The sequence below is a fragment of the Gopherus evgoodei genome, chromosome 3, assembly GCF_007399415.2.
Source record: "Gopherus evgoodei ecotype Sinaloan lineage chromosome 3, rGopEvg1_v1.p, whole genome shotgun sequence".
Lineage (NCBI taxonomy): Eukaryota > Metazoa > Chordata > Testudines > Testudinidae > Gopherus > Gopherus evgoodei.
This window is the reverse complement of record NC_044324.1, coordinates 32,152,646-32,224,734: the sequence shown is the minus strand read 5'-3', so window position 1 is coordinate 32,224,734 and position 72,089 is coordinate 32,152,646. Positions and strand designations below refer to the sequence as shown.

Sequence of the window (72,089 nt, the reverse complement as noted above, 5' to 3'; positions counted from 1 at the left end):
TGCATCCTTTTAATTCCTAATCCTACTCACTTCAAATCCTGTTTCCAACTATGAAATAACAAACAGAGAAATATTGAATATGTTTGAAGTTGTTCTAACATTCTTTCCCCCTTTGTAAGAAATGTTATGTCTACCAGTAGCTTTAACTTTTGCGGATGTACAAAGGGATCTTCATGTCAGTAGAAGACTTATAGCCAGTCCAAACAATATCAACGACATTAGCATCCTACTATTGACAGGGCCTTAGAGTTTAACACTAAAGATAGCACATGCATGCTTCATGGAAGTAGCACTACTGAAATATAAACAAAACTCCTTCATCCAGACATTTTTGGTTATGTTTACAGATTAAATCTCAGGATGTGTATATTATATGTTCTTGTTTCAGGATATTAATGGCAAAATGAACCTGTTTTTGATGTTTAAGTCACAGTAACGTCTGATGGACTGTTAAAATGTTAAAAGGGTACATCAGACATGCTGTAGTATGTGACATATGTTAGTTATACCATACTAGCTAGGAATTTGGATTTGTTTATAATGAACATAAATTGACTAAATTTAAATCCTCAACAGTTAAACCATATTAAGTTACATTTCCTCTGAAAGACAGTCTTGAAAAATTAAATGATACATGAAGAGTAGCTGTATTATAATTTCAAAGTAGTATATAAAATATAATCTGGTTACTGTTCCATGTGGATTTGTATTTTCCACACACACTAATTGGATGACATTAGAAAATTCAGAATGTAACTTTGTCCTCTTCAAGAAACTTGAAGTGCCAGTCTTCTTAACCCTTTCATGCCATTTTGGGACTAGTAATAAATAATTAGGCTTCAGAATGATAGCCATGTTAGTCTGTATCAGCAAAAAGAATGAGGAGTACTTGTGGCACCTTAGAGGCTAACAAATTTATTTGAGCATAAGCTTTAGTGGGCTACAGCCCACTTCATCGGATGCATGAAGTAGAAAATACAGTAGGAAGATATATATACACACACAGAGGACATGAAAAAATGCGTGTTGCCATACTAACTATAACGAGAGTAATCAGTTTTAGCCCATGAAAGCTTATGCTCAAATAAATCTGTTAGTCTCTAAGGTGCCACAAGTACTCCTCATTCTTTTTAATAAATAATTAGAATCAACAATAGTTTTAATCCTGTATGTGCACACACACACCTATGACTCTCAAGGGTGCCATTAAACGCTTACTATTACAATTATTAGAAAACACCAAATATTCACTAAACTGAAGTCTACAGAAGAAAGAAATGCAGGGAGTATTAAAGGGAGGAAGAAAACAAAGAAAGGTTCTGTTGAAGGATCTAGTACCAAGACAGCTATTGTACTGACCAATGGTCTTACTGTTTCCTTGTTACCTTCCTCCACACCCTTCCCTGGTTTGCCTGTATCCATGCGTTGTCTCTTGTCTTATACTTAGATTGTAACTCTTTGAGGCAGGGACTACCTTTTTATTCTGTGTTTGTATAGCACCTTGCACAGTGGGGTCCTAGGCCATGATTATGACTCCTAGGTATATTTAATAATAAAGGTTGAAAATTATCTGATAAAAAAACCCACAGCTTTGAAAAAGGTCATTTTAAATGTGTTTCTAGGAACAGATGACCAAGACAACTCTCAAGAGACAGAGTCCCACACGTTAGAGCTACTGTAGCAAAGGGATTGTAACTTGCTCTGGGAAGGCCCTGATTCTATATTCAGGTCTGCACAGAGAGACAACAGTAGAGTCTTACAAAGTCAATGGCCTTCGCCGTGGGTCCAGGAGTCCAACCTACATGGATCCAAATGCAAGAACACAACCTAAGATCCGAAGTTGGGATCAGTAAGAAGTAGGTCAAGTCTAGGCACACGGAGGGAATCCTGAGCTCAATTCTCCACTGTGTCTAAGTTAAAACTGTTCACAGTGGAGAAGAGGGCTCACAGAGAGCCCTTCCCAGCTCCCTGAACCTCAGCTGCCGTGCCCTGGTGCAAGCAAAACCTGCAGGGACAAGCATTATTTTATGCTACTGATATAAACTTTTATACTGGTAAGGCTCAGACATAGTGAAGACTTGTTCTGCCACACTCCATGCCTTTCTCTACATGAAGACATCCCTGCCTTATGCTAGGCAGTGCAATGGAGGCTACTACAGGTTGTGGATATCGCAAAGCCAACTCTGCTAACTCGATACCAGCCAGAGATTCCCCCCTACATAGAGGGAATATTCCAGGTGGATTCTCCAGCCAGTACAAGTTCACTTTGCATTGTGTAATAAACAATTAGCTGTAAAGCAGTGTGAAGTTTGCTCAGTAGACTAGAGAATCTGGCCCCTGGAATCTCATTTATATTTTCATGCACAATTGCACAACACGTTAACTATTAAATGCATCTGCTCTGATACCTCAGAATGCATAGCTCTATACATGCTACTTATGTAGTCTTCCATTCCGTTTCTAATACCATGCCCATCACATGGCACCCAAGGACCTCCATGGTATTTAAATGCTCAGAAGTTTTAATGATGAAAACCAACAGTGCAGTAACCACCAACTGGAGGCAGTAACATCCCATTCCATTCTCTGTATCCCTTTACAAGGTACTGCACATGAGACAAAGAATTAATCCTCAACATCTCTGGGAGGAAAGTACAGTAATTATTAATATTCCCTTTTTACAGATGAGGAAACAGACTTCAAGTTTTGATCCAGTAAAAGTCTTATTGCTCCTGAGAGAAAGTTTTTTTAAAAACTTGCTAACAGGACATGCGTGGCACACTTTTGCTGTTCTATCTATGATTAGTAGAGCTGCACACTAAATGGAATGTGTGTAACAAAGGATTTCATTTGTTGTTGTTGTTCTGCTCAGCAATGAAACCCAAAAGTTTCAAAATCTTCTGTTGAAGACAATTCTTATTTTTTCTTAATTGAAATGTTTACAAAATTGAAAAGTTCACATTGGTTTTGACTATTTTATATTTTAATGTAATACAAAAATTCAAGAAAAAAAGAGTCACTTTAAAATGAAAAAAAAATCAGTGTTTCATTCTGAAAAATAAAATGGAATGTTTCAACACTGTTGGAACTCCTCCTCTCCCTTTTCTCCAAAATGAAGTTTCTGTGAAATCAGCACAATTTTGTGAAGTGTTTCTGTTTCAATTGAACTGGATTCTCCAATAGAAAGTAGTTCTGTTGAATTTTTTCTGACCAGCTCTGATGATCCTAAGAATTAATGATGAAGTTATATGCGCCTGCATGTGTCACCAGTGACCTGTAAGCTGATTTCTCTGAAATATTTCTAGTCACGTTTGTCTCAGGCATTGACAACAAATAGTTTGCTTTATTTTTTTAAATTTGCAGCAATTGAAACTCTATGGTAAGAATGTCAATAAGAACATCACTGCCAACATCTGCACATCAAAGTTGCCACAACAATCTGAACATTAGCTCAACAGCATCAAAATACAGGTCTGTAGCAGGGCAGTCACCCCACTCTGACTCAGTAAGGGTTAAAAGCCAGCCCTTGGCAAGGGCTGGGTCTGAGAGCGAATAGAAAAGGCTGAGAAGCAGCCAATCAGGGCCAAGCTGGGCTCTATAAAAGGGCTGCAGGGCGAGAAGGAAAGGAATCTCCCTCTAGCTGTGGCTGCCTAGGAGTTCAGGGTACCAGGAGTAGAGCAGTGCTGGGGAAAGGCGAAAGGAGCTGGGGAGCTCCAGCCTGGCAAGTCTTCAGGCTGCAGGCTTTGCTAAAGGCCAAAGCAGGTACTGGGGTTGCAGAGGTGCCACTCGGGGTTAGGCAGAGGCAGCTGGTCCAACCCCTGGGAGGGGAGACCCAGAGTGTGGGGGTACTGCAGTGGGCAGAACCCCAGGGTAAGGGGCACTGGGGTCTGGGAGGGACACGGGGGCCTGAGGCAGGCAAGACACTGGCCAGCAGAGGGCACTTCGCAGTTGGAGTTGAGCTAATTCCCAGGACAACCAGCAGGAGGCGCTGAAATGGTGAGTCTCACGCAGCTACAAGGTCAAACAATAGCTAGGTCTAGATGCTTCTGAATTTGCAGTGCTGGAAAGGTTTCTATAAGACTTTGAGATTGAACTCCCCTGACCCCTCTTCCCTGCCTCTTCTGTTTCCCTCCAACAACTTTTAAATAAGCAACCTTTTCCTTTTAACTGGATTTCAAGGAAGAAACTGGGTAACTAGATACATTTGAAAATAAGATTGAAATCATAAACCTTAGTGTTCTGCATGCAATATCATGGCCTTGATCCTGTACTGAGATTCCCCTCTGTGTACATGAACTTCTACAGATTTCATTGGTGGTCTGCGTGCACCTGATTGCAGGAATAGGGTCTAAGAACATACTTAGTTCTATATGGACCTAAAGGTAGCTCAAAGAAAAAAAAAGGCAGGATTAACCAAGAGTAGTAAAGCAAAGTATATGCCAAGTTTCCAAACACATCCGGGACTGGTATTAGAAAATAGACAAAACACATAACATAACCTCTTCCTTGACGTGCTTACAGTTGTTTAACTGTTCTCAGGTCACGAGCTAATGTGCCAGAGAGAGGTTAACTTCAGTGCACAGAGAGATCATTTCCAAAAAAGGTTTCAAAAATTCCAAATGTTCACTGTCCAAGCTGTCCCCAAACCTATGACATTCAAGTGAGTGCATTTTAAGTCTTTGTGATTTAAATGAAGTGGTGATTCCCTCTAAAATCATGGGCTGTTTGGATTCAGGATTCATTTTGTAAAACTCTGACTAGAGTATTAGGAATAGAGGTAAAACACCACACAGGATCTATATACACTGGTATTTTTTCAGGACATCTCATGGGAGCTCTCCTATCAGTGCCATTCAACCAGTAGTAGTAGTAGCTATAGAAACACTAGTGAAAACTTAAGACAGGTGCTTTTACCACCAGGTCATCTAACCCTGCTCATAGTTGACCTAGATTACACAGCAGTAGAAATGTCTGTGCCACTAGTGCTTCCATCATTGATCCCACTGATTGAGCTGCATTTTTGGTAGGTAACAATGGGAGATTTTTTGAAAAATCACTAGTGTAGTCAAACCTACAGAGTTTTAGATAAGATGCCTTTCCTATGTGTTCTCTCCATACACGCACTAAACTCCCCATGATGTTACCTACGCTATGTGTAGAGGTGAATAGACCTGAATACAAAGAATTTCTGATTTTGATAAAAAATCTGCCCCAGGTTTTATCAGGAATCATACTACGAAGAACAGCCATTTTAAGATCAAGTCCTTTCAAAGTGTTTTCCCCAAAAAGGAACAACATAATCCACTATCTGTTAAGACCAGTCCTTTCACTAGAACTGGATTTAAATATAAATGGTTGACAAATCACGATTAGAGTCATACTGTATATTGTATACTGTATATGGGGATACAGTGGAAAATTTGTCTTTAAATAAATCTGAGTAGAATATAGAAACTGTGGATCTCAAATTTGTCTTCAGGGTAAACAGCAGTTCATAAGATTGCTACTTTTTTGTGACATAGCTTTTATGGGGGTAGAGCCAAAATATTAAACTCATTACTTCCAGATGCAAGGGTTGGACAAGACAAAAATCCTTGGCATTGGAACCAGGGACAGAGTGATGTGATGTGAACATGACATATTGAAGTAATCTAGATAGAAGATATGACATTAGCCAAGGTTGTCAGATGGATACTCTTTAAAACGTTCTATGGTTTGTAACAAGGTATTGTGTATCCCCTGAAGCAACTCCAGCTTGAAATCCTGGAAAGATTGTGAGGAAAATTGTGATTATTTTGCTTAAGTTACTAGAGTTCATTTGATATATATTAAGAGCTTGGCATTGTTTGCCTGCAAGAAATTTTAGGCCAGCAATTTATACTCTACTAGTAACGTACATCATGCTAGCAGCTCTTAAATGACTCCAGGTGCTCATTTGTAACTCAGGATCTTGTGTGCTCTTTTATTTGTGGGATATACTGATAATAGTGCAGTGCCTCAAATGAGTCTCAGATATATTTAATAAATCAAACTTCTGCCTACAGAGATGACCGTGCATGAAATGCTTAACATTACACTGCAGGATTTTTCCACCAGGGGGCATCTAAAGCCCACAAGATTAATCATTATGCACAGTATATTTTAATCTGGATGTTATGCCAATGGAAAATGCTCAGGGCACTTTTAGAGTTAGAATACTCATTGTAGATATTCAAAATGCAAACTACGGACATATTAGTTAAGGGGGAAAATGGGAAGAAGGGAAAGCTTTCTAAGCACCACGAGGGGTGGGATTTGGATTCCTTTTTCTTAACCTCTTTATCCACTCTGTTTGTAATGGCACGTTACATCTGCTGTAGGGCTCAAATCTGCCATTCTTATACCTGAAAGTCTCCCATTTATTTCTATGGGACATCTGCATACAAAGGCTGCAGATGTAGCCTCAAAATGCCCTGTATTAAGCAAATGAGAGCAACTTTTGGTGCCAACAAGTATAAATGAGGACAGAATTTGGCCTTTTGGGTTGAATATGCAAAACATAACATTAACATGAGATGCTGTATGCATGTGAATTTTGGTTTAAAGTATAGAATAAGTACTGAGTGACAAGCTCTACAACTAATGCATCTGTTTTATACTTTTACTTCTCTGTTTGTATTACATCTTTCTCTCATAGGCTGGTTTCTCTCGTAGTATGGTGGTTAAGTCTCCGTATCACAATGTTCAGAAATAACACTTGTATTACAAATGGCAGGGACCAATGAGAACAGACAGAAGCATTAGATTTCTTCAAGTGACTGCAACTTCCTTTTGACCTTCGTAGCCTAACTGTCCATTCAACCCCAGGCTCTAGTGGGCCAATGAAATTCCAGGAATTCATGGACCAATGCCCAATTCACAGGCAATGACTTCAGTCCTTCGCCTATTCTATGTGGGATTAGGGGACACAGTCCCTCCTTCTGCCAATATAATTCTACAGCCACAGAGGGAAGCTAACCTCTGCTGCCAGGACAAGCCACCAGACACTTCTGGCCTTGCTCTTAGCTGGGATACCTCAAATTTTGCAACTATTTCTGGATCTAAGACAGTAAATTGAAGACTTCAGCTCCCACATCTGAGAGGTGTGTGTCATTCAGGATGCTCCCACTTGCCATCTGAATCCCCACAAAATAAATATCTTTCTTGAGCTGAAACTATGTAGTGAATTAGTGTCAAATTCATGAATACTTTCAGGTTGGCTGATGCTGCGTTTTTCAGTCTCTCTGAACAGCTTCGCTCGGTGCTAACGCAGTGTTCCAAGAGTGCTCTGTAAGAGAAAGGTCTATATATACAAACAGTTAATATATAATGTGACAGGTGGTGCTCGAAAACATGCAACATTGTCAGAGGGTTTTGAAGCGCCAATAACAGTTACCATTGCTGTGCCTTGCAAATAGCTTCTGAAGAGGAGTTCTTGCCATGGAGCTCTTAACACAAAGAGGAGCAATGGTTCTGCTGCATGGTCTCTGATCGTAAGGATGTCCCTCAGCAGAGCTATCACAGAATTGGGGCCCTGCATTTCAGAGGGGGAGTATTGGTATGTGGGGGAAAAGCAGAACGGAGAAGTAGCTACCATATACAATATACCTTGTTCCCAGAGAGGTTCCTGGTGGGGGCCTAGCATTAACTTCTCCACTGTACAATTGGCTGTGATCTCAGCATACCAGAAGCTTAACTGTGTCAAGTTATGCAGGAGGTCAGACAGGGTGATCATAATGACCCCTTCTGACTTCAAAATCTAGTTATCTTTCACTCAGGAAGAAAAGGCATACCAGCACCTTCTATTTCTGTGGAAGGCCCTGACTGAAGGACAATCAGCTATGTTGGCCAGAGAGTGATTGGTGACAAACCATTTTAAACAAAGGCTATACCTTGCTAGATTACGTTTTAGATTTTTAGTTGTGTGTTTTTCACTTTTATCTGCTTTGGAGGACACGGTCAAAATTCAAAATGATCTGGACTCGACCTCTCGAGGTCCCTTCCAGTCCTAGAGTCTATAACCATCTCTACCTTTATTTCTTTTCCTTGGCATCACTTAACCTATCTCCTGCTGTTAATAAACTTGTTTTATTTTAATCCAAAAGAACCCAGTGCTGTATTTGAATTGAGGTGATTGCCTGGAGTTAACAATGTGGCAAGCTGCTAGGTAGCAACTCTTTAGAGGAGCAAACAAACCACATTACGTCTCTGAATGGTCCAAGAGAAGGCTGGACATTGCAGAATGGGTGGTTTGGGGGAAATATGCTGGAGTCATTTGACTGGTAGTACCCAAGTTTGGTGGACATTGAAGTGTGGCTGGAGTGTAACAGGCAGGCTGCTAGAATCAGAGCAGAGAGTCAGGGCCATGCTTATCTGCTGGCTGTCAGTGAGCCACACCAGCAGATCCCTGAAGGCACCCAGTGCTACAAGACACGTGGTCACATGAACACTCGCTGGTCTGGACATGACATCCCACTTGTGTCAGTAACCACCAAAGATCTCTAACATGTTCCATTTACAGTGACTAGCACAAGTTATAGCTTTGTCCTGGGGATGCTTTCTGCACACAGAAGGCATTAACAATAGGGATGTTTTTATGAGTGGACTGTATAGTTGAGCTATTCCTGCATCTCAAGAATCCAGCAAACTGGATGCCTCCTCTTCTTGGTCTACCAGACACCTTAGGGTCCTTATACTTGAAATAACCCACATCAAGTGGACATACCCATGAGACTGGAGTCAGTATTACTATTAGCCATAAACTAAGAAAAGAGATTGTTACTTACATAGTCATAAAGGTAAGTGTAAATCCTGTCCAAAGTAGATTAATATGACTACACTGCAAATTAAGGAATCACTATAGCATATTAAAAAGCTAGAGTGAATATCCGTCCATGGCGTCCCTACCTGCACTAGAGCTTTAGTCCATTACCATATTTACATTTTTCCATGTGTGACTGTAAGCACAATATGAGCTTACAGTCTAAACAGATAAGATGGACAAAGGGTGAGTAACAAGAAATATTATCCCTACTTTGGGACACAGAGAACACAAGAACTGGTATTTTTCAAGAGAGACTAAGTGATTTATGAAATGAAGACCCATTTTCAAACTGAATTAAGCACACTGGAACCACTGACTTTCGATCATACTTTGGCACCTGTCACTTAGGAGCTTCTAAACATTTTATCCAAAGTGACTGGGCCAAGGTCATCCAGGAAACATATGGTAGAACTGGGGAATAAACCCAGATCTGAGTTCCAGTGACAGTCCAGTACCTTCACCACAAGACCATCATTCTTTATAAGAGGCCATAAATGTGTGATGAGTTCTTCTATAGCCAATTTTCTTTCCAATGCCTTAAAAGTATTTTAGTTGCAATCATTAAGCTATTAGCTGTGCACTTTAGCATTCTGTAGGAATCCTTTCACGCCAGAGCTATCTGATAATAGGCATGCATGAGGCTCTAAAGTTACTTTTTCCATATTAACCTTTCATTTACTGATTATATTTTCTCCCAGTCTGCATAGCTCTCTTCCACTCCCAACTGTATGTTTATGATCACCTAAAACCTCTGAGAAATTCCATTAGTTTCTATTCTCCCTCAGATCAAGTTTACACATGTGGGCTGAGTTCCAGGAGAATTTGGGCAGGATTAAAAAATGGAATTGGCTTCAGTGCTTGGGCTGACATTGCTTTAAAATTTCCCTCCCGTTTTCTTATCCTTCTGTGCACTGGCAGTCTAGGCTTTGCAGCTGTTTTGCTGCAGCAAGCACTGGGAGGGACGGGGGCGGAGGGAGAACATGACGCACTCCAGGAAGAGGCGTGGCCGGGGTAGGGATTGGGCAAGGAGTCCAATAGGGGCAGGGAGGGGACAGCGTTGGGGCAGGGACTTTGGGGAAGGGGTGGGAATGGGGGCAGGGTAGGGGTGGGGCTGGGGGCGAACACCACTGGCACCAGGAAAAGTTGGCACCTATGAGTGGGGATTGTGTTTAAAGTATCCTAAATGCCATTTGAATCCCACCCTCCAGTGTTTAAAGACAGATCTCTGGACACAATTGAGAGTCCTTGTTTCTTCTAAGCAATCACTACAGCTGATATCACTGATTAGTGAGTCTAGGGGGCTGAGACTTAGACCTGGTGTGAGGACAGTGTTTTGGTGAAAGACAATGCTGAGGAGGCAGGAGCAGTGCGGTTCCCCACTGCCCTGTGAAATCACTCAGAGTTAAGATCATTAATGAGTGGGTTACGTGGAGGACAATCAGAACATGGCATCACAGCTAAAGGCATTGGTTTGGGTGAGAAAGCAATGAGGGAGGCATTACTTGACTACAATCTTCCGGGGCCACAAGGTGAACCCATCTGCTCCAGGACTTTGCTGACCTTAGATAATCAACCATGTGTTGGGTGAAATGGAAGGAAAAGGGGGAGTAGCACGTTAAGGAGACATTTATCCATTGGACTTTTACACCATTGAGTGGAAAACTGAGGCAAAGGACTACTTGGGAGAGGAGTTACTTATTGTTTGCATGCTATTGCCTCGTTGTTGTTTTTTTCATATTAGTGCTAAGTTCCTTCTCTCCTTAATAAAAGGTTTTTTTTTTCATTTTACACAGACTCAGTGCGTGGCAGTGGGAGCTTGAGCTGGTTTTGTTTTATAATAAGAGGAATCCCTGGGTATGGAACCTGGCCCTTGTTGCTGCCAACAGAACCTGGCAGAAGGATTACATATTAATTTTGTTTTGCTTAACCACTCAATTTCAAAATGCTTTGGTTTTTTTTTCTTGTGTGTATCTCAATCAATAAATCGCCAAACTTCGGCATGCATTTTGGGGGAAGCTTGCCCTGGGACTAAGCAGGTCTGTGTTCTCCAAACTCTGAACCATGCTTAACTGTTCAGTGTTGTACATTGACAGGATCACTTCAATACCTTTGACTCTCTGGGCCGACTTATTCTGTCAAAATTAAAACAGGTCTGATTTGCAGAAGTGCTGAATTCTTACAGCTACAGCTGAAGCTGATGGGAGAAATGCTATACGATGCTATGCTCTCAGAAAAATCAGGTCCTAGGCTTCTCACATTGGGCACCCAAAGTTAGTGGCTACTTCTGACTGTAATCTTTCTGTGTCTCAGTTCCCATGTGTAAAATGGGACTAGTAACACCTACTCACCTCACATCGGGTTTTCTGAAGATATATTAATTAATGTTTGTGAAACTCGGAAACTATAGTGATGAGCATCATAGAAAAGCCCACAAGGAAGTTAATTCTATCTGTCTAGCAAAGTTTGAATAGTTTAAAGTAAATAAGCAATGGGGATGCACATTGAACAAACAGAAGAAAACAAAATATTGAATAGTTGCTTATTAAGTGAGACCTATCCATTCTATGCACTGAATGAGGCAGGGCTCTGATGGAAAAATAGTATATGAATGTTTGACTTTGCAATCTTAATATTTTTAACATAGTTTTTGTTTATAATTTTATAAAACAGTAAATCCTCCACCCATATAATATAAATGTTATACAAAGAAGTACTGTTAAAATAGATAAAATAGTAGAGATGCTCAGAAAACAATATTTTTCCTGAACATTTTTTTCAAAATGTGTTTTTCATCCATTTTTTTAACAAAATGTATCCAACTTGCTCTAATTTACAGTAACTTCTGCAACTGGATATTGTAAAAATATACATCTGCAGGATTATGCAGCTGCTCCTCTCTGTGATGCAGGTTATTCTGTAAGTGATGTGCTGGAGAGAGTGTTGGTGGCTGCCAGCATGTCTTTTGATCTCTGAGCAATCACAGACCTCTCTGAAGCTGATGGCAGTGCTAGCCACCTTTCATTCAGGCTAAATGGAAGAAGCAATTAAGCTCCTTTACAGAGTGAGAGTGTTCAAACAATAGAAGCCACTGCCCAAGTTGCTGGACCACATGGGAAGAATTAAGCAAGCACTAATCCAGGCATAATAAGGGTTTTCCCTAGACTGATTGACAATGCAGGGGCTGGGACACAGAATGATGCAACTGTGTGTGTCAAACAAAGAAAGCAATCAGAAAAACCAGGAGAAGCACTGGCAGCATGACCCTAACAGGGAGCAGAGTCAGAGCTCCTTGGGGCAGGAGACTGGCTGGAAAGCAGGCTTAAATAATGAACAAGGAAACTGCCTCCTGGTGCTTTTTCCTATTATGTTCAGGGAAATAGGACTTTGTGTGCATTTTTGCAAATACAGGATTGCATCAAAGGAAAACCTGGCTCATGTAGTCAGTTTCTTCTGCTAACAGAAACAACCTGACAAGGCTCACCACACATGCCAGTGGCAACAGTAACTCTGAGTACACATTAACTCAGTAACCTAGCATAATGCTAGGCGCCACTACTCCTGAACACTGAAAGACCCATAACATTGTTGTGGAGGACTAGTGGTGTTAACTTTGGTGTCCTGGCAAAATTCCAACAAGAAACATCTATTTTAAAAGCTAGTTGAAGTCAATATTTAGCTATGAATTTGTACATGTAATTGAATTTATAAGTCAAATATCTACAAGTCAGATACTTTAGGTAATGATTGCCACATACACAATAGTAGGTACAAAGGATGAGAAGTAGGTCACCTAATCCAGAGGGTTGTAGAGGCCAGGGACGGGTTGCAGGGCAATCCCTGCTCAGGTATCTATCAATAAAATAGGTATGTTCTGATTTTTTCCAAGACAGTAAAAATTAACACAAATTTAGATTTTGGAATCAGGAAGGAGGTCTCTCAGCTATGAATTCCCTTGCTCTTCACCCCCTGCTCCAGGGCCTAGAGAGTTCTGTTCTCCTTGCACTGAGCAGTGCCTCCCAGACTGCTTTCCTTGGAGTCCAGGTCTCCCTAGCAGGTTCCCTGCCTGCCTTCCCACCCAGAAACCTTGCTGCTTCCTGCTGACCATTCCTCAGGGCCTCCCACAGGAGCCTAACCTGCTTCCTCTAATTTCTGTCACAGCTTCCTCTTAACTGGGGTCTCTCAACCTTTTTTCTGAAGCCCAGGTGTTCACCATGCTCACATTAGTCTAACCCCACAGGCAGGAAGGCGGTTAATTATGGCACAGATGGAGCTGATAGAACAAGGCTGGTTGGTCCAAGACACCCCCCCGTCCATTAAAGCAACAGGCTGCTGTGTTATAGATCCCTTGACTAGGAAAGTGAATTTTATCATCTTTTGTCCTCTAATCCATGAATGGAGTCAGTTGCAGGTCAATTTATATTGAAAATCATTGTGAGGTGAAACCTTACCTTGTATAAATAAGAAAACATGACCAGGACTGCAAGATGCTACCACAATACAAATAATTAATAATATGAATATAACCCAGTGTAGACATGTGGACTCACCCCTGCAGCGCCTCCTGCTAGTGACTCCTGGGAATTAGCTCATTCCAGCTCTGGAGCACCCTCTGCAGGCTGGTGATCCACCTGGCTTCTGGCTCCCATGTCCCTCCCTGGACCCAGTGCATTTTTACATGGGGTGCTGCCCCCTGACAGTAACCCCGCAAACTTAAGGTCTCCCCTCCCCAGGAAACCCCCACCCACTATCCCCACCTCATCTCAGTATACAGCTACTGCCAGTCATCATCTTGCCCCACACCCTGGGGCAGACTGCAGCATCAGCCTACTCATCACTGGCATGGAGAGTTTGGACCTGTGGCCTTGGCTTACCCCTGGGCTGCCCTCTGCAACCCCCAGTACCTGTTAGCCCCAGGCTGCAGCCTAGCATTGGGCTTTCCAGGTGGGAGCTCCCCAGCTGTTCTGCCTTTCCCCAGCCCTGCTACACTCAAGTACTTTGTCTCCAGCTCCCTGCAGCCAGGCCCTTCTCCCTCTACAGGCAGAGGGAAACTGTTTGGGCTTCTGGCTCCCAGCCTCTTATAGGGGCCAGCTGGGCCTGATTGGGGCATGGCCACAGCTAAGCCTACTTTCCCCAATCAGCCCAGGCTTCTTATTCCAGCCACAGCCCTCCTCCTGGGCTGTTTTAAGCCCTTCAGGGCAAGAGCAGGGGACCACCCTGCTAGACCCAGCCTATAATGAAATATAACAGGAAAAAGGTGGGGAGCCAAGGAAACAAACAAAATACAGCATCCCACCACTTTAAGGCACACTGAGTGTTCTGTGTGAAACATTTGCCCACCCCAGTGTAATGTACTGGGAGTCTGAACTGGAGTTTTCTTAAAGAAAACAACAAAAAGCCATAGAGAGCTGAACCTTGCTTTTGGCAGAAGTAGGAACCAACAGCCTTTTACTTACAAAACCCCTGTTAACCAGCATACAGAGGAGTAGAGCTTTGGGGAAAGAGTAACATTTTCATGGGAACCAACTTTTCCCACACGTAAGCTTTATATACACATTAGCTCTGTTCCCCAACAGGAGCCCCCACAAGGAATACTCTGGGCATTATAGAAAATAATCCAATATTGAGTGATATGAAAGTTCAAGCGTATGGGATGTGCTAATAGGGAGACACATAGGAAGATCCATGGAGAATATGCATGAATTGCAAGAGTGCTGCCACCTGGTTCACATAAGTGGAATAGCAGGGATTTGAGAGAATGACAGAGAGCAAGTGAGCAGTATTTCTTTCACTTAGCTCAAGGAATATTTTACAGTGTTAGTAGATGAACAGACCCCATTAGCCATGATAACAGGGCAAAGTTTTAATATCTCCCACTTTAATGGGACTGATGAAGTAGCAACAGTATTTTCTGATGGATGAGTTTCTTCCAAAGATCCCTGGAGGATCTTGTGTTAAAGCCAATCCAAGGCCATAATCCATTTGAGATTGTAAACTGGAAGTCTCCAATTCATATGGGCTTTGAAGGTGCCTACATTCTTAATGAAAGTGAAGATGGAAAAGGCATGTCTCTGTATTGATATCAATCCCATAAGGAAGGCTAACAAAGCAGGCTCTTTGTGGAATCGTAGGCTGACCATATTAGTAAGTAGATGCCCGTAGTAAGTATTATGATGGTATTGCCAGTAGCATAACATAACAAGGTCTCAAAATGACCTAACAATGTAATTGGTATAAAGCTGGGTAAGTGGGTTAGCTGGAGATTAGGTCCTGCTTTGAGCAGGGAGTTGGACTAGATGACCTCCTCAGGTCCCTTCCAACCCTGATATTCTAAGTGTGAGAATGCCCCTGTACATCTACTTCTATCACTTCATAGGCATTCCACCTATGAAATCTGGCTTACCAAACAGAAATGTGTCTGCATGCAGTGTGGATGGGACTTTATGAGCCTGCCTAGCTCTGCCCTGATCTTTCTGATGGCATAGATAGCAATAGAGCCGACAGGGGTGTGACAGCAATATGCAGACCACAGTGGGACAGGTTTAATCAATTCCTGTTCTATAAATACCCAGCCTGATGTCTTTGACCAACTCCTGGTTCCAGTGTAGGTCCTGAGAGAATGTAAAATATTTATATTACATTTTAGGGGCTGGTGAACCTTACCCTAAGCTGTCAGCAAGTATGGCTTGGAGATGGACAATTTAGCATCTCCACCAAAAAACAATGATTATAATAAAGTAAACTTGGAGTGTGCAGACTAGAAGGGAGTTGGAGGTGGACAGTAATCAGGGAAGGTCACTCATCTTAATGTTCACCCAACCTTTTAAATGCAGGGACCGGGCTTTCCTTTTTCAGATTATTTTATATTGTGCCCAGCAATAGCTAGTTTAGGTACATTCTGGCTCAGGAAATATGCCATGATTCCCAACTGTAGTTAAACACAATGAAGCATTGTTGCTTACGTTTCAAGTATCAGAGGGGTAGCCGTGTTAGTCTTGATCTGTAAAAGCAGCAAAGAATCCTGTGGCACCTCATAGACTAACAGATGTTTTGGAGCATGAGCTTTCGTGGGTGAATACCCACTTCGTCAGATGCATGTAGTGGAAATTTCCAGGGGCAGGTATATATATGCAAGCAAGCTAGAGATAACGAGGTTAGTTCAATCAGGGAGGATGAGGCCCTGTTCTAATTCACAGTGGTCCAAAGATGAGAGATCAAGGATTGTGGCTGGAAAATCAATAGGAAATAGGGTGACTAGACAGCAAATGTGAAAAATCAGGAAGGGGTGGGAGATAATAGGAGCCTATATAAGAAAAAGACCCAAAAATCGGGATATCTGGTCACGCTAATAGGAAAGCATCAGGAGCCTATATATGATCATTGTCTATCTTCTTAATCCCATGTATATTGACAAATGCTGATTGCTCATGTTTCAAGAGAATAGGGAACTCTTACTTTGTGTCCTGGATGAGAGTGAACTGGCTAGAGATTAGGTCATTCACATAGGTAGTGGCCAACACCTCTCTGTAAACGTAGCTGACTCAGGAAAATCATTCAAAACCATGTGTTTGAAAACGGATATTCTTGGCCCATGCTATCAAAGTCTTCCTCATTACTTGAGGAGATGTTGGCTGCTATAAGTCCTGGAAGTCTCGAGAGATGGACATTAGAGGTGAAATCCTGACCCTATCCTGGCAAAAATTCCCACTGACTTCAGTGGAGCCAAGATTTCATCCTAGATTATCACAGATTGGCACATTCTATATATGTGTTTAAAGAATCCAATCTGACTGTACACACCAATCCATTCACATGCTTCTATGTCCACCTTCATTGTAGTATCTCAGGGCCACATAAGCCTTAGTAAAATTATCCTCACAATACCGGCAAAGTATCATTATCTCTAGTATACAAATGGAAAATTGAGGCATGGGCAGGTTAAGTGACCTGCTCAACACCAGACAAGAGTTTTGTGGCAGAGCCACCTCCTGGTTTCGTGCCTCAACCACAAGACCAACCTTCCTCCCCAGGGAGAGTTCTCCCCAGTTTCTGTACGTATTTTTGCCAATATATTAGTCAGCGTTGATCAGGAATATTGGGTGGTATCTGGCATACAGGTCTGGGCTTTAGCAGTAATAAGATAGGGTGGTTTACATTGTGGAAGATAAACCATCTCTTCCTAGAGACATATTAAATGTGCAGTAAAGGGAGGCAACTGTTTCAGAAAGGTATTGGTAGAAATTTATCAAGAAGCAATCATTTCTAGGAGCATTGCCAGATTGCATGTTACGAATTACTCCCAGCTGCTATCAGGATGATGGGCCTCCAGCTTTTCTTGGTCATTCTTGAGTATCAGATGGAGAGAGAGGGGATCAAAGAATTCCAAAAGGGTGATCAGAGTGTTCCAGAATATAGTGATTCATCGCAGTGGGTGTACCTCACAAGTTACAAGGTGTACAGGCTCCTTCGTGGGTTTCGGAAGGCAGGGACTGCTTTTACTTTTCCATAAAACCAGTTTTGAACAGATAGTTAGTGCAAAACAAATAATAACCACTCTGCTTTGTGTAGTATTTTGAGATTCTTAGAAGAAAGGATAACCATGTCCTGGGAATGTAGCTGGCTTATTATGGGATACCCAGTGCTGTGGGTGAAACACGTTTGCGTTATCTACAAAGTTGGGACATTGGCACCACATGGAGATTGAATATTCCATATTAAGAACTAAAACTTTCCATGAGTCTTAAATATATTAATTTGAAATTTTAATATCTACCCTGTAAAATATAAGAGCTAGGAAAGGTCTTATAGGAGCAAACAACTTCAATATATATATTTTTTAACATTCATGTGAATTTTCCAAATTACTGTTTTTAGAATTTCACACATTGTTATAGCAGGTGGTGTACTGCAATAAAGCAAGCTGAGCACAACCCTGTCATAGGGAAGCAAGTAATATCTTATTATATACACTAAATTCTGCATGCATCACCTCCTGGTTATGAATGGCTTTGTTTACTAGAGTATCTGGTCTGTGTTTATCTTTTGTATGTACTATACTGTATTCATTGCTGCTGGCTTCATTGCTTGCACTAATTCATAGCATTCCTCCGTGCCACAATATTTGTGGAAGGCTTTATCAAGGGTGACAATGATGGATTTGAAGAAAAATGTCTGCCTACATTTTGTGGTGAGGTTTGGCAAACGTTTCAATTCCACCCTTACCGTGTCCTCCAAGAAGACAGGAATTACGTTTAAGAGGCTCTGCAGCTGTTTGGCATATAATATTTGGAGCTTATTATTATTAGCAATTTGTGATGTCTGGCCAATCAGATTGCTTGGTTCTCTAAACATTTTCCACTTTATTTTTGTCACAGCACATGTAAAATTTTCCTCTTTCACAGGCAGAAGAAGGGAGGTGAAGACATTTTAAATTTTAATAAAATGAACTTTATATTATTATTTCAGAGCTTGGTTATAATATTATTTATACATTACAGGTGCTTCTATACATATTATAGGGTGTTTCATTTGTGATGCTGTAGGGATAGAACAGTTCCATTTCACTTAACAGTTCTACAGCAAGAACCCAATTGTTCACAGGACACGATATAATATTAACAAAAGTTCCTATGGGCTGTGTATTCATTTATGCTTTTCCATTCTGTGGTAGGTGTTATACCAAGAGAGATTTCTATTTGCAAGATAATGGGCTACATTTCTCTCCAGCATAAACTGGCACCATTCTGTGGACTTCAATGGAGTTGCAGCCTCTTCCACTGGCAGATGATTAGGCCCAGTAATTTCTGTCTCTGACCAGAATTATTGGGTGAATCTTAATGCTGGATTTAGTACAGGCATCCTCCGTGCAAGCTTCCTCATACAATTCTGCAAATGTGAATCAATCATGCTGTTTCTGTCATGCAGTACAGCTGAGCAAAAAGTTCCCATTTGTGCTGAATTGTACCATACTCTGTACTGATTTTATGCTGTCGACAAATAATATCTTGGAACTGAACTGAGATCTGTACATGTATTTTCAGAAATAAATTAAGACAAATATGAGCACAGGTCTCCAGTTGTGAAAGGCTACTGTCATCATAACAGCCGCATTCTTTGAAATCTTGTCTCTTTTACAGTGTTAGTCTATGAGGAGTTAATGAAATAAGCAGAAAAGTTACTTACACAGTATATTTCTTAGAAAGATTCTAGACTACATGCTTCCATTTTGTGACGGTGCCTGATATAGTTGATCAGACTAGATGATGGTAGTTTGGAATCTATGAATATTTACTAAAACATTATCACACACATATGATACATGTTGGAAAGTAACTAATTATAATACTTTGCTCTAACTTAACACCTTTCATCCAAAGATCCCCCCCAGGGGCTTTACATACATTATTTAATCTTGAGACCATCCCTGGAAGTAGGTACTACTCTCCCTGTTTTACGTATGGGTAAATTAAGGCATAGAGCAGTCAGACAACAGTATTAGGAATAAAACTCAGCAGTTCTAATTCCTAGTTTCTTGCCCTAACCATTAAACTATACATTAAGTCACAGGTACTGGGTCAGATTCTTTTCTGACTTATATCTGTACGATTTAATGGAGTTGCACCAAAGAAACTGGCTGGTTGTGTCAGTCTACCCAATGCAATGCTTACAGAGACATGCTCACAGATAGTTTTGCTGACAGGGAACTTTTCTGAGTCTTTGCTTTGCTCCGTGACTTCACTTGCAGGAATTTTTGTTGTCTAACATGCACTGAGACCTGGTCCTTGCAAGATCAGTCTTGAGCAAGGAACTGCTCAGATGCCCCTGTTCAATTGTCAAAGGGCTTTTTGCCAATCATGCCAGCCAACAGAAAGGGCAGACTGGGGTCAGGGAAATAGCCAGTTTTCATCTGCCTGCTGGGAAAACCTGAAACCACTTCAAGGAAAGAGGACGACTTTAAAAATGAAGTTCAAGCCCCTTTCAGCTGATGGTGCAATTGAAAATAACATAAGTGTGTGGGAGGCTCCATTGATACCAGAAAAGAAACTGTAGAGACTGAATCTGTTTTAAAATTAATTAGAGCATGGTTCATGTTAACTATGCTAAGAGAGGCGCTGTGGCTCAGTGCCTAATGCACAGGACTGGGACTCTGGAACTTCTGCCACTGGTCTGAAGTGTGACCTGGGAACACTCTTTTGGAGCATTGAGTTTCCCTCGCTGTATGAAATGGGGGTAATTATGATACTTTATAGAGCACTTTGAGATTGACACATAACAATTGAGTATTATTATTATATTCTATTGATGTTCTTATAATTTACCCATTGTAATGGTATGTGAGTGTCATCCAAGGTAAAAATAAGCAAGGTGGCTAATATCAGTCAAGTAATGCTTTCTCCCTATTTTTCCCTCGAAAGGGGGGACATGCATGTTGTTTTTAATTCAGTATTAACAAAACCGATGTGCTGTGCATGACAATTCAGGAAAGCAAAGAAGAAATGAGTTTTGCATTTAGACTGGAAAGTGGTGAGCTCTGTGGTCATTCTTAGTTCCCACAGGAGTGAATTCCACAGGCATGGGCCAACCCCTAAGAGTGACTGCCTCCTATGCAAATGAGCTTCACCTCAGGGGAGTCGATCCCACCATTTTTGAGTAACGGAGTTGCTGTGAGTTGCTCATGTCTTGAAGGAGAGGAAGTCAACTATGTCTTCTGGGCCCTGTCCACAGGAGAACGAGGGCTTTGGCTTTCCTGTGTAGGATCAATTAGTGCCTACTGATGGCGTGATCAGTGAGGAAGGATTGATATTTGACTGAAGATGGCTGCAAACTCGTCATCTGCCAAACTATAAAGCCAAGTAGAATGAGGATTTTATCTGACCCTGCAGCCTTGCTCTTTGGTGACTGATCACAATGAATGTAGTCACATATGCAGATTTTGCTTTTCTGCTGTCCAGAATAAATTTCAGATACCTTAGTGTTCCTAGAAATACTCAGCATTTCTTGAATAATTAAAAGAGTCACCTCCACTTTTGGGTGCATCAGGCTTGGAATAGCTCTACACAGCAGCCATATAATATTGCGATGTGATGGTATTTTTTTATCTAGCAAAGGTACTAATATGGCCCCCATTACAGCAGCATGTTACAGTCTTTAATGTATTTGTTCTCAGAACACCCCTGTGAGGTAAGGAAGTGCTATTACCCTTATTTTACAGATGGGAAACTGAGCCACAGAGAAGCTACGCTCAAGGTCAGAGAAGAAGTCTGTGGCAGAGAAGGGATTTCAACCAAAGTCTCCCATGTCATAGGCTTATGCCCTAACCACAACACACACCCATCTTTCCTCTCTATCACAAGCCAAACAGTGACACTTTAATATTATTAGACCTCGTGTCCTGAGAGTTGAACCATGGCAATCAAGGCCCTGTAGACAGTTACTTTGGAACTACATGTAGTTGGCTTTGTCTATGAAATATAGCTTTGATCTGACACTACAGCAGGGAATAGCAATCTTCTTCTGGGAGTGGGAGGGCAGAAGATGATCTGTATTTTAGGTTTGTTTACTTGTTTAACCACATCATGTGCTTAGAGATTGCAGCCTCTTCTGTAAATTAGAAAAAATGTGGAACCCCTGGTGTGTGAGTTAAGGCTGCAGAGTTAGTTCTCACTCTGAATTGCTCCACAGTCTTTATCATCATAACCTTATTATGTCTATTCTGAATGAAGGCCTCATCCATCTACCGTATTCGATGGCTGAAATATATCCATTTAGGTTCAGTCATGAAATCAGGTACTCTCTTTATCTTATTAACTGGCATCCTTTGCTTCATGTAACATTCATTGGTCTCTGTCTTTTCTTTTGCAAGGAAGACAATCACAGACCTTGTCATTCCAGCAATTTCTTTAACAGCATTCAATAATAGAGGGGTGGGCAAATTTTTTGGCCTGAGAGCCACATCTGGGAATAGAAATTGTATGTCAGGCCATGAATGTTCACAAAATTGGGGTTGGAGTGTGGGAGGGGGTGAGGGCTCTGCTTGGGGGTGTGAGCTCTGGGGTGGGGCCAGAAATGAGAAGTTCAGGGTGCGGAAGAGGGCTCTGGCCTGGGGCCGGGGAGTGGAGTGGAGTGCGGGGGTGGGTGAAGATTTTGGAGTGGGGCTGGGGATGAGGGATTTGGGGCATAGGAGGGTGCTCTGGGCTGGGATCAAAGGGTTCAGAGGGTGGGGGGGTTCAGGACTGGGATCGAGGGGTTTGGAGTGCGGGAGGGGGATCAGGGCTGGGGCAGAGGGGTGGGGCACGGGGGAAAGCTAGGGTGCAGGCTCTGAGCAGCGCTTACCTCAAGCAACTCCCCAAAACAGCAGCTTGTCCCTTGTTTAGCTCTTATGCAGAGGTGCAGCCAGGCAGCTCTGCACGCTGCCCCATCTACAGGCGACACACCTGCAGCTCCCACTGGCTGCAGTTCCTGCACTTGGGTTCGGAGCAGAGCCCCCTGGCTGCCCATATGCATAGATGCCAGAGGGGGGACATGCTGCTGCTTCTGGGAACCGCCTGGAGCAGGCCCCAACCCTGCTCCCCAGTTGGTGTGCCAGAGCAGGGCAATCCCCAGACCCCACGCCCCAGCGGGCGCTCAAGGGCTGGATTAAAATGGCTAGTGGGATGGATCTGGCCCGCGGGGCGTAGTTTGCCCACTCCGTCATAGTAAGACCATAATTAGAACCAATACAGTGTCCTTCATTAGAGAATTTCAAAATGCTCTATAAACATTTCTCAGTTAATTAAGCCCCACACATTCACTGGTTGCTAGATAAGCAACATTATCCCCATGTTACAGATCATGTAAACTGAGATATGGGGAAGTTGTGTCTAAGCAAATCAATGGGAGAATAAGAAAACCCAGATCTCCTGTCTTCCAGCCCTGTGCTCTATTATTGATTTTATTTCTAGATGACCCCTAACCCTTAGCCCCATACCATCTGTGCTAGTCACTTGTTATCTTTGAAAGAGTAACTGCTATCAGAGAATTACTTCTCACAGTTCCTACTGGCTCAACTCAGGAAAGGCTTTTGACAATTTAGTTCTTAGCTTCTGCACCATCCTTTACAGTGAGTTTGGGCAGGAGTTTATGCTTCTCCTAATGACTCGGCTCCATTTGAGACATCAATAACAGTGGATAAGGAGACAGTTTGGTTATGACTCTTTCCATTCCACTGCTGCACTGAGATGGAGCTGAAATCCATTGTCCGCTCCAGACAAACGTTGACTACAACTTATATCACTTTTTTTGTTTGTTTGTTTGTTTTTGGAGATGGACTTGAACCAAACATCCTGGCCAAACACCCCTGAGGTTTGGAGAGGTCTGCACGAGGATATAAACATTGCCACTGGCCCGGTAGCACTACAGTGGGCTGAATCAAACCCCACTTGTCCTGAATTTTTAGGGAAATGCAGATTGGCAGGCAAACTTCATAGTTTGGACTCCCCTCTAATTACTTTACAGCATCTAGTGCAAGTGATCATTAGCTTTAATTTAATTCAGTATTAATATTAACATCTTTACATTTACATAGTGCCTTTCTTCCCAAAGTGATTTATAAATGACAGGTTACATCCTGGTACCAGGTACATAAACACAGCTCCTCTTGATTCTCCATTGAAGTCAAAGGGAATTGGGGAATTGCACCTAAATATATGACTGCAGAATGTGGCCCAGTATATACTGAATTCACTTCACCCATTACTGAAAAGGAGCAGCTGGAAGGAAGCAACAATTAAACAGTGCACAGCAACTGCATACCACAGTTTAGGATAGGAAGTAAAGAAGAAGGTGTCTAGCTGAAACTGCAGTTATGTAGTAAACATAATAAGTTATGAAATGTTTTGGCACTAGGTGATTGCTTTTGTTTGTATCAATTTATTGTGTAGGCAAAAGCTGCATCTAAGAAATGATTCATTCAGGAGTACAGCAGCAAACGGGGTTTACTTGTTAAATGATTGTTTCCCCAAAACAATTGCACCAAAACTATCAAAAGGCATTCTCTGAGGTACATGCAGCCAATTAAACAGAACTTGTGAGGCTATCTATAATAGTGCCATTCAGTAACAGACAGGCTAAATAGAATCTAGTCAGTCCCAACCTTTTAGATCAGTTAGAAGATAATTATTTTTTTTGAAATGTTAAGTCCTTCAGATGTAACACCAAAATACAAAGAAGCTGTGTTTTCTGTGCAATAGTTTAAGCGTCTCCAAATGATTCAGCTCTAAAGACATCAGAAACAGTGGATAAGGAGGCAGTTTGGTTTACATTTTCTTTTTACACTGTGTTGGGATGGAGCTAAAATCCATTGTGCATACGAAGTGATATTATCCTTATAGCTACTTTGTGTCAGCCAAGGCATATGGACTGTACATTTGAAGTCTGACCTCTGTTCGGGTTATATTTTCATAAAATTTAAAAAACAGCAGGATCTTTTCCTTTTGTTTATCTATTCCCTTGTTCAAATAAAAGAAGTTGAAATAATATGAAACATGTCAAGTTGTGTTATCAGTTGGACCAACTTACATAGCCCGAGAACTATTCTAAGTATTTAGAGTCTTTAATTAGTATGTTTTCATAACTGGACATTTCTAATCTCCTTGGACTTTCAAGCAGATGTTTGTGAATTAAAATCATTCTGTTTCAAAAGAAATCACTGGGTTTATTATAATATTTAAGGAATATGTTCCTTTTGATCACAGTACTGTGACATAACTCAGACATCATTGTTTGTGCTATTTCTCTAACACCAATGAAAGATGATACCATTCTGGCACTGAACCAATTGGTTATGCTGGGCACTGGTCTATGTTACATAGTGCTTATTGAAACCATCCTGATAAACAATTTAAAGTTATGGTTATTACACAAGAGGCTTTTAAATTAAGTTGTGCTGACAGAGAAACTACAAATTATCTAACTTATTTCAACAGTCTGCTTGAGAAAACAGTTTTTAATGATCTATTTAAAAGAAATAATCCTGTGCTACCTAGCACCTGTTCCAGAAATGACATATGAATGAGAAGGATGTTTGGCAAAAACAATCATTTTGGCTTTATAATCACTCTAGGAGCCAATTAGAAGCTACTGTGTACATTCAGAGAGATCTGCAAGGTCACTTCAGTTTTTACTGTCACCCTACAAATAAAAACACCTCTTCATTAATTAAAATACCAACCACGCAACATATGCTACTTTGCTCATCATTGCTGCAATTCTATCCTTTTTCTTGTGAAAACAAAACTGATAAACATTTGGAATTGCTCTATGGCTGAATAGTTACCACAGCTGAATTGCCATTTGGAATACTTGCTTTACCTGCTGAAAAGCAAACAAGCTTTGTAATTGAAATGTTCCAGTGTCTCCTAAAGACTTTGCATTTAAAAATAAAAAGAGAGATCAATTACTTTAGAATCTTGACTTTAGTAAGACTTTTGATACTGTCTCACATGACCTTCTAGGGAAATACAACCTAGATCAGTGGTTCTCAAACTAGGGCTGCCACTTGTTCAGGGAAAGCCCCTGGCAAGCCGGAAGAGTTTGTTTACCTGCTGGATGTGCAGATTCGGCCGATCGTGGTTTCCACTGGCCGTGGTTCGCCACTCCAGGCCAATGAGGGCTGCAGGAAGGGCAGCCAGCACATCTCTGAGCCTGCGCCACTTCCTGCAACCCCCACTGGCCGGGAGCAGTGAACTGCGGCCAGTGGGAGCCGCAATCGGCCGAACCTGCGGATGCATCACGTAAACAAACCGGCCTGGCCTGCCAGGGGCTTTCCCTGAACAAGTGGCGGCCCTAGTTTGAAAACCACTGACATAGATGGAGCTACTATAAGTTGGGTGCATAACTACTCTCTCTGGGAACGGTTTTCCAATCAGTTATCAGTGGTTCACAGTCAAGCTGGAAGGCATATCAAGTGGAGTCCTGCAGGAATCAGTTCTGGGTATTGTTCTTTCAATATCTTCATCAATGATTTAGATAAAGGCATTGAGTTTGTGGACAATACCAAGCTGGAAGGGGTTGCAAGTGCTTTGGAAGATGGGATTAAAATTCAAAATGATCTGGACAAATTGGAGAAATAAATAGGATGAAATTCAATAAGGGAAAATGTAAAGTACTCCACTTAGGAAGGAACAATCTGTTGCACACATACATGGGAAATGACTGCGAGAAAGGAGTACTGCAGAAAGGGATCTGGGGGTCATAACAAGCTAAATATGAATGAACAGTGTAACACTGTTGAGAAAAAAGCAAACATCATTCTGGGAGTTGTTGTAAGCAAGACACAAGAAGTAATTCTTCTGAACTATTTCTTGCTGATTAGGCCTCAGCTGGAGCTTTGTAACCAGTTCTGGGCATCACGTTTCAGGAAAGATGTGGACAAACTGGAGAAAGTCCAGAGAAGAGCAACTAAAAGTATTAAAGGTCTAGAAAATATAACCTATGAGGGACGATTAAAAAAATTAGGTTTGTTTAGTCTGGAGAAGAGAAGAGGGACATGAGAACAATTTTCAAGTATATAAAAGATTGTTACAAGGAGTAGGAAGAAAAATTGTTCTTAACCTCTGAGGATAGGACAAGAAGCAATGGGCTTAAATTGCTGCAAGGGTGCTTTAGGGTTGAATGTTAGGAAAGACTTCCTGTCAGGGTGGTTAAGCACTGGAATAAATTGTCTAGGAAAGTTGTAGAAACTCCCTCATTGGAGATGTTTAAAAGCAGATTAGACAAACCCCTGTCAGGGATGGTCTAGATAGTACTTAGTCCTGTCATGAGTTCAGGGGACTGGATTATATGACCTCTTGAGGGCTCTTCCAGTCCTATAATTCTCTGAATGAACAGTTCATTAATTATGACTTCTTGGATCTTTGCCTCAGACAAAAATAAATAAATAAAACATAAAGGTGCCCTTTGTTGATCAAAGCTATTTTAAATACAGTATATTTTTATCCATTTATTCCAACTCTCTAAAAAGATCAAGGGATAGGGTTGCATTGTTACAGGGGAAGCACTATAGTACACTGGGGAAAGCACGATGTGTTATACCTCTTTCTGTGTGTAGGAAAGAGTCTTCAGTTTGGATGGAGAAACTGTTTACTCTGAATGTCTTACAGTATTTTACTTTATGCAGAAAATCATAAAACACATGCGATGTTCAAGATACACAAAACCCATCTTCCATCAGGGCCATGCAGAGGATTCAGGGGGCCTGGGGGCCTCAGCGGCGGGGGGGGTCATTCCTCTCCAGGACCCGCCGCTGAAGTGCCCTGAAGACCCACAGCGGGGGTCCCCGCCGCAGAATTACCACTGAAGACCCAGCTCTTCAACGGTGGGTCCGGGGTTGGAAGGACCCCCTGCTGTGGGTCTTTGGGGCACTTGGGTGGCAGGTCCTGGAGCGGAAGGACCCCCCGCCGCCAAATTACCGCCAAAGACCCAGGGCGGAAGAAGCTCCTGGGGCCCGGGACCTGCGAGAGTTTTCTGGGGTCCCTGGAGCAAGTGAAGGACCCGCGCCAGGGGCCCCGAAAAACTCTTGTGGGGGCCCCTGCGGTGCCTGGGGCAATTTGCCCCACTTCTCCCCACCCCCGGGAGGCCCTGTCCTCCATCTGAAAGCAGCTTAGCACTGTTCTTATTATGCAAAGTATGCTTAACTTCATTTCAGTGGGTTTTAAGCATGTGCTTCAGTCCTTTAGTGTATGCCTTCACCACAGAGTTAGTCCAGGAAAGCTTACCATGGGTGAAGCATCACCACTGTAAAGTCCCACCTGTGCCAGACCCCGGTGGTTGTGTCCACAGTGGTGCTATCCTGGTCACCTATGCAGAAGTGCTCTAATGGGTCTTGCTGATATCACACCACAACTGTACCAGAAGTCTGGTGTCAGCTTCTGGCTAACCGGCAGTACAGAGAAGGATTTCTTGGCCAGCCTCTCTGTTCAAATGCTGTAGAAGTGCAGCAGAAATGGAGCAGGCAAATATGGGTTAAAATGCAGAGGGGAGGAACTGGAAAGAAAGTATATCCCAGGTGAAATTCTGGAATAGGATTGAAGGATTAACAGCACCTGGACTTGACTAGCCTGCATTTTCACTGCAAAATACGCAGGACACCAGCCTGAGCTCAAGCCTGTACCTTAAGCTATGCTAGCTCAAAGCACCCTCAAGTCCACGTAAGAGGTTTTTCTATGTGGATCGAAGAGGTTAAGAGGCACCTGGGCTATAACCTGGGCTAGCTTTGTAGTGAAGACATGTCATTGATGAATAGGGATGCTTTTCTGATCTGACGTCTTCACTGTTGGAAGGCTCCCAGTTGGCTTATCTGGCAGCACTGCAGTGCTTATACAGCAGTAGGCTCCAGATTTGATTTGAGGATACAGGCAGGGTACATACATAGTGAGTTTAACCAGATGGGGAAATTTTATTAATAGGGCAAATCTATAATTGCTCAGACAGCTAATTACAAATAGAGCACTGTTGCATTCCTATGAGAGATTTCTCAAATAGGGCAAGTCCCCTCTAGTATCTGGCCTCCATCACTTGTATTCCTATGTGCTAAGACATTTTGCATAAACATTTAAAGGTGACCTGTAAAGGATTTACTTTTAATTGAACTTGTGTCCTCTTGATTCTTTATGATGTATAAGAAGGGCCTGAGTGTGTTTTTATTATTATTATTTCAAAGCTGCTGTTTTCTACCTTTTTTTTAATCTTAGAAATATCAAGAACATAAAGTCTGGATCCCCCTGCCTTTGTTGGAGGGGAGGGGAGCGGTATTATTTATTGTGACATTGCTGAATGGGTGAGAAAGTTTACTAAAGGCTTCTTTTCTTCAAAATGTTAATTAATAATTGAAGTTAAATAGGAGTCCAGAACAAAAACGACAACTGTTTTAAGCAGTCTTACTCTAACCCTGTACTCCCTTTACAGCTCAATTTTTGCTTGTAAATCACTTGTGATTTCACCATTTTAGAAGTTCTCCAGTCATATAGAGTCTTCCAGCCTAGGTTGTATCTGAATTGCTAATGAATAAAAAGCAAGCAGAAAAAATGTTTATATTTTAAATCTATCTGTTTTAAAAACTTTGATACATCATCGAGAGAGAGAGAGAGCACAAGCTCAATTTTTTTTTTAACTTTTCCAGTTATCTTTGAAGTTAGAAAACCCTAAATGGTGTTCCCAAGGAGCTAAGTGAACATGGCAGGGAAATATTAAACAACTTTGTTTCTTCCTGGGAAACCAATTAGCTGAAACACTAAAATCAAGCTGGAGATCAGTGCATAGGGAGTAATGAAGCAATGTTATAGTTTCTGAACAGAAAGCAGAGCCATAAGTGAAGCCTATATACAAACATGTGGAAATGCCCCAATGCAAATTTCAAACAATATGTTTTATAAGAAACAGTCAGTTTGCTTATTTCTAGGGAATTGGCAGCCACTTTGACTTGCTGAAAGATCCAAAACAACATGATTTAAGCTCTGTGTTTAAAGTTAATCTAGTTAACAAAAAACAGGACTAAATTCTCCTAGATTCATATAGTAAATTAGATACAAATTGACAAGAAAAGTGGCATTTTAATGAAGCACAGTATCATACACTGCAGATGAAGTTAATTCACAGAAATTGACTCTAACAGTTGACACAACATTTCATGTTATGAATTTTAAACATGGAGAAAAACACATTGGGTCTCATTGTCTACCCCCTACCAGTCCAGCACTGAACACAATGATGGTCATTAACAAATAATCATAAAGGAGATTTTTTTACTTGATTGAGGAGCAAAGATTTCATTGAAAGTCATTGGGATTTATACCCCTACATTTTGTAGGTGCTTTTAAAAATCTGCTACAATGAGAATTGGGAACTGTTGCTAAGTAGAAATGTTGAAATTTAAGAATACACTTCTCTAAAATTTATAACGCTTTAGGACTCAACTCTGGCCTAGTAACTGTGGTGGCACAGGGACATAAGGGGGTGCAAGGCACATCAGAGAAGCATACCCTGCACTCGGTACAGGGCTCAGAAATATGCTCCCTCTTGGAGCAGTAGGGGAACCGTGAAGGAAATTTTGACTTTGCCTACATTAGTACTTTTGTCGGTAAACTTTGTCAGTCAGGGGTGTGAAAACACACCTTGACAAATTTCACTGACAAAAGCACTGGTTTTGACAGCACAATGTCAGTGGAAGATGCTCTCCTGCCAACATAACTACCGCCTCTTGTTAGGGGTGGTTTAATTATGCCAACGGGAGAGCTCTCCCCCGCCAGCATAGAGCAGCTACAAGGGAAATCTTAGAGCGGCACAACTGCAGCGGTACAGCTGTGATGCTTTAAGGTGTGTAGTGTAGACAAAGCCTGTGACTCCTTGAATCACAATATCCCAGTTTGCTTCTGAGGTAGCACAACATGTTCTGCCTTTTATTTCTATTCCATATAGATACTATACTGCACTCTTCAAAGCCACGATCAAGCCCTTCAGTTATATTTATTTCCATCTTTGCACAAGTCAAATCAACAGCACGACAAATAAATTATTAAGTAAAATCAATAATACAAATGCATTTCTCTTACTAGATTAACTACATGACCACTTTATGCTATTTTAATTATCTTTTGGCAACAAAGCCCCTACTTGATAAGCCTGGGGTTTCCTGCTGCAAAAAGAGAGCCTGGAATAAATCCACATTTACATGTGACATTATTGCTGTTCACATTGTTTTGTAAGTTGCATTGTTTGTATTCCAGAAAGTGAATAAGAACCTAGGGCAGTTGAGTTCCAACATTTTTTAACAGCAGCTGAGAAGAATTTGTGCTTTTTTCCTAGTGTAAAAATTTGTTTTCTCTTGTTTCACTTAAACAATAGAGATGATGAAAGAATAAAAGAATGTAAAAAGAGAGAGGGAGAAACATAAAGGAAGAGAGGGGAGAGGAAATAGTCCATAAAAGGGTCTTATGAGAACAGTTTTGCAATGCATATTTCTCTTTCAAAATATATTACCTGTATGCTACTGAGATCAGACCTACACTACAGCAATACATGAGTTCTGTTTTCTTTGAGCACTGCAGGATTGTTTATATTTGTTGTTTCATCAAACATTGTTACTATAATAAATTATACATATTACTCTATGTGGTCTTTGCCAAAATTCCTAAATTAGTGTTCAAAGAGACAGATCTAAGCAATCTTCTTGATAAAATGCTGAACTTATAGTGCATCAAGTATACTAGAGCATCATTAATTGCAGATGTCTGTGTGTACATTCATTTCCCTAGCAAAGTCTGCTGTAGTGGTCTTTTTTTTGTCAGAGCTCTGTGGAATCAAATTAGACAAAGAATAATAGATGTGTCAAGGACACATCAGTTATATGGGATCTCATCACCTGGATCATGTGCAGAAGCTCACATCAAAAATCTACAGCGGCAAAACAAACTACACAGAACAAAGGTTAGCCAGACAGCCAGGTGCTAGGAAGTATTTGTTTGTCATATAATGTTTAAACATCTTATAAAGTGATGTAATAAACATTGTATGTGCCATTGAAGGCGATGATAATAAAACCTAATGAAACCAATGATGAATCCCCACTGAGCCTGCAGTCAGTTTTGTAAATCAGCTTCTAGAGGTGAAATTAATAACAATGCTAGTCTTGCCAATATTCAACATTGTGTCAGTTTAACCTTAAATTGATTTTAAAATTGATTTTAAAAAAACAATTACAACTGGTGCAAAACCCCATGTGGGTACTCTTAATTCAATTTAAAGTTGCTTTATATTGGTATTTTAGCTTAACTTGGTAAGGAATTGATTTAGACCAGTTTTAAAATAAATTAAAGAGTATCCACACAGGGTTTTGAATCACTTTAAAGAAATCATTTTAAAATCACACATTTAATTAAACTGGTGTAACTTTGAAGATAGACAAAGTCTCAGTAGCTTTCAAAAAGTCAAGTATGTACAATTAAAAGGAAACATCCACCTAGCACATGCTTAAATACTTTGAATGAACAGGGATGAACTTAAGCCTGTGCTTAAAGTGTTTTGCTGATTCAGGACCCAAAACCTCTCCTAGCCTGATGGACAAGTGAGAAGATGTAGGGGCCTTTTCCATCCATAAGCAGCAGGGCAGGATCCTATCTGAGAGTTCAAGGCAGAACTAGGGGACCAAAGCTCATTGGAGTCAACGGGAGTCTTTCAGTTGATTTTATAGGGCTTTGGATCAGAAGCTAGGAGAGCAGATGAGTTAATATGTCAGCCTGTTACCCTCACACTCACTAGCACACCCATTTTTACCCTTCTGTGGGCTCAAGGCATAACCCTGTTAATTTAGGCACCCCCACCCTTCCCCAGTTCCTAGGGTTCTGGGTTAAGGCACTAACTTTACCCCTCCATGGACTCCGGGCTCCACCCCTCCATGGGCTCAGGGCTCTAGGTATAATACCAATTCCCTGGGACTCAGGGCTCTGCGGATCTGCGAGGTCTTTACCAGTGAAAGTAGCCCTTATACAGTAATATCATTAACCTCTATTTATAACAATTACCCAAAACAGAATCCACAGTGAGCATACAATGGCTCAGCACTCCCAATAAAACAGGAACTTTTTCTGCTGGCCAGTCATGATCAGTTTATCTGGGGACTCCAGCTGCTGCATAGTGTGATTGATTGACAGGGTGTTGAGGTCTGGCAGCTGTAGGAGGCGGCCTGGCTCCCGCCTCCCCATGAGGAGGAAGAGGCCCAGCCGGAGGCTGGACAGGGCAGAGCTAAAGAGCTCTGAGCCCGCCCCGCAAAGGGTCAGGCGCTGACCCGGAACTATAAAGGCGGGTCCTCAGAGCTCAGTTAAGCCCCAGCAGCCGGAGCGAGCTGACATCCCTTAGGGAGCTCGGGACTGGGAGACTCCTGCGACTCAGAGCAGCCGCCCAGAGTGGCCTGAGCTCCCCCCGCGCCCGCTACCCGGAGAAGCCGTCGGAGCTCCCCCGCGCCCGCTACCCGGAGGAGCTGCCGGAGCTCCCCCGCGCCCGCTACCCGGAGGAGCCGCCGGAGCTCCCCCCCGCGCCCGCTACCCGGAGGAACGGCCGGAGCTCCCCCCGCGCCCGCTACCTGGAGGAGCCGCCGGAGCTACCCTGGGCCGACTTCCCGGAGGCGTTGCCGGACCTGCCACCCAGCCCCAGCCGCGACGAGCCCATGCACCTGGACCCTGTGGAGGATGACCCCAGGATCCAAGTAGGCCCCGAGGGGGAGTCTGGAAGTAGCCCGGGGGCAGCCGACCCCAGTCTGGCTGCAGCACATCCAGAGCCAATGTCAGTGTGTTGTGGCCAGGATCCCCACTGACACAGCAGCAGGCTGCCTGCCACTGTTAGGGCCTGGACTGGGACGCAGAGGAGTGGGCAGGCCTGCGTCCCCCCTGCCACCCCACTCACAGGTGGCAGTCTCCCCCTTGCCCAACGCTCAGGCCCAGGAGCCTTGGCTTCTTCATTTACTGAACTGTTTGCTCAGCCCCTGCCTGAGGGTCTGAGCCCTGCACTATTGTTTGCAGCCCCGCCCTGACCTAGGGCCTGGGCTTAACAGACTGAACTGCTTGCTCAGCCCCGGCCTGAGGGTCTGAGCCCTGCACTATTGTTTGCAGCCCCGCCTTGACCTAGGGCCTGGGCTTAACAGACTGAACTGCTTGCTCAGCCCCTGCCTGAGGGTCTGAGCCCTGCACTATTGTTTACAGCCCCGCCTTGACCTAGGGCCTGGGCTTAACAGACTGAACTGCTTGCTCAGCCCCTGCCTGAGGGTCTGAGCCCTGCACTATTGTTTACAGCCCCGCCTTGACCTAGGGCCTGGGCTTAACAGACTGAACTGCTTGCTCAGCCCCTGCCTGAGGGTCTGAGCCCGGAACTGTCATTTGCTGTGGCATGTAGTGAAGCGGCCTGGGTCCCGCCGCTCCAGAGAGGGGCGAACCCCAACAACGGACGTCTACACAGCTCCAATCTTGGGACTGTGTCCTGGAGTTGGTTCCAAAAGAATTTCCTTTTGGACCCCCGTTTATATAGTGAAATTTGAGTCCTGCTTAGCTGTCCCGTAACCAATCATTTTACTAAAATATTACTAAACAATTTTCTAACCAATCCTAACATATTGTAAAACAATTATTTAGCCAATCATACCCCACCACCATAGTTGATTTCACACCTAGCAAAATTAGTTATGTAACAGACAGAAACAATTAAAAGAACCAGAGACAATACAGATGAAAAATAGAGAAGTGGGGACCATAAAGACAAAACAATAAAGAAGCAGGGATTTCACAACCACAACTCTTGATAAGTGATTTCCTGCCAGACAGGATTCTATCAAACAAAGTTTTCTTTAACCATCTTAAGATCTGTTTCTTTATCCGGTGATGGTGGGTACTGTTAGGACAGCATTGCCTTCCTAACAGCCACATATTACATTGTTTTAATGTCATTTAGATGGAATGTGAGGATGTGACTTCCTGCTTCTTAACTAATGGCTGCTGCTCTCCTTATATGGCTGCAGGAAAAGGTTTGTCTTACAAGCGCATGCATCACATCTGCAGCTTAAGGGGCGTGTCTAGTCCTAAATCATTCAGAGTAAGCGACTGTCAGCAAATAGCAGTGAGTAGTGAGTTAGAGCTACTTCTGCTGAGTGGACAAATGAAGTAACCCCCTCCCCCTTCATTTTTGCCACAGCCTATTGTGAAGGATGCCCCTCTAGACAGCAGAAAGTCTACAGTGTAGCGCTCACTGAACAGTGCTTCTGCTCCCTACCACTGCACCAACCAGGGGAGGATCTGATATTAAACTGATGAATGTAATGAATTCAAATCGGATATCAAAGGAATGGAAAATGGATTTGCTTCCTTTTCTCACCTCTGCATTGTCTCTTGTCCCATTTGCAGTCAAACTGACTGCAGAAAAGTCCACTTCCTAACACCAGTTGTGTGATTATTCCATTCTTACTTACTCAATTCTTAAAGTAAAAGACAGAGATCAGGATTAATTTTAAAGAAAATATTTAGCTTGTGGGGTGAATTTTAAAAGCACCTCCATGACTTAGGAGCACAAGTCCCATTGAAAAATACCACCATATGTGTATGTTTCATGTGATTTACAGGGGAAAATTGCAAAGTACAGTAAAGTAATATCTACTTTTTAAAATGTATTCCATATATTACCTTGTCTTTATTTCTCTCCCTCCTTACATTTGCAATTATTCTGAATCTATAACTTTTTGCTATAGGACTGTTAAGAATCCCATGGTAGCTAAAAAAACAGTGAGGTCTCGCGAGGACCATGGAACATTTAGGACAACTAGGTGTGGGAGTAGGGAAGTGACCTTACTTCTACATAAGGCAGACCGACAATGGGATTCTGGGGTCTACATTTTAAAAAAATATATACAAAAAACTGGAAAGGGTTTAGAGACGATCCACAAAATTATTCATGAGCTGGGGAAAAAATGTCATAGAGAGATTTAAGGAGCTCCATCTGCTTACTTTATTTAAAAAAAAAAACAAACAGATCTAAAGGTGACATGATTACAGTGCATAAATATCTTCACAGGGAGAAAATATTGGGAACTAAAAGGTTCTTCAATCCACTGGAGAAAAGCATAACAAGAATCCATGGCTGAAAGTGAAAGTCAAATTCAAACTGGAAATAAGACAGTGAGGATGACTAACCACTGGAACAAAATACGAAGGGAAGGGGGTGGATTCTCCATCTCTTGATGTCTTCACATCTAAATTGGATGCTTTCTAGAAGATGTGCTTTAGCCAAACACAAGTTATTGGGCTCAACAGAAGGGTAACCGGTGTGAAATTCTTTTGCCTGTGTATTCAGGAAGTCAGTCTAGATGATATAACAGTACCTCCTGAACTTAAAAGAGAAAAGAGAAACTGTGTAATTCTATCATCCTGAGGTCCATGCTAGTGGATCCAATTCCAAAAGCAGGGCCTTAATTTGGAAATGGAAATACACAGAAATAATGGTATGTTGATATTAATAACGGTTCTGATACTCTAACCACTTACAGACTCAATCAGAAGAAATTGCTTTGAAGTCAGTGAGTTTCACCACTTTAAAATTGGTGAGACACAATCCAGCCCCAAAATATTTATTCTGAAGAATCTCTGAATTCTATTCCATGACATGTAGCTAAGACCGTCTCATGTATATTTTTGACACTTTCTTTTTTGCATTCTTGGATTCAGTTGTACCATGTTCTTTCCAGTGCATTTATATATATATCTTTAACTCCTTCCTGTCCTATAATATAATTCTATGCGTGTCTTTTATTTCCAGGGTTAATCAACGAATGTGGTGCTTTTATTAATTTTAAACTGGCCTTAAAATTGAAAAGAAATAACTCACAAAAAGGACAACAGTTAGAAATTCAACTATATAATTAACAAAAACATTAAACAAATCTAAAGGAGAAAGCCTTTTGAATGGTCAGCGCCAAGTCTCATACACGATTCTGTTATTCCAACGATATGCTGGTATTGGTATTGATTTCAGTGAAGTAATCGGCATAGAACTAGAGTTCATGTGGTGAATCAAGACCACAGACTTGAGGCAAAACGTTGATCTGACATGAGACAGACAAGGTGGGTGAGGTAATATTTTTTATTAATATTCTGGGACCAACACAGTTACAACTGCACTGCATACAACAATCTGAATTAGGGTCAATAAAGGGAGGATTCTTAATAAAAATGCCATGGATTTGGAAGACATGTTTTGTATCATACACATTTCTTTAACAGTGCGCACCTTTGAAATTATCTACTGTCCCACCATTGATAGTCTTGCATGAGCCCTCTAAAGTTCAATCAACTCAGCTGCATGATCAGTAAAGATACAATGGTTACCACACACAGGGTTATTTGGATTAGTGAATACCACACACCATTAAATCATCTGCCAGATGGCATCAGAAGAAAGCTGCAACTCTCACACTTTCATTTCAACAGCAGCAAACAATGTTCTGTTTTTAAAATAAACTCTTCCAGATGAGCAAAAGATAAACCTTGTGGTGCTTTTGCTTAGTCTTCCCTTTTGACTCTAGCTTTAACAAGGGTTCTGACTGGTTACATTAATGTAAAATCCCAATTTAGACCACCACAGTACAAAGCTGTCCCTCTAGGCTGCATCAAAATTCCATGCTCCTTATTGAATGCAATATTTTTACTCATCAACTTCTGTCAACAGAAGCCTTAAAATTGAACACTTCTCCCGTTAAGCCATTTCCTGTCATTTTATGCTTTTTCCATAGCAAACATGTTGCTGTGTTGTTGAAGCAATGACCATTTACACTTTTCCCAATGCTTTAACCCCTTTTAGAAATAATAGATGTCCAAAAGCAAACTTTATTTAAAAAAAAACAAATTCAAACAGCAAAATAGGTTGATAGGCCTTAACCTCTGTTGCAAGTATGTTTAAAGGAACATCACTGTTGCCTTTGTTTTGTGGATAATACATCATCTCCTACTCTGCTTCTACTGTACCTGGGCCCCAGGCTTGGTTGGAGCCTCAGTGCTACTGGAATACAAGTTATTAACAACAACACATGACCATGGATACATGCTATATTAAGAAAAGTGTTTTGAAGTTGTTCATTTTAGGAAAGTATTATGGCCAAAATTTTCAGAAGTACTCTCTGAATTAGGATGCCTCAAGATTTGGGGAGCACAATTTGAGCCACTTTTGACTTGATTTTCAGAGGGTTTGAATAGAACTAAGTGAAAATGAGGAAAATGCAAAACATTTTGCAAAAAAGGTCTATGTTTTTTCACTGAAAAACTTTGGAATCCAATATTTTCCTGCTAATTGTAGTTTCGAGCAACTGCAGTTCCTGTTGACTTCAAGTGGCGTTGCAGGTATTCAGCACCTCAGAAAATCAGGCCTGGGATGTCTCAAGATGAGAACCCAAAAAGAGACCACCTTTGAAATTGTGGCTGTTAATCTTCAATGTTTGTATTATAGGCTGTCACCCTCATGCATCTCAGCCCAATCAATGGTCCTTTTTCGCACAAGAGGTCACTTGGGCTCCCAAAGGACTATAGGATGAGGATTACAGGACTGGGTACTTCATATGCAGGAATCACTTTATTCTCCACTGAACTGCAGTCACCTCTGGCATGGATGGAAGGTAATAGCCAGCTAAAGAATTGATGCTTGGAGCAACAGCCTGGTGGAGAAACTAACATATTTGCAAAGGATAACCAGGGAGTGGACTCTCTTATAGAAAATGCCTTGGAATCTTTAATGTCCATACAGTAAAGACTATGGTTTTTTAGATCTTTTTGGAAAGGTACATACACAATAATCTACCCAAAGCTTAATGTAACTAACAGAGACAGGGCACAAAAAAAGCTGGTCAGGACTGGAACATGCACTTCCAAGCAGTCTAATGGCCTGACCCCACAATGCACAGACAATCTTAAGCTCCCATTGACTTCACTTTAAGTCGATGGGAGGTGAAATCCTGGCCCTGTTGAAAACTATCATTGACTTCAATAGGGCCAGGATTTCATCCTGGGAGTTTAGGATCCTTGGCAGCTGGCAAGGTGTTCAACACTAAACCCAGGGTTTTGAGTTCAATCCTTAAGGGGGCCATTTGGGGATTGGTCCTGCTTTGAGCAGGGGGTTGGACTAGATGATCTCTTGAGGTCCCTTCCAACCCTAATAATCTATGATTGTGTGAACACCTTCCAGAATTAGGCTGTATTTCAAGCCTGATGCTTACGGTGGCAGCATTTCATTTAGTGTTATTATACCATACTGGTCCCAGGATGTCAGACAGACAAGGTGAATGAGGTCATTTTTATTGGGACAACTTCTGTAGGTGAGCTCTTCTTCAATTCTGTGTAGCTCAAAAGCTTGTCTCTTTTGCCAGCAGAAGTTGTTCCAATAAAAGATATTACCTCAGTATCTTGCAGCACTCATGGCATCCAGGCCATCCGTCCATTGTCCCCCACCCCTTCTAGTTACAGTGAGTCTTCTTCATTTTATCTGCAAATATATATGAAGTAAAACAATTCCAACTTGCAGGAGAGGTTTGTTAACCTTATTAGATGGCTGGTGTGCCAGCCTTTCTGAAGGATGATTAGTAACATGTTCCCTTCACTATGCTTTTTACAACAGTGGTTCTCAAACTTTTTTTCTTTTTTGTGGACCACTTGAAAATTGCTGAGCGTCTCGGCAGACTTAATGATCTTTCCAAATGTTGTTTGTACCATGAGCTATTTTAACATGCTTTGGATAAAAGCTCTCTCTCTATATATATAAACAAACTTAATAATTACCTTTTTTGTTCTACAAATAAAATCATAACTCATATTTAAACATAGTCTTGCCTTTCTAATGCGATGAATGTGCCCTTTCTACCCTGCTGCGGTAGCCCCCGAGCTATGGCTGGGAAGGAGTGGGGGGTTCTCTCTACCGCTATAGCAGCCACAGAGCTGAGCTAGGAAGGAGGGCTGTCTCTCCCTGGAACTTGCCCCTCACAGTTGTAGATTTTGAGTCTTTTTAGAGTAAGTGTCCCAACAGCCAAAGACTCAGTATTTTCTTCTGGACTCTTTTTTTTTTAAATATTAAATATGTACACAAGCTCTGTTCGCATGAACAAAGACAGCAAAAAATGACAGTCTTGATTCAGCAAAGTATGCAAACTTATTATTAAGCAAAGTATGCCACTGACTCCCTGCCTAATCTACAGCAAATTTCCTTGAAAATCTCCCTAATATGCCTGTGCCTAAGGGATTAAGGTACAGAATTCCCACTTAAGTGCTTTTCAGCATGGCACTTTTCTTTGCAAGCTACGCCCCAGTAGGCATCCATGACCCTCTTCTAACATGCACACAGTGGTTTTGATGGGGTAGTAATGGAACAGTGGATCACAGATCATAAATTTGAGTTCTATTTATGTTACCTTGTTTTTTTTACTGTTTCACCAAAGGAGCTAAAGGTATCTTCTGGTCTGTAGGGACTTGAGAGAACCCATCTTGTTTGTTGTCAGAAGAGTTTGTGCCCTGGTACAATTGGTCAAAACTTGGCCTTCCCCTCGGTATTATGCTGCATGGTAGTTGGTTGATGCCTTCCACTCCAGCCAGGGTTGCATTTCAATGGTATTACATATAGTCATTTGGGGATTGTTTTAGATGAAAGACGCTAGATAAACGTAAAATAGGATTTCACAGGTTGAATACCTGTTTTTTCTCTAACCATATTTCCATCCTCTCTCTGGGATGGCCCTCTGCATTATTTACAAACAGCATGTTTGTGTCAAACATTCAGAGTACACAATAATCACACACTTCAGTTCTACTCCTACAGGTTCTGTTGCCTAAAAGTGAGCAATATATGCTGCAATTACAATATAGTGAGCAATACATGCTGTAACTATTGTTACAGGAACTTTAAAAAAAACAATTTTCTCCCTTAACTTATGATCTTCTAGATTTCTCTGTCTTCCTCCCAAAAGCATGGAGCTCCTGCTATGCCTCTTTCCTATATCCACAGCACTGCATCTCTGGAAAGAGGTGTGGAAGGGATGAGCACAATACAGTGTGTGAGTTAGAACATACAGAACAACATGCAGTGAGTATGAGTTAGAACACATACATTGTAAATGACCTGAGAATCTCAAACATGGTGTTACCTCAAGTGTTGAGCCAATAAGGATTTAGTGTGATAGATTAAGCTTCAAATACTTCAATCTTTAATATGTATATATAAATTAATAGTAGTAATCAAGACCCCAAAGCACTACTTTCTTCATATTAATTAAATTTACTTTTACCTTAAATTGGTGCTGTTAAATAAAATTACTAAAGAGAGACAAGCACATCATAATTAACCAGAAATAGTTACTAAAGTTATATATTTATTTTAAAATAATAAGGGAGGCATCTTCATGTAATATCCCTATATTTATTTTTGGCCTATTTTAATTCCATTATCTCTGCATAGTAGAGACTCTCTAAGCCTATGTAGGATAGTTGCTAAGGCTACTTTTGTCAAGTTTGTGTATTAGTTTCTTGATCACATTTGTCACATGTATGCATTAGTGAGGTTAAGGAAATAAGTATCATAAGCGACTTAGTTATTGGCATAGAAAGTATGCTTATTAAGTTTGTAGATGATACCAAACTGAGAGGGATTGCAACTGCTTCGGAGGATAGGGTCATAATTCAAATGATCTGGACAAATTGGAGAAATGATGGGAGGTAAACAGGATGAAGTTTAATAAAGACAAATGCAAAGTGCTCCACTTAGGAAGGAACAATCAGTTTCACATATACAGAATGGGAAGAGACTGTCTAGGAAGGAGTACGGCAGAAAGGGAGTTAGGGGTTATAGCGGAGTCAACGTGATTCTGGGATGTATTAATAGGTGTGTGTGAGCAAGACACGAGAAGTCATTCTTCCGCTCTACTCTGCACTGGTTAGGCCTCAATTGGAGTTCTGTGTCAGTTCTGGCACCGCATTTCAAGAAAGATGTGGAAAAATTGGAGAGGGTCCAGAGAAAAGCAACAAGAATGATTAAAGTTCTAGAGAACATGACCTATGAAGGAAGGTTGAAAGAACTGGGTTTGTTTAGTTTGGAAAAGAGAAGCCTGAGAGGGGACATAATACCAGTTTTCAGGTATCTAAAAGGGTGTCATAAGGAGGAGGGATAAAACTTGTTCATCTTAGTCTCTAAGGATAGAACAAGAAGCAATGGGCTTAAACTGCAGCAAGGGAGGTTTAGTTTGGACATTAGGAAAAAGTTCCTAACTATCAGGGTGGTTAAACACTGGAATATATTGCCTTAGGGAAATTGTGGAATCTCCATCTCTGGAGATATTTAAGAGTAGGTTAGATAAATGTCTATCAGGGATGGTCTAGACAGTATTTGGTCCTGCCATGAGGGCAGAAGACTGGACTCGATGACCTCTCGAGGTCCCTTCCAGTCCTAGAGTCTATGAATCTACGCACTTACACAGAAGATGACTTATCGGGAAGAATTGTGGGGCATATTAGACTGAACCTTATGCACATTTCACTATGAAAGGCAGTATGATAAAAATCTATAAATAGACAATTCATAAAACAAACCACAGGATCAGATTTTGGGCTCTGACACACGCTCAGTCACATAAAGAACTACTGAAGTCAATGGTGAGGCATCCACCAGCCCAAGGCTTAGTGCAGGATAGGGGCCTGGATTCATATCTCCAGAAGAGCAGGTTCGACCCAAATAAAATAGAACCTGCTGTACAAACATACATATATACTAGATTAATGGCAGTGACAGATGCTAATTTATGGAAGGCCATCTTGAAAATATCTGACTTGTGACCCACAGCTGAGTTATAATATGGCTTGATATAGTTCCTGTTCAGGCAGCCAGTAATATGCAGTTGTGGGAAAGAGCTTCTGTGCTATGAAACAGTATTCAGAGGCCTAGAGGATTATAGAGGAAGAGTGCTCACAACTCACTGGTAAAATCTTTCACATTTTTAGCTTGGATTGCTCACCAACCCAACACTGTTATTGGTATTAGGATGGATTCACAAACCATCTACAAGAAAAAGCAAACAGCCACACATTTCACCTACAATGCAATACATGCAATTTCTGAGATCAAATAGTGGGAGACAACAAAGAAGCATATCCATTACATAGCAAATAACTTTTTATTTGTAGAACAAGTAGCTTTCTGAAGAGATTTAATGCTAAAATATATTCAAACACCCAGGCTGTTAGACTCTAGTTCTGTATTTTTTTTTTCAAAATACGGATTTAAAATAGAGAATATTCTCTATTTTAAAAGAGCTGTACAAATTACTCCTAGTAGCTTTGAAATCTATGAGCAAAGTAATTTGTGCTTCACACCATTCAAGGGGGAAATACCATTGTAGAAAGCTTCAGGGTAACACCTTTCAGTAGGTCTTTTTCCATATCATTTATTTTAATAATCCAACCATCACTTCACTGATATCCCAAAGTTTTCTTGCAACTAAATCATCCATGGCTTTAGGCAGCAGTTCCTCCTCTTTGCAATCCCCAAAATACTTGCCTGACACACCCTCTACTTCTGCAGAAGAGGCCAAATAAATAGAAGTCTGGGCTCCTTCCAATGGGGTTTTGAAGAAAGCCCATGACACCAAATTGAAGAGGGGTTTTGCCAGCAAAGGAATATTCATGTATCTGCCTAGATTGGTTCGGACTATACCGGGATGAAGCACATTGACAGTGACTCCTGTGCCTTCCAATCGGCGGGCTAGCTCCCTGGTGAATAGTATGTTAGCCAGTTTACTGCGACTGTAGCCAAAACTTTTATTATAACTTATCTCACTGTTCAAGTCTTCAAAGTTGATCTCTCCATATTTGTAAAGTTTGGAAGAAACCACCACAATCCTGCTTGGGGCAGAACTTTTGAGGAGGCCAAGGAGGAGGTTAGTGAGCAAGAAATGACCCAAGTGGTTGACACCAAACTGCATCTCGAAACCATCCTCTGTCTTCATGTATGGACACTGGAATATCCCCGCATTATTGATCAGAACATCCAGTCTCGGCTCTTCCTTAAAATAGCAAAAATAATCAGATTTATAAACACAGCAATCTGTTATTAAGAGTAATTGTATTCATTGACCTTTATTAGGAAAAACCATTCAACTGCTCATCCTCTAAAATGGGATTTTCTAGGTCATGGTTATTTTAATGTAATCTTGGAAAAAGTAAGTGTATTGATAGTTGTCAATAAGAGGAGTATCAAATCACATGGGATGTGGGGGGGAGGGACTGTGTTACTCTGAATATAGCTAAAATATAAATATTTTTCAAGAATAGCATTTTTAAATTGAAATCCACTGAAATTATTCTGTAATACCAATTTCTTTCCAAAGAATTATCAGGATGTGACATTAAAGAAAAGCAGATACATGTACTACTGGTTCATATTTATATTGTGGTAGCACCTAGAAGCCCCAGTCATCGACCCTATTGTGCTAGGCGCTGTACAAACAAAGAATAAAAAGATAATCTAGCTCTTTGAGGTAGGGATTTAGGATTAAAGAGACACTGCCAACAAATTTTAAACCCATCATTTGATTAGGGAAAAATAATTAGATTTATGACGAATTTTGAAAACACTGCTATTAATGATTTCAAACAATTTTTTTTACAAACAAACTAGTTTAAAATTTGTCTGAACTGTGGTGGACCAAGATACTATGTTTTGCCAATGCACAAGAACCAGAAAGTAAAACTGGTAACAGAAAAATGAAATCTACGGCCTCAAATACTTATACTCCAAATCCTGCATAGTCTGTGCATCCAGAACTCTAAGAGGGAAAGATCTTAGGAGTTCCAAAGTGTGGTTCCACTCTGAAAAATGACTTCACACAGAAGTGTCACTATAAAGTTCCATGTTTCAATCTGAATGCTCAGTTTACAACAATCTGCCCCCCACTCCCACCTCTGTCAGTCCTGCAAATTTAACATAGGCTCTGGAAGTCAAGCTGAGCTCTTTCTGGCTCCTTACCACCAGTAAGAAATTTTCTGCAGGCCAGATTCTATCCTCATTTACACCTTTGAAATTTAATAGTCCACAATTTTTGCCATCAATGGCACAAATATAACTTAGAGCAGAATCTGATCCTGCATTTGGAATTTAGTTAATAATTAAATCAAGCTGGGGCTTGATCCTGCAAGACGCTAAGTTCCCTTAACTCCTACTGATATCAATAGGAGTTGAGGATGCTAAACATCTCACAGGATTGGTTCCTTCATGCATGAGTCAGAAAGAATTCACATCTCCCCCATAGCTGCACAGTACTGAAAGATGTAACAATTTATCATTAAAGCCAGCATATTACTCTGAATACACAATGCAGTTTGTCTTTGTGCAGTGGGGCTAAAAAAGTGAAAAATGAAAATTCAGGTATCTAAACATCCACAATGAAATACAGGCGGTGGGAGTGCCACCTCTGTCTCATCTTATCAATCTAGGAACCTCCTTTATCTTACAGACAACTTCAGAAAGGAGTCATAAATTCAGAAAAGGAGGGGAATAACATAAATGTGTATGTACTATAGCCCTTTGGAAGTGTTTCTAGAACTAGTCATCTCAATCATTTTGTTTTCTCCATCATTTATGCCATGGTGAGGGTATTCTAAAACAGCAGATACCAGTAGAAATAAATTCAATAGCGGCATTACCTTCCCAGGCTGTCTCCAGCTCACTCCCGGGTATATCACCCCACACACTTCATCTCATGCCTCACTATTTTGTTCTCAATTTTGCTTTAGAAAAGGCAACACTTTATTTGGTTTTGCCAATAGCGAGACTGCCTGCTTAAAAATCACTGTTTTTTAAATGTATCACTAACACCTATGAGGCACTACACCAGATTAGAAAAAGGGATATATTGTTTTCCCAGTGTTTACTTTGTGCATTTCACAGCACTTTATGTATAGTCACATTCAATTTCCCCTGTAAAGTCAAACAAGCCCAGATCCTGCAACTGGATCTATGCAGTTGGCCCTAAATGGCTTCCCATTGAAGTCAGTGGAGTTTTACATGGGCACAACTGTTCGTCCATGACAAACCAATTACAGAATTAGGGCTTTAGTCAATTTCCCCTGTTGTTTCTGTGGGTCTTTTCTGTTAGTGTTTTTGTTCTGTTTAAAGGAGGAGGAAAATGCACACACATATAACATTCTAAAATAGGGCCAACACAGTGTGAACCTCAACACTTATCTTCCTTCTTTTCACTCCCCTTACAATTTTCTTATCTGCAAAGATTGGAGAGGTCCAACAGACTACAACAGACCCACCGCTGTAGCCCTTTTTACCACCCATCTTCATTATTCCAGATATTTCTTCTTCAGTTAAACTCATGGTTTCTGACACCTTTGTTTAAGTGTGTCATTTAGTTACCCAAATGTGTGGGGATCCTACAGATTTTCAAGAAACATTTAGCTTTTTCTCTAAAATATAACCCTTCCTGCCTTGATATCTTCAAGGGCCTCTTGAGTCAGCGTTCGGACCCAAAGAGTGCATAGTATTCCTGTCTAGACACAATGGGGAGAGACATCTTTAATACACCCTGGAAAAATAAACTAGATATTTAAGGGACTCTTATAAATTAGAATACTGTGAGATGTGCACAAAAATATTCCAAGGTATGAGATTCCTGTCTAGCTTTTCATTTAAAACCCAGAGAAAGTGCCTCACACAGGGCCCTGATAGTCTAGAAAACCCAAACTGAATAGTGGATTTTTGCATCAAGATTATTCATAGTTTTAGTTAGAACCAGGAGAAATTTGGTAGTTTTGATTGAATTTTCCTTATTGTTCCTCAGTTCAGGAAGTGGGAACCCGCACAATCCAAAACAGAAGAAAGTGTTTACACAAATCCTGTGAAGTGAATCTGGCATGTCACTTTAGAAACTCATGTTTAGCTCTCTACTTTATTTAAGCCAAGATTATTCACTTTTTGTTCCTATTAAGAGTATCAACAAAAGAAAGCTATTAGCCACCTTTTTCTCCAGCATAGAGAAACTTTCCCCCCTCCCAAGATGAGATAGTAAAATCCTAAAATATGACAACTGGGTCCTGACTCATTCCCTCATTTTTTCTTTACATATATGTCAAACATTACTTCCAAGTGCATGGACCTGCCCTGTGAATTGAATCCAGAGATCTAGCATCTGAAAAACACTCAATCCAATCTGTTTGAAAGATGATATAATTTCTTAATCATACCTCCCAATCACTATATTATCTGAGTGTCTGCCAAATATTTCAAATCAGAAATGACACCAGCCTCCTGGCAAATTATGTTAAAGGCCCAAAAGGGTGAAGAGAAAGGGAATATTCATCATATATTATTAACGCGAAGTTATGGTGAAACATCAAGTGTTAAGATGACGACATTTCATGGGTTAAGAAAATGATATCAAGAAAATATTCACCCCAGAGTTATACAGGGTGGCAGTTCCAGCATTAGCTCATTTTCTACCATTATGTAGTTTCCTTACAGCACACACCCTTTCCTCTATTTTGGAATATCTCTAAACCAGCGGTCCCCAACGTGGTGCCAGTGGGCACCATGGCACCCACCGGGGCATTTATATGTGCCCGCCTAGTGCCCAGCAGGGTAGAGAAGCTGGGGTCCCACGCCTGCTGAGGACAGAGTACTCCAGGGCTGCAGGCACCAGCTTTCTCTGTCCCTGGCAGGCGCGGGGCTGTGGCTTCTCTCGGGCTTCTCCGGGGCTGCAGGCGCCAGTGTTCTCGGTCCCTGGCAGGGGGCCATGGCTTAAGACAGAGAGAAGCTGTGGCCCCGCGCCTGCCAGGGACAGAGAACTCCAGGGCTGCAGGCTTCATTCTATGTTAAAGTAAGAATAAAAAATATATTTGGACCAGCTGTTCAACAATGTTTTATTTTTTTTTAAACAATAAGATGAAAACTGTTTATGATATTTATTTTGTAAAAACTCCTTAATTTTTCTTACAGGTAGAAAAAAAGAGCAAATTCACATGGTAAGGTGAAAGAGTAATTGCCGAATAATTTAATTTAATACCTTTTACATGTAAAATTACCCTTTTTATCTTAGCGATTCATATATTATGTATTAAATATGATGTTTTTCATATTATTTAATGTACAAATACAAATAAGCCTTGAAAAATTGCTGGCGCTCGCCACACTCTTCTGAAAACATGAATGTGCGACTAGCCACAAAAAAGTTGGGACCATTGCCCTAAACAATGTAAATTGTATCCATGAGATACTCAGTGAAACCATTTGCTGGCTTGCTCAGCCCCTTCTACAAAATCTCTTAGGAAAGCCTGCAGGACCCTAGTCAGCACCTCACAAAGTAGGCTTGCAGGATCCAGGATAGGTCTGACAAATTCAGAACAATTATGGACATACAGTATACCCGCATATACAAACCCCTCAGGATCCACCATTTGTTCATTACAGCAAGGGGGTGATTATACAAAAAGAGACCCATGACGGAGAGGGGAGCAGGAGTGGGGAAGACAGCTTCTCCAGCCCCATGGCTGCAGCTGACAGCTCCTCCAGCCCCACGACTGACAGCCCTCGACACAGCCCTATGGCTGGAAGTGAGATCCAGGGACTGAGTTCATTATATCCAAAGATTTGTTATTATGACGGCATTAGAGAAGGGTGTACTGTAACAGAAATGTGCTCAATGTAGATTGGATTCAGATGACCCCATAAAAGTGCCCTCTCACTGCAGCCTATCCTCTATGCTGTAGGTAGAAGGGGGCTCACACTTAAGCCAGTTCACAGTCACAAATTCCCAGATGCCTTGCAGAATAAACTGCAGCAGATTGCAGCTGTCCTAGTTTTTTCTTTGCCTCCCAGAGAAAACAGGTTGCCCCTTGTCTGCTGCATCTTGATATAAGCTTGTGAAGGTGATTTCTGGCTGCACTGTATAACTCCATGGGCCCAGTCCTTCCTACTGGTCAACATAGCTAGTGGAACAGGAAAATTTCCCTAGAAAAGGAACTTTGGCCTAATAAGGCTTTGTTCTCTGGGTTAAAAACCAATACATAAAAATGCACCAAAACATTACATCACATCCCAAAATATTTGGGATTATTTTTAATACCCTACAAGATGCAAGAATAGCTCTGACAAAAGCTGCTAATCTTCACTCAGTTTCAGCACTGAAGAACCCCAAGTCACCAAGGGATAATTTGAAGACTTTGTAGCCCTTGCTGGATAAGGAGTGAGAGACAGGAATGTTCCTGAGTTGCAAACCTGCACAAGGGCTGCTAAATCATGCAGAATGATTTGTTGACAAACTCCAGTTCTCTGCAAAGGATAGGTTGGTGCCAACAATGTCTGCCCTTGGATCAACTAGTTCTCTCACATGCCATCTCCCATATTACCTTCACCAAGGCCCTGTAACCCCCATATGAGCTTCTCCCTTGCCTCACTCCAGCCCTCCCCATCCATTCTCCCTCTCCCCCATCCCTTCTCCCATCCTCCTCCTCGCCCCCCCAGCCTACCCTCTCCCCTCCATCCCTTCCTCTGTCCCCTCTCCTCCCCTCCCCCTCCTCACCCCCCAGCCTACCCTCTCCCCTCGCTCTATCCCTTCCTGCCCCCTTCTCCCCCTCAACCCCCAACCTACCCTCTCCCCTCACTCATCCCTTCCTGCTCCCCTCCTCCTCCTCACCCCCCAGCCTACCCTTTCCCCTCACTCATCCCTTCCTGCCCCCCCTCCTCCTCCTCGCCCCCCAGCCTACCCTCTCCCCTCAGTCCGCCCTCTCCCCCTCCCCTACCCTCTCCCCTCAGTCCATCCCTTCTGCCCCCTCCTCCTCCTCGCCCCCCAGCCTACCCTCTCCCCTCAGTCCATCCCTTCTGCCCCCTCCTCCTCCTCGCCCCCCAGCCTACCCTCTCCCCTCAGTCCATCCCTTCTGCCCCCTCCTCCTCCTCGCCCCCCAGCCTACCTCTCCCCTCAGTCCATCCCTTCTGCCCCCCCTCCTCCTCCTCGCCCCCTTACCCTCTCCCCACCCCTCCCCCCATACTTGCCTTGCCCTCCCCGCCCCCTGTACCTGCAGCACCCGCTGGCAGAAGCTGCGCACGGAGCGCAGCGAGGCCAGGTCCAGCTCCCTGATCACCAGCTCCCCGCCCTCCGCCTGGGCGCCCAGCTCGGCGCGGATCTCGCGGGCCGCCTGCTCGGCCCGGCCGCGGTCCCGGCAGCCCATGATCACCCGGGCCTGCATCCGCAGCAGCTCGGCCGCGGTGGCCCGGCCCAGCCCGCTGTTCGCGCCCGTGACGATCACCGTCTTGCCCCGCATCAGCGCGGCAGCCGCGGCCCGCGAAGCCGGGCCGGCCCCGGTCAGGTAGCGGCGGGCGAGAGCAGCAGCCCCCCGCCAACGCCGCGGCCAGCAGCACGCAGCGGCCATTAGCCAGCGCTCGGGGCCAGGAGGGAGCCGCGAGCAGGGGCCGAACGACACCCCGCCCCGGCGTTTTTCCCAGGGCGCAGCAGCTCTGCACCGCCGCAGGATGCCCAGAGCCGCGCACAGGTGGTTAGATACCGATTGGCCAGCGCGGTCCCCCTTCGCTTTGCATTCTGGGACTGGTAGTTTCATCCGCCTCCCCAAGCGGGGTCTCAAAGCGCTTTCAGGGCAGCGCCTCCCTGAGAGCTGCCTGCGCGGGGCCCTTGGCTAGGCGAGCCCCGTACAGCGATGTCCCGCCACGGCCGCGCTAGCTGTGCTGTGCGCTAGGCAGCCCGTCCCCCGTGCAGGGCAGCCCCTGAGCTGCTGGCACACCAGGCAGAGACGCAAAAGCGTTTGAGCAGATAAAAGTGTCTCCTGCTGCAGCCGGCCCCCTCTTCTTGTGGACTTTCCCAGCAAGGTCTAGGTCTGAGCCCGAAACACTGAAGAAATCGAAGCTCCCTTGACAAAGGGAGAACTCTGTTTTGAAATCAACAAGGTAGCATTCAGGGAAGACAGCAGGTGCGAAGTACTACAATAAAAATCAGATACACAAGGACAAATGGGGACGCTGGAGAAAGTCCAGAGGAGAGCAACCCAAATGATTACTGGTCTAGAAAATAGGACCTATGAGGAAGGTAGGAAAAAATTGGTTCAGTCTCGAGAAGAGAAGACTGAGGGGGGACTCAATAACAGTTTTCAAATATATAAAGGTTGTCACAAGGAAAGGGTGAAAAATAGTTCTCTTTAACCTCTGAGGATAGAACAAGATGCAATGGCCTTAACTGCAGCAAGGGGAAGGGGGTTATGTTGGATATAGGAAAAACTTTCTGTCTGTCAGCGTAGTTAAGCACTGGAACTGCTGCCTAAGGCTGTGTGAAATCTCCTGTCACTGGAAGTTTTAACAACAGGTTAGACAAAACACCTGTCAGGAATGGTCTAGTTATTAAGTAGTCCTGGCCTTGAGTGCAGAGGATTGGACTAGATGAGGTCCCTTCAAATCCTACTCTTCTGTGATTCTATGAAAATGGAAAACACTGGCTAGGCAGTAATACTGCAGAACAGGATCTGAGGGCTAGTGTGGATCACAAATTAAGTATATCTGACAGTGTGATGCAGTTGCAAAAAAAGACTAATATTCTGGGTTATGTGAAGAGGAGTGTCATTTCAAAGACGGAAGGTAATTGTCTCACTGTACTCCAGCTGAGGCCTCATGAGTGCTGAGTACAGTGTCTAGTTCAGGACACCCCTTCAACTATAAGGCAATATTTTTTTTAAAAAGGCATATTTAATCTGGAGAAAAGAAGACGGAGGGAGAACTTGATAATCGTCTTCAGATATATTAAGAGCTGTTAAAAAGTCAAAAGGCTGAGGATCAGTTGTTGTCCATGTCCACTGAATATCGGACAAAAAGTAATGGGCTTAATCAGTAAGGTAGATTTAGATTAGATATTAGGAAAAACTTTCTAACTAAAAGGACAGTTAAGTTTTGGAATAAGTTTCATCACTGGAAGTTTTCAACCGGTTAGACAAACTTTCGTCACGAATGGTCTAGCACAAGGGCTCGAGTAGATGACCTTGTAAGGTCCCTTCCATGTTAAGTCATAATCAGGTTTTAGCAGATCTAAGCTACTGAATGATATAGCTTAACAAATTATTCATTACAAAACAGGGCTGAATGCATTTTTTACATTTTTTATTAATGACTAGTTATGGGTGAATTTATTACATAGAACTAATAAAGAAAAGATCACAGATGCACTTATGGACATCAGTTCAGCTATGTATAGACTAATCTTGAATACTGAAAGCTTCTGACAAGGTTTGCTTCCTTATCTTTAAGCAGCAGTCCTTTTCTTTTGTTTAGGTTTCCCAATGCAAACCCTGGGCCAATCTAGAGACAAAAGCATGAAGTTAGTACTATGAAAGCAAAAAATGGGAGACAGAAGATAAACCATAGTGAACCTCTAAATGGCTCGATTTCAAATCAATTTTCTATTGAAATATTTCTCAAGTATCCAAAATATTTAATATCAGGTGACTTTGAATTATCCACCCAATGAAAAATGAAACTAATTGGGTTACAAAAGCTATTTAAGGCCTCCAGATCCCTTCAAAACATGAAAGATTTCAATAGACACACGGAGAAAACTCGATCTCTCAGTACAAAACTTAGAAGAGCGATATGTATCTATAGTGATTGCTGATTTAATCTAATACATGATAAAGACCATGCTATTATCTGACCAGGCTCCTGTTTTTCTTAATATTCATCTGAAGGGAGCACTAAAACATAGGGCCTTGTTCTGTCCTGACTTAATTGGGGTTCTATGTGGCATAAGTCAATGGGTAGAACTTGGTCTCTGAAGATTTTACACTTTCTCAAGGATCTAACGGAGATTGAAAAAGACAGTACCAAGTTCACTTAGCTGAATACTGTCCCTCAAAACACTGCCTCCTGTCTCCTAAGACAAAGTCCTCAGAGGCAAGGTTTTCAAAAATGGCAGTGATTTTGGGTGCCCAACTTGAGGCTCCTTAAAGCAGGGGTCTCAATGTCCTGGCCCACGGGCCATCTGTGGCCCAAGAATCTCCCCATTGCGGCCCGCAGTGGAGAGACACATGCAGACACGCTGCCCAATGTCTGCTGCAGGCGCCGCTCCCCGCAGCTTCCATTGGCTGGAGGAGAGGGACAGCGATACCTCATTAGTCGCCAGGCAGCGTCAGCCATGGAGGCAGCATCATTAGTTGCTGGCAGAGTCAGCGTCACTTTTTTCCACAATGAATATAAACAAGTCAAAATACTGAACACAACTATCTGATGCACATCTTGCTGCAATCCTGAAGGTTTCAACTGCTCAGTCACTGAGTCCAAACATCAATAAACTGACAGAACTGAAGGGTTGCCAGGTGTCTAGCCAACACTAAAAACTCTCTGGCAGGCGAAGAATTGTATAAAGCTGTATGAAAGTTTTATTACTTCTAAGAAATTCAAAATAAAAAAAAATACAAATGTTTTCTTTTCTGAACACCATCTTCAGTGACATTATTGGCATGCAGGGAGGATTTGAGGACTGGCACTGGCTCTAAGTAAGGTGACCAGGCAACAAGTGTGAAAAATTGGGACGGGTGGGGGGGTAATAGGAGCTAAGAAAAAGACCCAAAAATCGTGACTGTCATAAAATCGGGACATCTGGACACCTTATCCCTAAGGTAAAATGAGTTGAGACCCCTGCCTTAAAGGAACCTGATTTTTAAAAGGGCTGAACATCCACTTTCCAAAAATCAAAGCTGCTCAAGTTGAGCACCCACAAAAATCACTAGTCTACAGTGAAAGAAAATGTTGCCTAGGCTTTTTTGCTGAGGACAAATGTATTTCCCTGTTAAATTAGAAAAATAGTGTAATTGATAAGACAAATAATTCAGATACTAAAAGATAAGCATGATCAGTCAGGATCACAACACACATTAAATACTTACAACATTGAGAGGACAGTTAAGTAGTGCAATGACCAAAAAACAGAAAACCACCCCCAAACATCATAATACTTCACAAGTATACCACTTGAGTATCTCAAAATATTTTACAAACATTTACCCACCTTAAAGCCACAAAACCCCTGCAACAAAGGTAGATGTAGATAAATCTGTACATTCTGGCTCATCATAGGTGCAATTCGGTGAAGTGTCAAGCACCCTTATTTCCAATAGTTATTGCAGCTAGACTCTGAGGGTGCTGGTCACCTCACAGGATTGAGCCTGAGGTAGCAAACATTTTGTATATAAACTCAAGTACAAATGTACAGAAGCTAGTAAACTAAGTAACACAAGCACAATGCAACACACAGAGTAACATACATTTTGAAGCATCTGAGTTTTTCCTCCTTTATGAAGGAAAATAAAAAGAAGGAAGTATATCAAACTTGTCCTCCAAACCCAGCTCTCTCGTTAGCATAATAAAACCACCTCCACAAGAGGCGGTAGCTGTATCAGCGTCAGAAGCTCTCCTACCAACATAGCGCTGTCCACACTGATGCTTAGGTCGGTGTAACTAACATTACTCAAGGGAGTGGCTTATTCACACCCCTGACCAAGATAAGTTAGTTATTATAGTTAAACTAAGATTTAGTTGGGGTATTTTTGGTAAAAGTCATGGACAAGTCACAGGCAATAAATAAAAATTCACAGCCCATGACCTATTACTTTTACCAAAAATACCGCTGACTACATCTCTACTTCTGGAGCCTTGCTCCTGTGGGGATCCCCTGCTGGGGGGGGGAGGGGGCTGCTCCAGTGCTGGGGGTTGACTGCCTCCTGGTTGCTGCTCCCGGGGACCGCTCTCCGGATGGCCTCCAGGTGCCCCTGCTCCAGCTGCATAGGCGGTCCCCAGGGCTCTCGCAGGACCACTGCTCGGGTGTTCCCCAGAGCCAGCCACACCAGATGCTGTTCTAGCGATCCCCAGAGCCAGCTGCCTGGGACTGCCTGCTACAGCAGCTAGCCCCAGGGACCGCTGGAGCAGCTGGCCCTGGGTCAGTCTAGCATTGGCAGGTGTGGCTGGCCATGGGGCACCAGAGCAGCTGGCCCCAGGGCCCTGAAACCAGCCACACCAGCTACTGCAGAAGTCATGGAGGTCGTAGAAAATCACTGAATCCATGACTTCCGCGACCTCTGTGAAAGAATTGCAACCTTAGTGAAAGTGTGTACACACCCTGAGTGTGTGTGTGAGAGAGGGAAGGCCAAGTCAAAGGAATGAGTTTTGCTTTTCATTCTAAGAACCACACCCAGAAGAAATGCTAACCTGGAGCAATGCTTAAAAATACCCCAAAACCTCATCTCTGTCCTGTGATTATCCCAGTTAGAACACACCAACCAAATTAATATTATCAAGAAGACAACAAAGTCAGCCATAGGCCTAAAATATATTTTCAGTCTAAATCCTTTCCAAGAAGCACTGCCACAGTATATCAGAACAAAGGTCAGCAACTCTGAAAAAGGTATTTGATTAAAAACTTAATCACTTCTATTCAGTTAGTTCTTCAGTATACTATATTTTTACAGCGGGTTGTTTCCATAATGAGGAAGTTAGCCCCTTAGCAATGATCATTGTTTTCCAAAATTAAAGCTTTCCAGGAGGATTCAAGGTATCTAGCTTACTACCATCTCTCAGGACAGCTGGCTTGATGCATAGTTTAATAGCCACTTGTAATCCCAAGGCAATTCTCAGTTTTATTGCATTCCAGAACTCTAATCTTTGGAGTTTGGCAGAAAAAAATTACTTTTATTTTGAACTTTCAGGTCACGAGGCTAGTATATAGCCTCCAAATTTTCAAAAGCTTACACGGGATTGCAACCTGACTCCTTGTTGATGAGTTCTTTACTAAATTCTCAGGCAGATTTAAAAAATATGCTTCAAACTGTTGCAGAATATTCCAAAAAATACATTATCATTTTATTTTTGATTCTGTAATGGACAATGGGCAAGTCTATCCCATTAGAGAAGATGCCAAACAAATACTTGGGATGTGCCCATTCAATCACAGAGCTATACAAAACCAAACCAGATACCAGGATATTTCCTTTGCTTATATATTAAAGAAAACTGTAAACACAGTCTTTGCTATCTACAGAAAACTTAATCAGCAATCTTCATACCTCATGGCTTCAATCCTGTGGACAGTATTTTTAAAAGTAACTGTCTTTTTTTTTTTAAACACTCAACTTGAAATGAATTGAACCTGATTTTCAAAGATGCTATACACACCCAGCTGAGTTGTGTGTGCTCAGCACTTTAGAGAATCAGCTGCCAAGGTGTCAGGATGGGCATCCAAAATCTGAGACATACAAAATCTGAGACCCCTTTTCAAAATTTTGGACTAAATGTGTCCTGAGATTTAAAGTCAATCCCCTGTGGTTTGCATTCAGAAACTTTATAAAGTGTGTGAAGAGGAACCTCCTTTGGAAGGATGAAATAGAATTTGTGCTAACTTTATCTCAACTACCATGTGTTCTTGCAATCTTATATTGCTGACATGTTGCAACATGTATCTGACATATCTGAAGGTAAACCTGCATAACTAAAACATCAAAAAACAGAACTTTTAGTGTCAGTTTAGAGTCTGACTACTGATGAACAAATGTATAACATAGTAAAAACAGAAGGATCTTTTTTACATTTTTCTCCTCATACACTTTAGTGCTCAAGATTGGTAAAGGACTGACAGCTCTGGAGAAAATGTCCTCCATCTACAGATCAACACAAACAGAGGCATTGCAAGCCTGCTAACTATGCTCTGACCAACACGCTGCATGTTCTAGATGGGAAGGTGCATGGTGTGGATAATTCCCTTTTCCATACCTACTCATTCCTTGGTCCTCTGCTCAGCTTATCAACAATGGTGCAAATGAACATTAATGTGGTGTTGAAGTGGACACTGGTCGACCAGAAACTGAACTGAGGTAACCAAACTCATTTCACATAGGCCTCAGAAGAGCCATAACTTCTGAGTGATCCTTGTTGAGGAAAAAAAAGTCTCCCCATCCCCACCGCCAACACAGAAAAATGGCAATGTTCTGCAAAGTCAGCTTTATTTGAGTAGGAAAAATAGTTGAGAAAAATAAAGGGTTCCTGTAAACACAAGGCCAAACAAACTAACAGTTTCCACTGGAATTACAAATCACCCATACAGATCAAAGATTCATGATGACACAATCACTTGGCACATATTCAGCAAACTGACCCTGAATAGGTAAACATACTCGCACCACATTTTTGGTCTTTTCAAAAATAACCTGTAAACCAAAAAGTGTTCAAGAGAGTACTATTAAAAAAAACTATTAAAAACAAGCTTTCATTAAAAATATTTCCTTTTAAAACTTATTTAGCCTGGAAGGTCAAATCTTTAAACATGCTCCTTATAATACACAAATGTAGAGTTTAACTATTTATGTGTTAGAGGCTGTCTAAGTTAGAGGGAAGCTATTTTTTAACAGTGTCATCTTTAGGTTTGGATTTGTTGTACTTTTGACCAATGCCATAAGGTACATGTGCTGCTACAGTACCCAGTTGCTGTGCTCCTTCAATGTGAAACATCTGATCATCAAAGAAAATATGAGGCCGTATTTTCACCAAAATTGGTCCTTTAGGAGCTCCTGCAAGGAAAAGTGCCTCATCAATCTCCAAACCCCAGCTACGGAGAGTCTTCAGCACTCTGGCTCCAGAACTTGCGGCACTTCTAGCTGTGACGAGGTAGGTCCTTATAGGACAATCTAATCGTTCGTCTTTTGCATAAAATTTCTTCTGCAGCTTCCCTAAGTCTTCAAGAAAACCTTTCAAGGGACCCTAGGTATAAAATATCAGAAACACGTTTAATGTTTTTCCACTTCTCCCACAAACATCTCTGTACTTTCTTCCATGCTGGTCCTTATGTATAGAACTCCTTTCATGATCCATAAGGCCACCACCTTCTCTTCCTTGGAACCCTTTCTCAACAGAATGCCTACAAAGAAAACCAACCAGCAAGTGATAGCTTGGCTGGGTGGGGCAGCTGCTGAGTGCTGATACCTATTTGAATAACAGAATACCCTCCCATCACAAAGTATATTTGTATATAATAATTTCTATATATTTCAGTGCAGCCCTCTTAATCTCTTTGTACGTTGCCTGTCTTCTTAGGTTGTATGATCTTTGGGGCAGGGATCTTGTAAATCTATATTTCTCTACAGTGCCTAAATCAGAGGGGTCTTGACTCTGACTGGGGCTGGAAAGCACTAATACACAGGTATATTTTCTGTCCAGAGTTCATGAAATGAAAAACATACCTTTTGCTTTTTAATGACACCTTATTCTGTTCTCATACTGATTTTTTACACTCGTGTAACTACACTGACTTCTGTGGAGTTCCTTCAGATTTACACCAGTTTGAGTGACAGAAGGATTAAACCCAAAATTAAAAACAAAAACTATTTTGGGTCAAACTCTGACACACCGAGTACCTACAATTCCCATTGCTTTCAAAGATCAGGCCCTTATTCTGATTTATACCAGTGTAAATGGAAGTAAAGTTGGTTTAAGTAGATTCTAACATGTTTGCATTCCTGGACAAACATCATAATTCTGTTTGACAATGAACATAAATATTACACTTGGACCATTCTGGCATTTGAAACAAATGCCAACTCTTTATTAATATGTTATTGAGAGATGTACAATAGCTGTTCCATATGACAATAAAAAGTGGAACAAAATATGAATGGATATTACATTCCAAGCCCAGACATGTGCATTCTGTTACATGCACAGAGGGCAACAAAGGATCACAAATACTGACTAAACGTTTCAGAGTAGTATGTTTGGAAGTGGGGCTGAATGTTATGAATGGATATAGGCTGCCATGTTCACCTCACTTAGGACCAGACCCAAAGTCCATTGAAATCAATAGTAGTCTTTTTCAATGAATTCAGTGGACTTTGGATCAGACCTCTAGGGGATGATTAAGTGAAAATACCTCTAGAGGTAGCTACAAGGACCTCATGTTCTTACTCATGCAATATTCCCAATGAAATGGGAGTCCCGTGTAAGGACTGCAGGATCAGGCACTTAAATATCAAACATGCATTCTAATGACTGTCTGTGAAAAAGGAAATCCAAGCAGGTATAATGCAATTGATGTTACAATTAAAAGGTTCTTTGAATCACAAAAAAAAAAAATCCCTGAAGAACAAGACACATTAATGTATAAACTTAAGAGAAAAACAATGTAAACATATGAAAAACAAAATCAAAGTACCAACTGCAATTGAAGCAATAAAAAAGCAAAGTTGTCTCAACAGTTCAAGAAGCAGATACCTGTGCAAGGGGCTTATTCTCATTCATCTGTTCGTGTTCAAAAAATCTATCTAATCCATGCTCTTTGACGATCTGCTCTGACTCGTCAGAAAAGATAACAGCATCCCCATCAAACGCCACCCTCAGCTGCTTATCACAGTAAGGTATATCTTTATTTGCAGTGAACATTGTAGCAGATGCAATGCCTGAAAACACATCGGAAGCTCAGTTAGTAGTTTCCAGTGGACTCACTAGTATTAATTGTTATTGCAGTGGCACAGACACAGAATGGGTACAAAACTTCCCTGCCCAGAGGCACTTACAGTCTAAGGCCCTGACCCCGGATATATTTATGCATAGAAGTAACTTTATATATGCAAGCAATCCCATTGATTTAAGTGAGATTATTCTCATGCATAGTTACTTTCAGTCATAAGTGTTTGCAGGATTGGACCCTGAGTCACACTGAAGATAAGAAATAGTGGGAAATTCTGATGACAATATTTACTCCAGCTTTATTTATTTATTTTTATTTTAAGCTCACTCTCTTCTTTCAAATGTTGCAGTGGACAAGGCACTGGATGTTGGCTAATTTTTGGCATCAGAGAAAAGGTGACGTCAGGAGGAATTTGAGTGAGACAGTAGGGAGGACTGGTACACTGGTGGTCATGCAAGGGAGGGGCAGCATGGATTAAGACATGAAGCTGGGAGCAAGAGAAAAAGAAACGGATTGGTTAGGCTGGCATTACTGACACAGTGCAGGGGGCAAAAAGGGGCATTATAAGAAACAAGATCCAAGCAGAAGGATAATAATCATTAAATAAAACCAGTGACTAGTTAATATTACATATATGTACTGGACTCCATATTTACTAAAATATTTCCATCTCCTGTGTAAAAGATACGTGCAATTATTGAGTTCATGTGATAATAGGCTTAAGTGAGAAATAAACCAAGGTAAGAGCCAATCCAAACCTGCTTCTATAGCTTCTTGGACTTTTTCAGAGTCAGCAGAAAGGTATAAGTTGGTAAGATATGCTGTTAGGTAACCAATAGGGCTTTCTCCACCAGTCATACAGAAGCGTTCAATCGATAAACCTAAAAACAGGCACGAATATCTCAGATACAGAAGAAACAAACAATATATGACAAGGTGCAACCCTGCTGTGTTTTTGTCCTAACACAAACAAAATACAGTTACAACCTGAACAGAATAAAATGTATGAAACCCTGATGTACATTTGTCCCAATTTCTTACTGAGCAAAAGCTACTTTCCCAACTTCCTCTGAAACATGGGGTCATCTGGAGTTGGGATACCATCTTAGATGCACTCATGATCTACTTTGGCATGACAACTCTTGCAGTCACATGTTGGAAACAGGTGGCTCTAGGCATTTTGCCGCCCCAAGCACGGCAGGCAGGTTGCCTTCAGCGGCTTGCCCGGGGAGGGCCTGCTGGTCCCGCGGATTCGGCGGACCTCTCGCAGACACACCTGCGGGAGGTCCGCAGAAGCCGCGGGACCAGCGGACCCTCCGCAGGCAAGCCTGCGGGAGGTCCGCCGAAGCCGCGGGACCAGCGGACCCTTCGCAGGCAAGCCGCTAAAGGCAGCCTGCCTGCCGCCCTCGTGGCAACCGGCAGAGCGCCCCCAATAGCTTGCCACCCCAGGCACGCACTTGGCGTGCTGGGGCTTGGAGCCGCCTCTCGTTGGAAAGACTGAAGCTTAACTTATGAATCTTGAGAAGGACATAGTGGCCAGATCTTCAGCTAAGGACTTCCTCTATGTCCTTCTGAAGACTTCCAGTTTTACAAAGTGACTATTCAGAGTCAATGGAGTGACACTAATTTACATCAGCTGAGCAGCTGACACTCTAGTCCTACAAGAAGAATCTTATTTTTCAATTAATGTTAAACTTTTAAAGAAGTTTTCCATGTTCAGTAGTAGTCTGACTTTTGACAACTTTAAGAGATTTAACTTGCCCACAATGTTTGATCGTTTCTTATCCTCCAAGAATCCCCCCTCCAATCCCTCTGAGACAGCTCAGTGATTGCAAGTTTAGAGGGAAAAACACAAAATAAAGAAACATTCAAGGACTTTTTCTTAGAAATTGAGAATCAGACTTGACAAGTTAAACCTAGAGCTTTGGGCCAAATCCTGTTTAACACACTCTCACTTGTTCTGACACACACAAATAAACATCATTTATCTAGCAATGGGTATCTGTATCAAAGGAACTGCCCATTCCAGGGTCAGAGCACACAAACTGAAAATGCTTCAGTTTACAGCCTGGCAGCAAGCAGCTCTACAGAATGTTATTTATTTTACTTACCATAGTGATTGATGCTGTTTATGAGTCTCACTCCCACTTGAGCATGGTTATTAGTCATCAGAACAATATCAAATAGCTCTTCATCATTAGGGTACAGCTCACGAAGCCGGGCATTGACCTGTTCTAGTGCCTGCAGGTTAGAAACATTGATGTGCATAAACAAGCTGCATATGCATCCTCTCAATCAGAGTAATTTTGGTTATACACATGGGCCCTGCCTTGAAGAAGAATGTGAAAAGCAGTTTGGCAGTTTAAACTTGCAAAACTTGTTTTATTCATTTCTCTTCTTCACCTCACAGCAACTATTTTCTGGGACTTGTTATAAGAGAAGCAAATAAGCAGTTGTCTTTTGATGAAAGTTACAGAATTCAACTTTATAATGAAGTTCTTTTTACCTGGGACACCTATCATCACCTAAAATAAATCTGTAAAGGTACTATGTACCACCAAAGGTCTTTTAGTTTTCAGATGAACTGTGGAATCTAATCTTTCTAGATTCTGAAGGCTGAAGTACATTTGTTTTACAATGACTGTATTTGACTGGAATTTTTCCTGGTTTTGGATAATGGGATTTCTCCGGGAGCCAAAAGATTATTTTTTTCCAGACCTGTACAGCTGTTTGTAGATGGTACCTGTTAATACTTTTTGGTAATCTTTTATGAAATTTTGTTAACGGATACAGGTATTGAGATACACTTTTTAAACTCAACATCTAAATTGCTCCTGCAAAATTCACAAGCATGCATAAAGTGCCTTTATACATGTGATTACAAATGCAGGTTTGGTGCAGACACTATTTAGGAAGGCAGGATTGACAATTTGTCCCTAAATAATGAGCATTAAATCCTGCCTCATCCAGTATCTATTTCCCTTGGATGTTCCTCATCCAAGTAGTGAGTTGGATTGATTCTGGTTAACCTAGGGCAGTGGTTCTCAAAATATGGGGCGGACCTCCCAAGGAAGGCAGAGCAATGTGTCAAAGGAGGTGAGAGCTGTGTGGTTTTGGGATTTTTTTTGAAGAGCTCTGTCAGCCTTGGGTAGCTGGCCCCTGCAGAAGGGCCCTGACACCCGGGCTCGGAGTCTCCTCCTCTCCCACTCAATCCCTCACTAGGAGGCAACCTGGGCTCAGGTTTCCTTCCCTGCTCCCCAAACCCGCACCTGGAGGTGGCGGGATTCCATTTGTCAGCCCTGGGATGGCAGCAGCAGCAGAGAAATAAGGGTGGCAAAGGGGTGCTAAGTCTGCTGTGAAAAGTGATATTGACAAATATCCCTTTTCATGTTGCTTCCCTTAGTTCTGTGCTGCTGCTGGCATGGCGCTGCCTTCAGAGCCGGGTGGTGGTATATGTTCTTGAGGGGTGGGAATGTAAACAGCTACATACACAAAGAAGGGGGCCCGATCAAATAAGTTTGAGAACCAGTGACCAAGGGTATCAGAAAAGATAAAGGAACAAGATGGTGCTTTTAAAAACCAGATCACTTATTTAGGTGCTTAAATGTACTCTTAATAGCCAACCTTTAGGAACTTAGCTTTGAAATTCTTGGCCTTGTTGTGTGGACTATGCTTAGGAAAGCTCTAGGTGACAGCCATCTATAAACCTACAGAGAGATCCTATTCACAGAGAAAGGGTAAGACTCCCTGTGTTCCCTTTCCCACCTTGTGTCCACGAGCCTGTAGTATTCCAGTACACTGGTATTTATTGAAGGGACGAGGCGAGTGAGGTAATATCATGCTTTCGCTTTGTGGGACACTTTTCACAAAGCAGTCACTCTATATCTGACCTATCAGTCCTCATCCTCAAAGAAAACCTGCACAACACTTTTAAAAGAGAAGCCTGGTAGTTGAAATTCATAACTTTGCTAGACACTAAAAATCATGGTCTTAATAAAGACACTGGATTTATGGCTTCTTACAACAATCTGTCACCCCCTAATGCCTTTCATGTCCTGTGATTACAGGGGTATTAACTTCATCCTGAATGGTCCCTTACAATAAGTGCTAACTTCTTATACTAAATTATCTGTTCAATCTTGTATTTAGCTATGTCATTCTCAGTACCTTTCCCAGACCTGAAGAAGAGCTCTGTGTAGTTTGAAAGCGTATCTCTCTCACCAACAGAAGTTTCTCCAGTAAAAGATATTATCTCACCCACCTTGTCTCTCTAATATCCTGGGATCGACAAGGCTACAACAACACTGCATATTCACTGAAATATCAGATAAGAGGATATGTTTACTGTACAGGGTGATATGTTAGTGTACTGGCTACTGTAATTCATCATGTTTTTATCACACTCCCAAGCACCTTATGGATACAGCGAGTTATAAGATTATGTCTATTACAATGACCGTGTTGACCACACTTATTTTTACTGCAACCTTCTTGAAATTTAAAGAAACTGTAAAAAAAAGCAAACCCACTATGGCCAGATCAGTTGCTGTAAGTCAGCTAGATTCCACTCATTTCAATGGAGTTATGTTGATTCACAACATTTGGTGATTTGGCCCCAAAAGTCCAATCTGAAGATAAACAGAAATCCCTTCTGAAGTGGCAGGTAATACTGTTCACCTGGAAAAGTTACTTTTGTGAACTTGAAAGCTTATTTGCTTTTTTAGTGAGAAACTCAAGGTTTTAGGATTGAAAGTCATCAAACTTTGACTGTTCTACATTAATCTCTTTGGGGCAAGGGCTGTCTTGTTGTTCAGTTTGTACGGTTCCTAGCACAATGGGGTTCTGGTATGACTAGGCCTCCTAGGTGCTATCACAGGGGTCGGCAACCTTTCAGAAGTGGTGTGCCGAGTCTTCATTTATTCACTCTAATTTAAGGTTTCGCGTGCCAGTAATACATTTTAACATTTTTAGAAGGTCCCTTTCTCTAAGTCTATAATATATAACTAAACTATTGTTGTATGTAAAATAAATAAGGTTTTTAAAAATGTTTAAGAAGCTTAATTTAAAATTAAATTAAAATGCAGAGCCCCCTGGACCAGTGGCCAGGACCGTGTGAGTGCCACTGAAAATCAGTTTGTGTGCCGCCTTCGGCACACATGCTATAGGTTGCCTACCCTTGTGCTCTTGTAATACAAACAACAAATTAAAATAACAACATATTAAAGTTTTCCCTTAAAGGAGTCTGTATACAGAGACGCTATTTAAGAACTATTCATTTCTGCATCTAAGTAGAAAATAATCCCTAATCAGACTTGAAATTTAGTGGCCTATGTGTTATGTAGGAGGTCAGACTAGTGACTAGATGATCCAATGGCCCCTTCTGGCCTCAGGGACTGAAACCTGGAGAAAACAATCCCACATCACCCAACCATGTATATAATATGTTACGGTTTAATATTTAAAAAAATATTGTGAGCACATTCCAATCCAATTGTCCTTAAAAAAAATTATAAATAGTGCACAAATGATTAAATCTAAAGAGCCTATTTTATGGCTCTAACAGCCTGAACTGCACTGGAATGAGTGAAGAAGGTACACTACCTAAAAACTAGGATTTTCAAATAAGTCTGTGGGAGTAGGGCAGTCAAATCCTATTGAAATTCATTGGGAACTGGGCAGCTAACTCTTAGGCTCTTTTGAAAACACATTCTGCTTGTGGAGGGTAGTGGAAGCATGCTCGTATCCATACAGACTAGTTACTATACTTGAAAATGGTGTAGCACATGTTCCATCCACTGTAACCCTGTTGGTGTGTAGGAGGGGTGTTTTCATTGCCCTGCTTCCATCCTACCCAAGCACCCCCTTGATAAGGTGCTGAGCGCTGCTGGTGGCATCTCCCTGTTGCACTTAGGAGACCACAGGTAATCGCATCACGGCTGTCACCTATTTCTTTTTTCCCCTCCACCCAGCACACCCATAATTTGATCATAAGTGGTAACAAATGTTTAGGTATTCATAGCCTTTCTGAGGCTAGTCTTAAAACAATTAAAGTTAAGGGTCTATTTTAAATCCACATGGAAGTGCTATGTCATAGACTCTTCCTCCCAGCTAGTCTATTTAATTACCGACAAACAGTAGATCTTCTCAGAAACTACTTTGATGAGGCCTGTGAGGTGACAATTCCCTGAAGAACTAAAATGAACACTTTGGACCAAATATATACAACACTCAAGCAACCCTGCTGAAGTCTGTGTTTATTAGAAACAGTTAAATAACCAAGATGAAAGCATATTTTAAATATAGGTTACATCATTTAGGGCTGTTTACCTTTGGCATATCTCTTAGCTCACAGAATGAAAACAAAATAGTCAGTTTCACTACTGCATATAGGCCCCTGAATCAGAGTCAGTTTCTTTGCCTTTTTCTCATTGCACCAGCAACGTTTGAAGCCAGTCATAAATGTTTTTATTTTTAAATAGTGCAAGGAATTCTATTAATCTTGAACCCACATCATTAGTCAGGCAAATTCTAATTGAAGTGAGTGAACAGAGTAAAAACTGAGGTGTTGTTTTATTGTGGGACAAGTATTGTATCATGCCATGAAGTTCAAGAATTAATTTAGCAACTTGTACAAGGTCCTATGTAGGACTTGATCCAAACTGAAAAGCTTCACTTTCCTAACAATATTACATTCAAAAGCATAGGCAAGTATTTAAGCCTGCTCATGGTACATCTTAAGAACATAAGTACGGCTATACTGGGTCAGACCGAAGGTCCATCTAGCCCAGTCTCTTGTCTTCCCACAGTGGCTAATGCCAGGTGCCCTAGAGGTAATAAACGGAACAGGTAATCATCAAGTGATCCATCCCCTGTCGCCCATTCCCAGCTTCTGGCAAAGAGAGGTTAGAGACACCACCCCTGCCCATCCTGGCTAATAGCCATTGATGGACCTATTCTCCATGAATTTATCTAGATTTTTTTTAATCATTTTCAAAAATTCATACATCTTGCTCCCATCTCTATTGATTCTGACTTCTGCAATGTGGCCTATCTGCAGTCTCACAATAGTGGATGTTATTTTCTGAGATGCTTTGATATCAATCACAGGATCTTTCAGCTTTTGACCATTTATTTCAGCTACTACATTTCTTGATAGGGTGTCAATATCCTCAACCTTGGTCATTCCACACTGAGTAAAGATCTTAAAATTTGGTTTTATAACTAACTAAAACTCATGTAAGTTTGGGGCAGTGATGCAGCTAGCATGGAACATTTGGTTGGGTCCCAACTTCAAGTGGGCTGGCAATGATGGAGGAGCTCAAGGAATCGGGGGGCCCACCTCTGCCCAACCCCACCGGTCCAGCTGGCCTTGTGGAGGATGATGGATGCTCTGGCCAGGGGCCCTCCGGGACCTCATGCATGCACCCAGCTCCAGGGGGAGATGCCACTCTCCAGTGCACGTAGCTCTTGGCACCCATCCCAGTTGCACTTCCCCACGTCAGGCCTGGCTACCCGAGGTGGCAGGCCTACATTTTTTGATGCCTGTTGCCGCTGGACGGGCGGGTCACCCTCCTCCTGCTGTGGCGTGCACGGCGCACTCGCCAAGCGCTCCGCTGCTGTGTCACTCCTGTCCCTCCCCTCTGGTCGAGCTGGGTGTGTGTGCACCCAGTGTGCAGTGTCTTGCAGGGCCAGCGATGGGGCCTGAGCAATGGGGGCTAGGGGTAGGCCTGGATGCTAAGTGGGTGGGCTGTGGCCTACCCAGGTCCACCTGTAGCTATGCTCTTGGTTTATCTGGGGCCTAAATTATCTGACAACTCCTTAAAAGGAAATGAACTTTCTGTCTGTACCATGACTCTATCCTCCCAACCACACCTTGTGTATGTAACCATTCTTTAATCTTTAGATTGTCAAGAGGCCATTAACTTCCTCCATGTAACCTGTGCCAGTTTTTCAGGAGGAAATACTACGTGATCTTAAACAGGCTTGTATCTTTACTGACTCAGGGAGGGGAGGACAGTAAAATTATTCTAAGTTATGTCAGTAGGGAGATAAAGAGAGCAAACGGAGATTACTCAATCAACTCGAACAGGCCACTAAGCCTGAAACCATTTTCCAGCAGCCTCACTGTATTCAGTATTAGACTCCTCCTCTTCCCCAAATTTGGGGTTGAGCTTTCAGCATCCTCCCTGGTGTGACATCCTGGAGTAGTTCCCCTCCCAGCACACAAACTTAGGAGCCATGTTGAGTGTATTTTTATGCGAGAAAAGGCTGCTGGCTGCATGATTATGTAAACGGATGTATTTACCAACCACTCTGGCTCTGGGGAAGGGTGGAGGCAGGCAGGAAACTCTGTGTAAGGCTGTTTGTGGAACAGAAAGCTTAGCTGAACTTTTAAATGGAGTGTCTTACCTTGACAAAATAGAAAGCTGGCCCGGGGTTCAGGGGGACGTTCTCGTTTTCCTCCTGGTACTTCACATAGGTTTCCACTCCTTCCTCTTCATAGATTTTCCTGTCTTTCACCATGTCAAAGAGAGCCCGGGAGGAGACTGCCACAGTGATGGCATTTTGAGGCTTAGGCTGTAGACAATGGAATGATGAGAGAAGGCAGGTGGGGTGGGTGGAGAGAGAGATGGGGGGAAAGTGACATACAGGGAGGAAAGGAGGAGGAGATGGAAGTGGGTGGCACCCAGGAGAGGGAGGATGAGGAGGAGGATGGCACCCCGGGAGGAGAGGATGGGGGTGACACACAGGGAGGAGGATGGCACCCAGGGAGGAGAGGATGGGGGTGACACATGGGGAGGACAGCGTAGGTGTTGCAGGGCGATGTACCCAGGAAGGAGAGGGTGGGGATAGCACTCAGTGACCCAGGGAGGAAAAGACAGGGGTGGCACACGGGGAAGCCAGGCCCGGAGGCTGGATGGGAAGGATCGGCAGAGCGAGGCAGACAGGGCACGTATCAGAGAGAAGAGGAAGGAAACACACACAGCTGTTTATGGGCCCCGGAGAGCCGCCCCCCCTCCGCCGCCTACTGGCTGCACTCACCGGTCGGGGTCTCTTGGTGGAGACCAGGGTGTCGTAGAAAGCCTTGGCCGCTGCCCAGTCCTGCTCGGCGCCGACCGCCGCCGCCTGCTCCTGCGCAGGGGTGAGCTGGATGTTGCCGCAGGCCGAGCTGCTCGGCGACTTGTCCGAGCTGCAGGAGCTCATGGTGGCGGCTGGTGCCCGCGGCTGGTGCCTGTTGCTGCAGCCGGGCGGCGCGGGGGAGGAGCAGGATCCCTGCAGCGACACCGACACAGCGGGAGCGAGGTCAGCGCGGGGCGCAGCAGCCGCCTCTGGGCACCCCCGCCCCGCTGCTCCAGCCGTGGGGAAGTGATGACGGGCCTGGCCTTGCGCTGCCCTGCCCGGGACTCGCTGTGCCGCGCCCAGCCAGCCACTGCCCTTCCGCCTGCCGCCTGCGCCGGGCCTGCTGCCCGCCAGCCCGGGCCGCAACCCCCCGAGCAAGCGCTACAGCCTGCGGGAAGCGGCGAGGGACCAGGGAAGCCCCCTCCCCCCCCCCCGACAGATACACATAACCTGGGGGGACCAGAGGCCAGAGCTACCCCGCCACACACACACACACACACACACACACACACACACACACACACACACACACACTGATACGCATAGTCGGGGGGGCGGTCAGGGCTGCAACAGCCCCCCACACACACATACACACTGATATGGACAGTCGGGGGGGGTCAGGGCTGCAACATCCCCCCTCCCCACACGCACACAGTTACACACAGCCTAGGGGGTACGGACTGGGCTGCAAGCCCCTGTTACCCCCACCCCATCCTGAGTCAGCTACACACAACTTGGGGGAAGGAGAGAGGTCAGACTTGCAACCCCCACACAGGCAGATACAAACGAGGGGGAACAGGGGCCAGGACTGCAACCCCCATATACACATAGCCTGGGGGACCAGAGGAGGGCTGCAACCAGGACCGAATTTAGGGGAAGGTGTCCATTGGGGGTGCTGGGCTTTGGGGTGCACCAGGCTTGGTGTGCTGTAAGGTTTTCAAAAGTTTAAGAAATTGGGGGGGACGGGGGACTGAAGACTCTTCTTCCTGGTGGCACCATTTGGTCTAGGGCTGGCCCTGGCTGTAACCCAAACTCCATGACATACATACGTGGTGGTAGGGTGCGGGGGGGGGGGCAGAGGCCAAAGCTGCAAGCATCACCACCAACTCAGAAAGACAGACACAGTGTGAGGGGAACAGAGACACACACACACCCCAAGGGGGAATGGGCCAGGACTGCCAACCTCCACCCATCCCTCACAAAGACAGATGCACAAATAGCCTAGGAAGAACAGGGGCCAGAGCTGCACTCGCCCCCCTCCTCCAGCACGCACACATGCACACGCACATAGAGATAATCTGGGGAGAATAGGGGCTAGATTGAAAATCCCAAACAGTAGCCACTGGAGTCAGTCACATCCTTAGTACACTGGCTGCTTAAATTTAGAATCATAATAAATTATATTTAGTCACCTAATAAATAAATGGCTTTACTTTTAGAGAGACCTACAGCTTCCATTGACTTGAATGAGAGTTGCTAGTGCCCAGCACCTTTGAAAATAAGGCTACTTTTAAAATGTGTATTTATCTGCCCAATTTCAGGCATCCATGCTTGAAAATTTGACCTTAACTTCTCATAGTTTCCCACCTTTACAAAGTACTGTGAGATCACTGGAAGAAATGAAGTGTGGGCCTGGCCCAAAGCCCACAGAAGTCAGTGGGTTTGGGATCAGGCCCTGAATACTAGCAAGTAAAAAGTATTAGTATCTTAAAAAAAGGGGAGTGGATGGATCAAAGGAAATTCCCTTTCATAATTTGAAATGTTTCCTTACAGAAATATTATTTCAACATATAGCACTGGTTTATGACCGTAGCTGCTAGGCTGCTGGTGTTTATTTGGGCTTGTTGTTAAGGAGAACAATGAAGAATTTGGAATATGGAAAAAATTATATGACTCGGCTCTTCCAGCTTGGATACTAACTAACTGCTGTTCACCTTAATGTCTCAAGTCTTAGTATGGACAGCCATTTAATATTATGTTATGGCTTCAGGCACTGATTTTATCAACAGGATTAGAGACTTATTACTTGCACACAGTTTAACTGCTTTAACATTAACTGCAGCAGAAAAATCTGAAGGTTTTCCCACTAGACTATGAGCAAAAGAACAATGATGTGTTCACTGGTCAAAAGTGGCTGGTTCTCAGTGGCTCAGTGAGTGATCAGTGGGGTCCAAATAACTTTGTTCATTAAATATACACAACATGTAAGGCCTAGTCACAAACACCCCTCCTCTCATTCCTGACGGCCCCCCGGGGACCCCTGCCCCATCCAATGACCCCTTCTCCCTGTCCCCTGACTGCCACCGGACCCCTGCCTCCCCATCCAACCCCTCCTCTCATTCCTGACTGCCCCCCTGGAACCCCTGCCCCCATTCAACCCCCGATCACCATCAACACCCCCACCCCCTGACCACGACCCCGAACTCCCCTGCCCTCTATCCAAACCCCCCTGCTCCCTGACCCCTTACCGTGCTGCCTGGAGCACTGGTGGCTGGTGGTGCTACAGCTGTGCTGCCCGGCTGGAGCCGGGCCACGCTGCCACCACCACCACACAGCACAGAGCACCGGGTCAGGCCGGGATCTGCAGCTGCACTGCCCCAGGAGCCCACAGCCCCACTGCCCAGAGCATTGCCCTAGTGGCGAAGCGAGTGCCAGGCTCGCTGAGGCTGCGGGGAAGGGGGGACATCAAGGAAGGGGCTGGAGGCAAGTCTTCCAGGTCAGGAGCTCAGGGGCCAGGCAGGACGATTCCGGGGGCCGGATGTGGCCCGCGGGCCGTAGTTTGCCCACCCCCTGGGATAGTGCATTAGACTGGGACTCAGGAGATCTGGGTTCTATTGCTGGCTCTGCCATTGGCCTGCTGGATGGCCTTGGAAACTATACCTCAGTTTCCCCCTCTGTAAAATAGTGATACCAATCTCCTTTGTAAAGCACTTTGAGATTTACTGATGAAAAAGTGCTGCATAAAAACAAGGTATTATTTATTGTTACTCTATTCCTATACACTACAATGAGCTGGAGTTTTTTTGTGGTAGCTGCCATATTCTGCGCCAAAGTGTAAGCTTACATTGAAATATAAACCAGTTGATGGAGCTTTTGAGTTCCACTACTTTTTTCTTCTAATTTGACCCCTCAACGCAATGTTTTGTATTGCTGTTCTCACAAGTAAAATCAGAATTTATCACACCCATATTCAGTCAGTTAGTGATGAAGATCTCTTTTACCCTTTTCAAGTTACCAGAAAATATCAACAATTTCAACTCTGTTGCCTGAGTCAGTGATGCTGGGTCCTACCACTGAAGTGATCTGGCTTCAGGGCCTTACACATCAAGCCATGACCTTCAAAATGCAGATTCATTGGTGTCATCTGAAATATTTAATGGTGCCCTTAGAGTTCTGTTGAGGAGGAATGGGTTATTTCTCACTGCATCAAGTCTCTTGGGGAATCCAAGAACAGGAAAGCATTCAAAATTCAAATCCTTTGGTGGTTTCTCAGCCAGAAGTTAATAGAAGAGAATTTTCCAGTTTACCTGCAGTGTTTGTACTAGGGTTCTCTGCTAAAAAAAGAGCTGGGGCATTTGTGGGTCTGTCAACACTACAATGTAAGCCCATGCTTGAACCTGGTCTCAAACCTAACCCCTCTTACATCTGTGCTAAATTGTGCTAAACCAGGGTTCAGACTCAGGGTCCCAGGAACCTGCAGGGCTGGAGAGTACAAGCTTGATTTAAGCCAGGACCCAGGGTCCGATTCCTATTGCTTTGCACTGTAGACATAGCCCCACTTGACTTGGGTCCCAGGAGTCAGCCAGAAGTATCCCACAATTCCATGGGATGGCTTCCTCTCTCCCAACAATCTGTTATCTGCTATATTGAAAATAGAAGCCACCTCCACTTTGGGAATGGCAGCAGATCAGGTCAGCATTAACACATTCTCTTCTGATTATTGATCTGCAAGCACACTATCAGAGAGCCTCCTGGGTTTGCAAGGGAAAGTTAACTGATCAAGCCTTTTGCAAATTGACTTGTTTCCTGGTAACGTGTTGGCAGTAAAGTTTTCCCACAGTGCACCACGGTCCTAGGGCTCAAGCAGCCACATTTTGGGGGCAGGAG

General features: G+C 42.7%; 2 protein-coding genes and 1 long non-coding RNA gene across 3 annotated transcripts; all 3 read right to left on the bottom strand.

Moving 5' to 3' along the window:
- Positions 1-36,470: 36,470 nt before the first annotated feature.
- LOC115648166 lies at positions 36,471-41,034 on the bottom strand. Its single transcript, XR_003999477.1, has 2 exons — positions 39,792-41,034; positions 36,471-38,048 (listed from the first exon to the last, which is right to left on the bottom strand). It is a non-coding gene; the product is annotated as an uncharacterized LOC115648166 (long non-coding RNA).
- A 1,486-nt stretch (positions 41,035-42,520) lies between these two features.
- Positions 42,521-49,790, bottom strand: RDH14 (retinol dehydrogenase 14; the record flags this gene model as incomplete). Its single annotated transcript, XM_030554376.1, is given in 3 exon segments — positions 42,521-43,427; positions 49,441-49,745; positions 49,748-49,790. Coding segments are annotated over 3 exon segments (966 nt in total), but the record flags the coding sequence as incomplete, so codon positions are not given.
- Positions 49,791-56,389: 6,599 nt separating this feature from the next.
- LOC115648165 (cytosolic 5'-nucleotidase 1A-like) lies at positions 56,390-68,242 on the bottom strand. Its single transcript, XM_030555376.1, has 6 exons — positions 67,905-68,242; positions 67,272-67,439; positions 60,974-61,103; positions 59,621-59,743; positions 58,667-58,851; positions 56,390-57,160 (listed from the first exon to the last, which is right to left on the bottom strand). The coding sequence occupies exons 1-6, from the start codon at positions 68,064-68,066 to the stop codon at positions 56,798-56,800; spliced, it is 1,131 nt and encodes a 376-aa protein (XP_030411236.1). The 5' UTR covers positions 68,067-68,242; the 3' UTR covers positions 56,390-56,797.
- Positions 68,243-72,089: the final 3,847 nt, after the last annotated feature.

Excerpts from the sequence above, each read along its gene's own strand:
- LOC115648165 (XM_030555376.1), bottom strand. The coding sequence starts at position 68,066 with ATGAGCTCCTGCAGCTCGGACAAGTCGCCGAGCAGCTCGGCCTGCGGC. Across the intron at positions 61,104-67,271 it reads CAGCTTTCTATTTTGTCAAG|GCACTAGAACAGGTCAATGC; the intron begins GTAAGACACTCC and ends TCTAACCTGCAG. Across the intron at positions 58,852-59,620 it reads CCAAGAAGCTATAGAAGCAG|GCATTGCATCTGCTACAATG; the intron begins GTTTGGATTGGC and ends ATGTGTTTTCAG.